Here is a 72,089-nt window from a genome sequence, read left to right on the forward strand (position 1 = left end):
TCAAGAAACAAAACCTCACTATCTGTAATACTTAATATTCAAAAGAGAAGATGTTTCTATTTTATTGATGTAAATTACATGAAATACAAGGAATCTCCAAACTTTACATTCTGCTACAGAATAACCTAATAGCCTCAAATCTAGGACAGGTATCAGCAAACTTTTAAAGCAAACACAGGTCCAGAGATGAAATATTTTAGGATTTGCAGACCAAGAGGCAAAAATGAAGATGCTGCATAACTCTCTTGTTGCAACTACTCAACTCTTCCATTAAAGTGTGAGGACAATCATAGAAAATACATTAAATAACTAGTATAATTGTGTTCTAATGAAACTTTGCTTATAAACATGAAATTTTGATTATTCCTTTCATTCTTTCAACTATTTAAATATCTAAAAGCATTCTGTGTCCATGTGCTATATATACAAAAGAGGTAGAAGGCCAGAATGACATGTGAGCTTTATTTGCCAATTCCTGATTGAGACTCTCAACAAAGGAGTGATCCTGCAATAGGGATAAAATTTAGAGCTATAGGATTAAGTATTGATTATTTCAAAATCTGTTGATGACACAGTTTGGCGTGAACTGTGAGACTATTGCTTTTTCACATGTATACCCAAGGTGAATAGCTCTACATTCCTGAAATATTGGTATTTAGTACTGAATTTCTGACAGCTATTTAGAATACATTGTGTCTAGCTACCATCAAAGAAGAGAATGCATGCCCTTATCCACCCAGTAAAAACTTCTACTTGAGAAAACAATCTCTTAGAATTTTCAGAAAGAGCAGTCATGTTTCAAAAGCCATTCAATCTGTCATCTCTGTCTTCCTAAAGGATATACTATAGTGGAAAACAAGACCACTCTTCTTTTCTTTATCTCTCTGCTAAGGTGAATAGTGACTCCCTCATCCTAGTTTCTGGAACCTATGAATGTTAAATTATTTGGAAAACGAATGCTCGCTGATGAATTAAGTTAAAAATCTTGAAATAAAAAGATCATCCTGGAGTGCGAAGGTGGGCTCTTAGTCCAATAACAAGTGCCCTTACATGTGTTCTGACAGAAGAGGGGTAGAGCAGACTGGAGTGATGCAGCCACGAGACAAGAAACCAGCAGCGACCAGAGAAGCTGGAAGAGGCAAGGGATTTTCCCTAGAATATATGGGTGGGGGTGGCCCTCTCAACATCTGGGCTTTGGACTTCTGGCAGCCAGAACTGAGAGGAAACATTTCTGTTGTTTAAGCCACCAAGTTTGTGATAACTTGTTACAGCAGCCTCAGGAATCTAATAACAACGTCTTCATTTACTTCTTAGACAGGTAGTAATAAAGAATTAGACTCCATGACTCTTAAATACCATCTCTTTTGTATCAATGAAATTAAAAGGAAATTTGTGCAACTCTTTTAAACCACTCAATGAAAGACAGTTAAGGCATTGGAAAGGGGTGCAGATGAATTATGTATAAAAAGAACAGCTTTTCACATCGGCAATTCTTCTGAATATTACAGAAACCAACAAGATTCTAAAGTATCAAACAATTGACAGAGGAAGGAACATTTTCCATATTTAAATATAAGCACTTTGAGGGAAGATTCTGTGATTTATTCATTTTTTAATATCCACAAAGCCAAAGATAGTGCCTCCATGTACTAGAAGGTCAATTTGTGCTTGGAATCAATGCGTGAATCTTGAAAGCTACCATAGTTATGACATTTTTATTACTCTTGTGTTTTTGCTTAAGATCAGTATTATAGTGAATAAATTGTCAGAGCTTATCAAACCTTGTTCTTTTGACTAGAGCTGACATTCTGAGTTTCTGGAGTATATAAAACTGACCTTGAAGCCTAAAAGCGACTCAGAAATACAAAGATGCTGCTAATTATCTCAAAGGCCATAAGAGCCATCCATGAAACTTTCTATTACTAACAACAAAACACTCTCCAAATTCCCTCAGTATTTGCTTTATTTTAAAACGGTTAATGAATTTGAGCTAAGATATTAAGAGCTTTCAATGAATCAAGAAGTTCACCTACTAAGATATAGTTTTTATTTTACCTGTCTTTTCTGTTATACACTATGAGACATGACTACTGCCTCGTTTTATTGCTGTAGCTGTTGTTTATGGATTAATTGTGAAATACATAGTTAAAAATCAGTGGACAGCCCTAGCCAGTTTGGGTCAGTGGACAGAGCGTTGGCCCATAGACTGAAGGATCCCAAGTTCCATTCAGGTTAAGGGCACTTACCTTGGTTGCAGGCTTAATCCCCGCCCTGCTCTTGCAGGAGGCAACCAATCAATGTGTGTCTCTCACATTAATAATTCTCTCTCTCCCCCCTCCCTTCCACTATCTCTGTAAAACAAACAAACAAACAAAATTCAGTGGAAAGATATACTCCGGTGAAGATTAACAAAACAAAAACAAAAACAAAAAAAAAAAAAGAAAAACCAGTGGACAGCAATGTCTGAGTCATTATTTTCCAAAGGAAAAGAAATCTTGCACTGATAATTACCAACTCCAGTTTGACCTACACAAGTGTTGTAAAAATAAATGAAAATTTTCTTTAATGCCAAATATAATCCTATTCAAACTAATTTGACAGTTAGATGGGATAGATTTATATTATTTTATATGTTCTTAATATTACTATGGCCATTATTTTCCAGTTTTGCTTTTAATAAAAACCATCTTTGGCAGTTATATCTATTTGCCCAGGGAAAAGTAAGAAATTTGCTTGAGGAAACATTTTTGCCTTGAAAGTTGAAATATGTTTAATTCATTCACAGTTGATTTCTAGGCAAGAAAATAATTTTAAATTATGGAACAAAAATGTAACCATGATTAAAATTGATTATGTTCTCTCTCTTCCTCTTTTTCGCCCATTGAGGAAAAAAAAGGTAGGTCTTTTTTTATGGACAACTGACTAGTATATGGACAAAAATCTAAATATGTAATAAAGTGAATTATTCCTAACCACATATTATTTAAATAGATTATATTTATATAGAAGAAAACAATTTTAAATGTTCTGAAATGTTAGCAAGATACCTTCATTCTGAAAGAGGAAATACTAATTTGCATAATAGGATTAGATAATTTCCTAGAAATCTGAGAATTTTAGACTGTCTCCCCTGTACCCCTTTCCTGAAATGCAATTCTAAGGATAAATAATAGCTATGGTCATTAAGTATTTGTTGATTGTTGGTGAATATTTATCTTATTTGAGAGTTCATTTGCTACATGTTCTGATTGAATGGAAATGCATTTTGAATTCTGAATTCAAACACTGTATGTTCTTTCTACTATGAAACTGGTATATAGCATTATATAATCCTGCTTGGAACATGTAGGCCTGGATATCTAACTATATGGTCACATGGACATTTTAACCCCATATTCTTTTGAATTTCTTTAGTTTATGTAAATTACCATAATGGCTTATCTTGATAAAGAAACTAAAGACATTCTACCCAACTTTTAGTTTCCATTATTTCTTATATAACCTTAGGGCTACTGTCATCATATGCCTCATCATTTGCCTTAACACTGACAAACCCATCATAGAAAAAAATCACTTTATGCAAGAAATGTATAGGATTTATGCACACACACTTAATTCCTTCGTGCTTGGTGTTGAAACCCACAAATTTCTTATCGAGGGCGTGGAGGGTGGGAAACAATGTTTGGAAGCAGAATGGCACATTTCTCTTCATATGAACTTGTTACCCCCACATCACAATGTAGCAACATGTTCTTGTTTAATTTTTTACACCACTCCCTATTTGGGGTCTCTACCATATGCACCATCTTTTCTAATGAAAGAGTTGCTACCATAATAGGTCCTATAATTTTTCTTAGTACATTATTTTTTTTTCCTGAAACTTCCTTCAATATTGATTTCCCAAAAGCAGTATTACTAATATTAACATTTTAATAATTAAAAAGACCATACCTGTTAAAAATCATAACATATGGGCCTACAGATATAGTTATTGATTAAGAAAAATCTCAGGTCTTACTATTCTGCTTTCTTTTTTGTGTCAATTGAGGATGAAACATCTACTCTCCAGTGAAGTATGGTCCTTTGGAATATTTGGGTGCACTTTATAATTTCTACAGAACCAAAAAACTGCTAGTCAAATCATCTGCCATTTATTTATAGATCAATACAGTTGTGTAGCACAATTGTTCTAAAGTTACTAGCGAACAAGTGGTGATGAGCCTAGTATTGATTGACTCGTGTCATAAGCTGTCATGGAAGAGAAGAGTGCTAAAATTATATGTATGATGTAAAAATAGAAAGGGCTAAAAGGGAGAAATCCATAATATTTATCTTTTATTTTTCAGTTATTTCCCAATAAGGTTCTATAAAAACAGGATAGAGATGTGTTTGGATGGCTAAATATTTTATTAACACTTTGTAAACTATAAGTGTTACAAGTTTTTACTTCCAACCCATAGTAAAAAAAAATTAAATAAATAAGTGAGAAATACAGAAAATACTATATAATAGTCTTTTTAAAATCCACATAAATAATGATTTTAAATGGCAGACCAGTATAAAAAGTAAGTTTCATATTTACTTCCATCAAGCCATGAGAATTATGAGAAAATTGATTTCTTTAAGCTGAGGAAATATTGACATTAAGTTCATAGCTGGCCATTGTGTTTCCAGTTTGAAAACATTCTTGATATAGTCAGACCTAAAGGAGCTAATGCAGGATTTGGCAGATTTCTCCTCCATCTTGGTTATCTTGCAGAGCTTCAAAAAACCTCACATTTCACTTAGTTGGAAATGCTGCGCCCTCCTCTTCCCCCTCCTACCTTCTAAATAAGTCACAAGGCGGTATGTCTAGTTCCCCAGGGTGACCTCATTCCTCATCCTTCTCATCCCAAGTTGACAACTGTGCGCAGGTAAAACACTGTGGATTTGTATAAAGATTATGCCACATTCTGTGATTAAAAACAGAAAACGAAACAAAACAAAACATTGGTTCCAACTAATGTTTTGTGCTCATTAGTAAGTCTTGCTTTTCCTGGAGGAGATCGTTAATTTTGTTTTTTTTCCTCATAATGATTCATTTTTACCGACACAACTTGTGAAGGTAAAATTTCCCTGTGGCTCAGTCAAGACAGTGGATCTGCAAGTCCCTGGAAGACCAGCTCTCTGGATTGGATCACTGCGGTAGTAATGTGCAGAGTGAAACTATCATATTTCTAGCTCACCAATGGTGATTTCACTAATTATTTAAATCCAGCCCCCAGTTGGCATACGCCAGTATGCTCCGGAGGTGCTCTTCCAACTTATTATTTGCAAATTATGCTCTCTTGTGCCAGATAAAATTTGAAATGTCTCCATCAATTTGAATTGAAATAAAGGATATCACTTTCTTTCCCTTATAAATATATTTTTATCACATTAGTATTTAAATATGGACTTGGACTCTTAGTAAGATGGGATGTGTGATAAAAAAAGAGGGAGAAAAAGCAAAGTATTGGGAAGGAATTTTAGTTCCCTGATGGAAACAATCTTGAGCTCAGAGTTGGAAGCAGAGAAAAAAGTCCAGATATACTATTCATACTCCGGAACTATGAAATATCTACATAGAAATATTAAGGACAATGTAAAATATGCATGCATAATATTTCTAGTCATACACTAGAAAACAATTTTGAATCTTTAAGTGTTCTAATAAATATTTAATGGCCACATTTACCCATATGTTTACATCATCAGGGTTTTATTTAATTCCCACTGGACAAAATAAAAAAAAAGGTTTTATCTTACTATGCACTAATTTTAACAATTTTATACAAACATAGTTAATTTTGCATTTACTGCATGCAAGGGTTAATGTTATTCTCTCTTGATTTAAAGATGTAACTCTTGACACAGAGCTTCCAAATAAATACCCTAGGGAACTCACAGCAATACAGAGAACACAGGTTGTGTGTTTTTTTGTTTTTTTTTAATATAAAGTTATCCTTAATGAGTATGTGTATGTGAGTGTTTGATATGAAAGCAGAGATAAGCTCAGTGTGAGGGACTCAGTGTTAACATATGCCACTAGATACAACTTACTACTAGGCACTGTTAGAATTGCTTCATCATTATGGATTCACTGTTTTAAATGAACTTAATCCATGCATTAGCACATATATACCAGTGGCATAACATTTATGTTACTACATGTGTGCTTAACTCTATGTTATTTTGAGAACCAATATCTTATCAATTTCATAGGCTGACATTAGGGGAAATCACAATGCATGCATATATGTCTATTGTTGTAATGAATGCCATTGTTCTGTGACAGCACCACCTGCCCGATTTCTCCCTCTTTTCCCCCATATCCTGACAACCGCTCTCTTCTGAGCTCTCACCATGTGAGTCCTGGACAACCCTCTTGTTCTGACTTGAACCTGACACTGGGTATGATTGATGAATATTTCATTGATTTTTGGCCCGATAAGAGAAAAAAGGTTTAAAATATCAACATCAGAACCTCTTGGAAATTCTATCACTCCATGAGGAGCAAGCTTCTCTGCTGCTCAAGAGAATGACAGCTGAATGCTGAAGTCATGACAGAACTCAGCTCTTCATTTCTAGTTAATACTGAGTCCCTGTGGCAACACCCCTGTCCCAAGGTTAGCTTTTTCAACCCCTCCATTAATTATGTAATGTAGTATTATTTTTTGTCGTCCAAATTGGTCTTAGTAGGATTTAAATAACTTACAAATAATGTGCATTTTTACAAATAAGGTGCCAAATACTGAGTAAAATGAGTGTTGACCCTGTGGGAACCAATTATTATTCTTTTTGTAACTAGGAGTGAGAAGTTTTTGTTGTTGTTGTTTGGGGACTTATGAGAACAACAACAAAATAAAATTAGTTAGAAAAATTGAGGCACTACAGGGAATTACTTAAAAACTTTTCATTTTGTTAGTTAATTAATTATTTTGAAAATGCAATATAAAAATAGATTTATTTGCAGAAGTAAACTTGTTCTTGGGACTAAAATCCAGGGTGTGGCAGGTCTATGCCTATTCAAATTCACTTAACCTCTATGCCTATTCAAATTCAGTTATTTCCAGTTAATATAAAATTATACAAATAATGAAAAATGTTAAAGCACAGATAATCTCAGATATAGAAGATCTAATACGTTTTAGATGATTTACTCATTTGTGGAATAGGAATTGAGGTCAACTAAATGGGGTGATGTCCAAAGCACTGGGGATACATGGTGATGAAGGAGAGAGGCCTGGGCTTCATGGATAGGGACTTGTGGTGGTGCTGGTATTGGTTCAAGGTTGTCAGACAATGTAAAAATACATGCAGCAGTTACAGAGATGAATATGTCCTATGCAAGAACTAGAATAAGACTGTATGATATAATGGTGAGAGATGGATAGACACACAAGGTAGGAAATAGTGATAATTTATATACAGAATCATGACAAAGACTGCCCACTACTGACCTGACATCCACATAACTTTTTTTTTTTCACTGAAGACCTCTCACTTAGCTTGCCAAGCTTAAATATTATTTTTACCAATTTACTTTGCCCTGAGACCAAGCTCAGGCCAATGAGAAATACTTGGAAGTGTTGTGTGGGGCCTCTGGAGAAGCTGCATTAAGAAGTTAGCTCAGTTTTAGATGTGCCTTCTTTGCAAGGATATAATCTTTAAAATATACCCCCTCCTCCTTCCCCTAAATAATCAAGTAAACTAGACACCATCTCAGTCCTATTCTGCCAACTTACATTATGTGAGAAGTTCATTTTTACTTATGCAAATCTTCATTTATTTGGCTTTGTTTTACATTGGTTATGTATAGCCAAAATCAATCCTAACAGGTGTTCAGGAAAACTGTCTCTGAGGATAAACTAATTTAAGCTAAGACCTAAATGTCAAAAAGGAGCTACAGTTAGGAAGAACTACAGAATTTATATTGCATGATAGTAATATTTGCCATATTAGAATAGGGAACATTGAAGATGGAGTTAGAGATGTAAGCCATGTAGGCCTTGGTTAGAATATAGATTTTATTCTTGGACACAATTAATAGGGATACTGATGGACTTGAAGCAGGAGAATGACATGAATTAACACATGCTTAATAAAATTCATCCTAGTTTGAATGTGGAGATATGATTTTTGGAGATGAATAAGGAAGATTGAAAGCTAGAAAATACAATAGAAATATATTACTGCAGTCCAAGTTCAATGAAAGCAGAGGTGGAGTGAAGTAAAAAAAACATTGGTGACACATTTAGGATGTAGAACTTACACATGTGCTGATGGATTAGACATGCATGAAGTCATCAAGAGGTGATGCATTTATTGTTGCAAGAGATTTTTTGTCCTCTTTTGCTCTGCTGCTACTTCCCAAGTTCCTTTTTGCCTTCCTCCTCAATATGTCAATTTCATGCATTAAGTTTTTTTTTGTTTTATTCATTTCTGTAATTGTAACTGCACCAATCTATACAAAGTTACTTATTTATTTAAAATTGAAAATTTAGCCCTCCTATGTAGTAGTTACTACAGGGGCACTTAAGCTGCAAAATGAAATAAGGTAGTCCTTAAAATAGTGATAAATGGGGAGGTAGTTATTTAAGCAACACAATTGAGTGAATTCATATAAGGGTTTTAAGAATGGAGTGTTCAGAGTGCTTTGGAGAGAGAAGATAAAGAAATAGAGAGTTCTAACTATAGTAGAGGCCCTTCAGAAAGACTTCAAACTTAATGAGAACCAAGTTGAATTCAATGTGAATGGTGTAAGTTTTGCAAAAGTGTAAGGAAGAAAATTCCAGGTAAAAGCAGCCACGTGATTAAGATGTATGGAAACAAAATGGTCTGCTTATGCCCAGGGAAACTTGTGCAGTTCAGTGGAAATGGAGTAGGTCAAGATGGTTGTCAAGAAATCAGGATTAAAAAGCAAACTAAGCCTTATGGCATGTCATGTGAATATTGAAGGCAGGTAGAGGTTTGAAAGTTGGACTTCTCACATAACATAAGCAGGCAATATAAGATTGAGAGGCTGGCTACTTCTTTCCTTCACTTGATTATTTTAATGAAGGTGTAGGGTTGTATTTTAAAGGTTATCATAGCACCCTAGCCTGTTTGGCTCAGTGGAAACAGCGTCGGCCTGCAGAATGAAGGGTCCTGGGTGCGATTCTGGTCAAGGGCATGCACCTAAGTTACAGGCTTGATCCTGGTCCTAGTTGGGGTGTGTGTGAAGGCAAAGGCAAACTATCGATGTGCCTGTCTCACATTGATGCTTCTCGCTCTCTCTCTCTCTCTCTCTCTCTCTCTCTCTCTCTCTCTCTCCCCCCCGATTCCACTCTCTAAAAATCAATGGGAAAAATATCCCCAGGTGAGGATTAACAAAAAAAAAAGGTTATCATAGTGAAGAGGGAACATCTCCAACTTCATCTTCATCATCTTCATTGAGTTTTCTGTTATTCTGTCTGCCTTTGAGTTCTTACTAGAGTCAGCAATTCTGTCAAATATTTTACTTATTTTCTCTCCTTTATTCTTCAAGAGGGATATTTGCCTTCCCATTCTATATATGAAACCATGGCTATGTAACTAACTGAGGGTCACACACCTTTAAGGTATGTTTTATGCTCCATCTAGCTGTTTTTGATATTTTGTTTGTAGTATAGATAAGATTGTGATAAAGGTATATCAAACTTTCTTTGTAGGCAGGACAATAAAGAAAATTAAAAAATGTAAAGAAAGGAAGTTTTGTAAGAGTAGAATATCATGGACATTCTTATGAGACATTTTTCCTTAAATAGTAATGAGAAAATGACCCAGGATAATTTCTTTTTTGTTGTTAATTCACACTTTTTAAGAAGCCAAAATTAATTAGATTGTTAGAGTTTACTCAGTTGTCCAAACTAAATCCCATTGCAGTTTCTTCATTCTGTGTGGAAATGTGTGTACATGTGTCTGTGTATAAACTAAATATAGTTTAATATTCTTTAGTATATAACAGGGAAGATGAAATATAATTTATATAAGTAAAATATAGAAAAGAAAGTATAGAAATTCTAGTATGTAAATCTTACCAAGTTTTCATTTTCACAGCACTGAAATACTATATCAAGATGACTAACATTTTTTTAGAGAAGATAATTAGAATAAGACAATTTTCATATCTAGTAATTAATTTTCTTCAGCTAGACAATAAGTTTTGACCACAGAAAGTATCATTAACCACAAATAATAGAATGTTCTTGTACTTTCTACTGCTGAATGACTTTATTAATTTAGTATTTATGGATTTCATTATTGAAATCAAGTATAGAGAACAGTCTCTGAGATATTGATAACACTTGGGAGAAATGAAAGTTACTTTTAAAAAATCTCAAATAAGTTGTAGAATTTAGTCTTCATTTTAGCTGCTGTATTTCTCTGGTTCTTGCTGGCCTGTCACAGAACTGAGGTTAAATAAATCCCAAATGACTAGGCCCTGCAGGCCCACCCTGTAGAAATGATTGTGCGATGTGTCTATTAATCATCTGAGTCCGGTTCTGCTTCTGGCATTGTGTAGCAGGTGTGTGTCAGCAGAGCAAACGCTTCCAGCTGAAAACATGCCTTTTAAAATTAACATGTATTTTGTAAGAATTTTTCTTTGGGACTAAAGACAGTGTTGCAATTTATTGAATGTAAACTTGAATTCTTAACAAGTAGTCAACATTTCTTACCTTAAATCAAATTAATGTTTGCTTTTGTTTTTTTAAATATATATATATATATATATATATATATATATATATATATATAATAGAGGTGACAATAATCAGTGCAAACTGCAGAACCCTGAGGCCCTCCATTTTTTAAATTATGTGGGTTTCCAAGATCAGCAATAGTGATAAAGCTCCATTTTTTAAATAATTCATCCACATAATATATACCAAGGGTAGAGCTTACCTTATTTCTCATAATAATAGTTAAGAACTACATATGAAGACATTTTTAAGTTTAAAAGAACTTTTTCATCATTTTTTTTTCATCTGGACCTCAAAAAGTACTATCAGATTAAGATGTATAGATATTATTTTTTATCATTTATAAAGAAGGAAGTTGGGACTTAGTTAAGGAATATACAAGGTAATATGGTTACCCATTGGTAGAGCCTGAACTCAAATCTGTATCCTATTTTCAAGTTCCACCAAGAGGCAGAGCATTTCAAAATAGAAAGCACTTAGACTCTGAAATCACAGATTTCTATATTTCAATTACAGGCCTGTGTGTGTGCTCTAGAGCACATATAATAGCTTCCCATAATATCTACTTCCTTTTCTATAATATAGAACTCACAATACTAAACATTTTAAGTTTGAGGTGAGGATTACATGATATAAAGAAACAGTATCTTGTTAATAGTTATTTATATGTCATTTGTTTGTTTTAATTTACATATACTTTCCATACTATAGTTACCTTTTTTATAGTTTTATTAAATTTTGATCAAAATGTAAAAAAAATATGCTAGAAGCATTTCTGTGAAATGACAGAAAAACTCAAATTTGCATACCAACTACTCTGATTTGGATTTATAGAGCATGACATAGGGAAAAGAGCAAAAGAATAATAACTGGTGGACATAGACTCTAGTCTCCTTTCTGGTTTTACCACGTGATAATTAAATTTGTGTGTCAAGTTGGCTAGACCACCCTACCCAGTTTTTGGTCAAACACTAGTCTAGATGTTACTATGAATGTGTTTTTTAGATTTTATTAATGTTTTAATCAGAGGCTTGGAATAAAGCAGATTACTCTACAGAGTATGCGTGGGCCTCAGTTGAAAGTCTTAAGAAAAAAGACTGAGGGCCCCTAAGGATGAAATTCTGCCTCCCAACTGCCCTCTTACTTCAGACTGCAACATCAACTTTTTCCTGGGTGTCTGAAGAATCCTGAAAAATTTTTTCTCCATTTTTTCCTGGTGTTCAAATCAAAGCAAACAGGGAGTTTGGAAGCACTTTAAAACATAGGGGCAAAGGGCATTACAGAAATAGTAAGCATTATTATAAAATAATAAGCACTTAGCTATAATAACATAAAGTAAGTATTGAGCACATCATGTATGAAAGGAACTATTCTAAAAATAAAATGAGGGGTAACTCATTAAATCCTCAGAGCACACTGTGATACAGGTACTATTTTTCTCCCCACTTTATAAATTAAGAAACTAAATCCTATGTACTTTTAAAATATATTTTTTATTTATTTCAGAGAGGGAGATGGAGAGAGAGATAGAAGCATCAATGATGAGAGAGAATCATTGGTCATTGATCAGTTGCTTCCTGCACACCCCCCACTGAGGATTGAGCCCTTAACCAGACATGTGCCCTGACCTGAAATGTAACTGTGACCTCCTGGTTCACAGGTCTGCACTTAATTACTGACCCATGCCAGCCGGGCGTGAAGAGTATGGATTTTAAGTAGTTATCCCAGGAGCAGACACTAAGTGGTAGAGCCAAGATGCAATGAGGAATATTGATTTCAGAGCCTCTGCTGTATACCTATGACCATATATATATTGTGTTTCTCTACTAAACTTTCTCTCTACCTTTTCTAGACAATAATTTTTACATTATTTCCTCTTACCTCAGTTCTTCAAAATCTCCTCCATGCATTTTAACCTCAACAGATGAATTTATGTCCAATTCTATAGGAGAAAACATAGACATACACAGAAGCATTCAGAAAAGATGTTTTACAAGTTCCCTACACTATATCAGGCAAGCACCTACATCTGTTTTCCAGCCTTAACTAAGCACATACTCCCCAGACCTGTATTTCTAGTCAAACTCTCCCTCTCCTTTTGACAACCATTGGACTCTGAATTACAGTATTAGTCCCACTTTCCATATTCCTCCTCATCAGTATTTCCAGGTCTATGATCATTTCCCTAAATGTACACCTTTGCTGACATATTTTCCATCTGAAAATAATAATAAAAACACTCCCTTCATACCACATGCTGTTCTAGCTACTGTTTCATTTCTTCCTTTCCTTTTATAGCAAGACTAGAGGACTGGTGCATGAAATTTGTGCACTGGGGGAGGGAGGGTCCCTCAGCCCAACCTGCACCCTCTCACAATCCAGGACTGCTGGTTCCCAACCGCTCACCTGCCTGCCAGCCTGATCACTCCCTAACGACTCCCCTGCTGGCCTGATTGCCCCCAACTGCCCTCCCCTTCCAGCACAGTAACCCCCAACAGCCCTGCCCTGCCAGCCTGGTCGCCCCTAACTAGCCTCCCCTGCAGCCCTGCCCTGCCAGCCTGGTCGCCCCTAACTAGCCTCCCCTGCAGGCCCAGTCACCTCCAACTGCCTCCCCTGCCAGCCAGGTCACCCACAACTGTCTGCCCCTGCTGGCCTGGTCACCCCTAACTGCCCCCCCCTGCAGGCCCGGTCGCCCCCAACTGCCCTCCCCTGCAGGCCTGGTCACCCCCAACTTCCCTCCCCTGTTGGCCTGGTTGCCCCTAACTGCCCTCCCCTGCTGGCCTGATCGCCCACAACTACCCACCCTTGCCAACCATCTTGTGGTGGCCATCTTTGAACACATTGGGGTGGCCATCTTGTGTGAGGATGTGAGAGTCAATTTGCATATTACCTCTTTATTATATAGGATGATTTTAAACTATGTTTAAACCAGCTGTCTCCACTTCCATTTCCCATTGAACCCACTCCAATATGGGTTTCTTTCTCTCACTTCCTCTTCACCTCACTTCCCCAACCAAATCTATTTTCCTCATAGCAACCAAAAAGCGCCTTTAAAAATGTAATTTGGATTTTATCACTTCTCTACTAGCAATCTTGCAGTTAGAGCAAAAACCAGAGGCTCAGAACAGCCCATTAGATTGGCTCTCTGTAATCTGCTGTGTACTGCCCCTATCTCAGGTTCACTCTCTCCAGCAACACTCAACTCCTTTCTGCTTCTCAAATACAACAGCCGTGTTCTGACCATAAGACATTTACACTTGCTGTTTCCTCTGCCTTGAATATTTTTCAGCCAGTTATCTTCATAGCTAACTCCTCTCCTTTCTGATCTTTTCTCAAAGTTGATCTCATAAAAAAGGACTTCTCTTACCACTTATCCTAAAATAGCAATCTTCACCCTTCCTTCACACTCTCCATCTCTTCACCTACTTCCCTTTATCCATAACATTAATAACCATTGGACGATTTATGTATTTATTATTTCTTTATTTATCATGTCCCTGCATAAATTTGAGAGCTCCATGAGGGAAAGTGCTTTGAACTATTTGTTACTACTCTAACCCCAGCACCTAGAGAAAGTAGTAGCAGCCAATGAATATTTCTTAAATAAAAAAGTGAATGCATGTTTCTCATAGCTTATACCATGATCCCTGTCACTCAATAAGTGCTAACCCTGGTATTCTTGTTCAAACTATACTCTCCCTGCTTCAGGAACATCATATGTGCTGCATCCTCCATCCTACCCTAGTCCAATTGACCCCATTTCTCTTCCATGAACTCTCTCTGTGGTGAGATTCTGTAACTGTCACCTTAAATCAATCAATGAGAGTTCTTCCTCACTCCCCAACTGAAAAGAATAATTCCACAACCACCTATATTCATGGACACAAAATTATGAGTAAAAGTACAATACACTTCTAAGCACTTAGTCATATACTCTTGGATGCACATTTAAGAAACAACATTAAGGTTCATAGAAATTGTGGTACAATATAGCACACAAAAGCCATGACATCTGGGTCAGGGGCAGCTTAGAAGGTGTCAATGGGGGGAAAAATGTGGGGATTATGTAATACTTTCAACAATAAATATTTAACCCCAAAACCACAGAATATACATTCTTCTCAAGTGCACATGAGTCATTTTCAAAGATAGACTATATATTGGGTCATAGGCAAAGTCTCTTCAAATTCAAGAAGATATAAATCATATCAAACATATTCTCAGATCACAGTGGCATAAAACTGGAAATCAACTACAATAAAAAAAATCCAAAAAAATCAAACACATGGAGTCTAAACAGCATGCTATTAAACAATAACTGGGTTGCCAGAGAGATCAAAGAAGAAATAAAAAAAACATAATGGCAACAAATGACAATGAAAATACAACAATCCAAAATCTATGGGACACAGCGAAAGCAGTCTTGAGAGGGAAATTCATAGCTCTACAAGCCTACTGCAAAAAACAAGAAACAATGGTAATAAGTTACCTAACCCTACAACTCAAAGAGTTAGAAAGAGAGCAACAAGAGAAGCCCAGTGTAAGCAGAGGAGGGAAATAATAAAGATCAGAGCAGAGATAAATGACATAGAGTCAAAAAAAAAAAATACAAAAGATAACCAAAACCAAGAGCTGGTTCTTTGAAATGATAAACAAGATTGATGAACCTCTAGCCAGGTTCACCAAGAAGCAAAGAGAGAGGACCCAAATAAACAAAATCAGAAATGAAAGAGGAGAAATAAAAACAGACCCCACCAAAATACAAAGGATTGTAAAAAAAATTCTATGAACAACTCTATTCCAACAAACTGGACAACCTGGAGGAAAAGGACATAGAAAAATATAACCTTCCAAAACTCAATCAGGAAGAATCTAAACATCTCAATAAGCCAATAACTATGGAAGAAATTGAAGCAGGCATCAAAAAGCTTCCAGCAAACAAAAGCCTGGGCCAGACAGCTTCACAGGGGGAGTTTTACCAAACATTCAAGGAAGAACTAAAACCTATCCTCCTCAGACTATTCCAAAAAATTCAAGAGGAAGGAACACTTCCAAGCTCCTTCTATGAAGCCAGCATCACCCTAATACCAAAACCAGATAAAGACAACACAATGAAAGAGAATTACAGGCCAATATCCCTCATGAACATAGATGCCAAAATCCTCAACAAAATTCTAGCAAATCAGATCCAGCAGTACATCAGAAAGATCATACACCATGACCAAGTAGGATTTATCCCAGGAATGCAAGGATGGTACAATATCCTCAAATCAATAAATGTGATATATCACATAAACAAATTGAGAGATAAAAATCACATAGTCATATCAATTGATGCAGAAACAACATTTGACAAAATCCAACACCCTTTCTTGATAAAAACTCTCAACAAGGTGGGAATAGAAGGATAATATCTCAACATAATAAAAGCCATATATGATAAACCAACAGCCAACATCATACTCAATGGGCAAAAACTAAAACCATTTCCCCTAAGAACGGGAACAATACAAGGATGCCCACTCTCACCACTCCTGTTCAACATAGTGCTGGAAGTATTAGCCATTGCAATTAGAAAAGAAGAAGAAATAAAAGGCATCCAAATTGGAAAAGAAGAAGTAAAGCTGTCCTTATTCACAGACAACATGATACTGTACATAGAAAACCCTAAAGACTCCATCAAAAAATTATTACACTTAATAAATGAATTCAGCGAGGTAGCAGGATACAAAATCAATGCCAAGAAATCTATGGCATTTCTATACACCAATAGTGAACTTAAAGAAAGAGAGACTAAAAAAGCAATCCCACTTACCATCGTACAAAAAAATTAAGATACCTAGGAATAAACTTAACCAAGGAGGTAAAAGACCTAGACGCGGAAAACTACAGGACACTGTAAAAAGAGATAGAGGAAGACGTAAACAGATGGAAGAACATACCATGTTCATGGATTGGTAGAATCAACATCAATCAAATGTCCATACTACCCAAAGCAATCTATAGATTCAATGCACTCCCCATTAAAATATCAATGGCATATTTCACAGACCTAGAAAGAACTCTCCAAAAATTCATCTGGAATAAAAAAAGACCCTAAATAGCTGCAGCAATCCTGAGAAAGAAGAACAAAGTAGGTAGGATCTCAACACCAGATTTCAAGCTGTATTACAAAGCCACTGTTCTCAAAACGGCCTGGTACTGGCACAAGAACAGACATATAGACCAATGGAATAGAATAGAGAATCCAGATATCAACCCAAACCACTATGCTCAATTAATATTTGACAAAGGAGGCATGAACATACAATGGAGTCAAGACAGTCTCTTCAATAAATGGTGTTGAGAAAATTGGACAGATACATGGAAAAAAATGAAACTAGACCACCAACTTACACCATACACAAAAATAAACTCAAAATGGATACAGGACTTAAACATAAGATGAGAAACCATAAAAATACTAGAGGAATCCACAGGCAGAGAAATCTCAGACATATGCCAAAGCAATTTCTTCACTGATACCACTCCTAGGGCAATGGAAACTAAAGAGAAAATAAACAAATGGGACTACATCAAAATAAAAAGCTTTTGCACAGCAAAAGAAACCATCAACAAAACAATAAGAAAGCCCACTGTATGGGGGAACATATTTGCAAATGTTATCACTGATAAAGATTTAATCTCCAACATCTGCATGGAACTTATACAACTTAATAAAAGGAAGATAAATGATCCAATTAAAAAATGGACAACAGACCTAAGAATCTTTTCAAAAGAAGATGGAAGGAAGGCCAAGAAACATATGGAAACATGCTCAAAGTCACTTATCATCAGAGAGATGCAAATCAAAATGACAATGCGGTACCATCTCACACCTGTCAGAATGGCTAGCATCAACAAATCAACAAACGACAAGTGCTGGCGAGGATGCGGAGAAAAAGGAACCCTCGTGCACTGCTGGTGGGAATGCAGACTGGTGCAGCCACTGTGCAGAACAGTATGGAATTTCCTCAATAAACTAAAAATGGAACTCCTTTTTGACCCAGTAATCCCACTTCTAGGAATATATCCCAAGAAACTAGAAACACCAATCAGAAAGGATATATGCACCCCTATGTTCATAGCAGCACAATTTACCAAGCTAAGATTTGGAAACAGCCCAAATACTCATCAGCCTATGAGTGGATTAGAAAACTATGGTACATCTACACAATAGAATACTACGCTGCTATAAAAAAGAAGGAATTCTTACCATTTGCAGCAGCATGGATGGACCTGGAGAGCATTATGTTAAGTGAAATAAGCCAGGCAATGAAAGAAAAATACCACATGATCTCACTCATTTATGGAAAATAAAGAACATTATAACCTGATGAATAAAAAGATAGATGCAGAGGCAGTAAAGCACCGAACAGACTGTCAAATTACAGCGGAAAAGCAGGGGAGTGTTGGGGAGGGAGGGAAAGAGATCAACCAAAGGACATGTATGCATGCATATAAGCACAACCAATGGACACAAGACACTGGGGCAGGTGGGATGAGGGCATATGACAGGGGTAGAGGAGGCTGGGGGAAGGTCAATGGGGAAAAAAAAGGAGATATATGTACTACTACATGTAATACTTTAAACAATAAAAATGTATATAAAAAAACAATAAAGGTTTAAAAATAGTAATAAAATGAATTATTTACTCTCAGAAGGTATCTAAAGCCTCACACTGGATTTTGAAATCTTTCCATTATATATTGTCTTCCCACTAAGAACTGAAGTTTTATATACACATATACATAAGCACATATATCTAATATGTATATATAATATTTATGAGTTATATATAAAAGTATATCTTGTTTTAAATTACTTTTATATCTTTATAAAAATGTAGCATCCTGTAAGTTAGCATCAGTAGCATTATTAAAATTAATCTTTTTCAATTACATTGAAAAATACAACCAAAATGTTCAATAAAATATTTATCTCATATTAAAAATACATTATAGAATTTTTTTTATCTGAGTTAAACATAAACTTAAGGGTTAAGTTCATTTTCTTAGAAATGCAAATTTTAGAAAGAGTTAACCTCATACATGATTTAGTTTACAGTTTAAACCCTATTTTTATTAATATTTTTGCCCTCATTGGGGCTGACCATCTTCATCATCATATAGTTTATTTTGAATGTGTACTGTTTTTGAGATTCTTTGCTAAACATCCATTTCTCATTTAAATATGAAATAGTTTCCCATTTCACAAATAAGGCAACTGGAGCTTGGAGGAGATGTACACTTCTCCCCAATTCCTACAGCTCATTTGTGACATTCCTGGAACAGAACTCAGCTACCTCAGACAGGAAGGATGCTTTTAAACTCCTCAACAATAAACTGTAATTGTTCCAGCTAGGAGTCCACTCTCTGACTTTCCTGGACTGTTAATGTGAAACATTGGTATACACGTGGAGCTGCTTCATAAACAGGGCGTATGTTCTGAGTAAATGTGGAATCATCAGTCTAAATAAAATGACACCTAGGATTATAAAGCACTTGAACTTATTAGTTTGTCTTAGTTATTTTCATATCTATCAGTAGATATGCCTGCCTACTCATCATTACTGGCAAGACCTCCAGAGCACCCGTGTCTTCCAGTACACACATTTAATAGGGGTTTACAGGAAATACCAAGTACCTGTAGAATGAGCAATTGCTTTTTACCTTTAACAAGCAAATTGGAACTCTTCCTATCATATTATTTTTTAAAAACATCCCTTATGCAATGACAAGAAAGTAAAATAAATCTGAATATTTAACTGTTAAATAAAGGTGTCCAGTATATATGTTGTCAGCCAATAAACATCAAACTGATGACTTCATTTGCATAAAATATGCAAAGATGTATCTCTCTAGGCTTTTACACTTCATTAAAGGGTGAAAAGAGTTAGAATGACGTTATTGTCTATGTACTGGTATGGAAATATATTTAAGGTATTTTTATTAAGTGCAAAAAGTTATATACAAAGGTCTATAGTTTCTAGTTTTGTGTAAGAAAGGTCAATATATAAAATATGTAGCATATATTTTGCTTATACCTGCCAAAGAACACTGCAAGACTCCATAAGAAATGCTAGAAATAGTTGCCTATAGGGTATAAAAGAGTTCAAGGTTTGGTCTGTCTTCTCACTGTGTCTACCTAATGAAGCAGTTTCACTAAATACATACTTCTAGTTCTACATCTTGTTATAACTTACAAACCTCCAATTATTTTACTTGGAGTTACTAGTACTTACCTAATGAATCATTAAGATCAGTTGCTCTAAGTAATTTTGTTGAATTTATATTAATCATCTTAAATATAATATTCAAGGTTACAATTCCCAAAATGAGAGGATGGAGTCAATAGAAAAGTAAAAGTAACAGAAAAAGTAAAACTATTAGGTAATGATTGCGTACTTTTCCAAAAGTTACAGTTATGACATAAAATTTATAAACAGCTCATATGCAATCATTAAATTCAATAAATGATGCCAGAGAACACATGTATATGTTTAAGGCCATAATGTATGAAGTATTCAATATTCATAGACTATATGAGAAGCCAAGACTCTGTTTCCCAAATTCCTAACTGTCTTAGGAAAAGTGCCAATCCATGACAAAGTTGACATCAAAGCTAGAGAAATCAGAAAGATGATTTGAGAGTGTTTCTTAAAAATTAGGTCTTATGATTTGAAAAATTGTCATAGTACTACAATTGTTATTTCTAATTTTTTGATATCTTTTTTATGACATATTGGTGATAAATTAATCATTTTTTTATTTTTAATACACTGATCTGGAAAAAAATGCAACTTCATGTGCCTTTGTGGCTCCTCACTTTTCTAAATGGTTCAAAATCCCAAAAATCTAGGAAACAGTATTCTACAGAAATTATAAGACATCAAGTTGTGGCAAGCAACCAGGAATTCTATTCATAATGTTACACAGGTAGTAACCATGTATATGCTCATGAATAGATTTGGCTCATGAATAGATTTGGTTTCAGCTAAGGCCCTACGTGGAATTTATTCCCCTGAAACAAAGGGAATTTAAAATCTGACTCTCGTTTTTATATCAAGGTAAAAAGCATAGCAGCCAAGAATGGCTCAGTCACAAAGTTGTAAGGTTATGTGATAAAGCAGAAGTCATTTTCTTTTCTGAGAGAATTAGAGGAAACTTCATTCTTTAGCAATAGAGGAAATTCTGCATTTAAAACAAGGATTCTGATTAACTGTACAAAGAACTGAATGTTTTTGTTTAAAGAAATAATCATTTCTTTGGTCACAGAATCACAGAAAAATTAAGCAATTGCTACAGAATTAAAAAAGAAAATCAATCCCAACAGACCAGATTACACTCTCTTTCTAAAGATCCAAACGAATCCTACTTGGTAGGAATTCTGATTTACTAACAGAAGGAAATTATTTCATTTATTGTTTATGATTATCATCTTTTCCTGTCATGAAATGCACTATAGTTGATCTTCACATGATAGTTAGTTCAAAGGCAATGGATGAAATTAGAAGAAAGGAGAGATCTTTGTGAGTTTGATGTCAAAGGCACAGTGACCCCGCCAGCTGTCTGGCCTTCCTCTCGAGAAAGGCCACTTCATTCAGTCACCAGCTCGTGTCCCAAGCTGTCCAGCTGGGACGAGAGCACTCTGACCAAGTGCACTCTGGAATTCCCCCAGAGGCTGAGGAGGGCAGGCAGACAGTTTAAGCTATTGTCATAGGACCCAAAAGTTTCTGGGCTTTCGGTTGACTTTATTGCCTCATCTGGCATAAGCTGTATGAATTTTGTTAATATGGCTTCATTGAATTCAGATGCTCGGGTTTACAGTCTCACTCTGGGACAAACATAGCATTAAAAAATGGGGGTGGGGGGAGTTGTTAAAACATAAGTACATTACTGCTATGACTTTTTCACTTATGTAAACCTCTTTTTATTACACAACCTTTGGAAATCATATTACTGTCAGTCTCCGAAGCTCTAGAACAAATTGTATGTGGATTCCTAACTCTGTGTATTATTAGGTTAATTTTAGTGTAATAAATTGTTATGTTTAACTAGTTCTTTGTCCTAATAGAGTAAAATAAAAAAAACTGTCAGCTTTATTTGGTATAGCTGGTTAATTCAGGGGTCATAATAGAAACAATTTTTTTGTGTCTGGAGTGGGAATTTCATTTAAGTGAAAACAAAACAAAACACTTTTATAAGTGCTTCCTTAGCCAGAAGTCTTCCTTTCTGGTTATGCCTAATATCAAATTGATATAATTTTTTTGAGATCATGCATGTAAATTAATTTATTCTACAAATTTTGAAATTTTTGTGACACTAATTTTATAGAAAGGCTCTCTATTATTTCCCATGTAGTATGAAAATCATTTATGTTCAAAAACATGATCCATTCCATAAATTATGCTAGTAAGCAACAAAATTGATGTAAAGACACATTGGAAGAGACATTCATTAAATATTCAGTGTGTATTATTATTTATTTATTCATTATCTTTTCTTAGCAATTAAGTATTTTCTCTTTATAAATTTTGGCTTTGTTTTTTGTTTTGTTTTATTTGTATTTATGTATTTTTTAAAACTCTGGTCATGTTTGATGTATGCTGAAGACCCCAAGTCTATTTTCTTGGAAATTTTAATGATGTCATTCAAATAACTCAGATGTCATTATTCACAAACCACAGGCAAATAGTCCAATATTTGAAGTTAGTTATTCATGCTCTTTCAGTAAGAACTCATCACTCTTTGGGAGCAAATACCTCCCCCCTTTTGTTAATAGCTTACAACCTAGAGTGGATGGTTTTACTGTAATTTTTTGTCTGTTGGTATGAATTAATGCTTTCCTCAAGAAGAGACTGAGCCTTGTTCAGTCGTGAAGTGAGCAGTGCTTTTCTCTGTATTTGGTTCCATTAGTCTCCATGGAATTATTAACACCAGCTGAAAGTCTCCTTTTTCTGCAGCAAAGCAAAGGTTTCACAGAATTGATTTGATAAAAAGGTTCACAGGTTCATGAAGTCTCTATGTGCACAGCTCAACTATTTTATATCTTATCATTGTATAAATACTACTTCTGAACAACTTTGAACTCTTTGTGAAATTCTTAAATAGATTAAAAAGACCCGTATTTCAAAAATTTTAAGGGGACCATTAAAATAAGGTTTTATTATACTATCTGAAGCCTGTTTTATTAATGAAATCTTAGAGCAAAAAATTTTTCAAACTAACATGTGGGTGATAGATTGATATGGAACTATTAGAATCGAAGTAATTTTTTCACATAATGTAATTTTGTGAAATATTTGTCATTATCCAATATAATAAAGAGGTAATATGCAAATTGACCATCACACCCTCGCACAAGATGGCTGCCCCCATGTGCTCACAAGATGGCCACCACAAGATGGCCGGCAGGGGAGGGCAGTTGTGGGCAACTGGACCTGCAGAGGAAGGCAGTTCAGGGTGACTGGGCATGCAGGGGAGGGAGGGCAGTTTGAGGGGACCAGACTGGCAGGGGAGGGCAGTTAGGGGCAACCAGGCTGACAGGGGAGGGCAGTTAGAAGTGACCGGGCCAACAGGGGAGGGCAGTTGGGGCAATTAGGCCGGCACAGGAGCAGTTAGGCATCGATCAGTCTGACAAGGGAGTGGTTAGGGGGCGATCAGGCTGGCAGGCAAAAGCAGTTAGGGGCAATCAGTCAGGCAGGCAGGCTAGCAGTTGGGAGCCAGCAGTCCCAGATTGTGAGAGGGATGTCCAACTGCCAGACATCCCTGGAGGGGTTCCAGATTGGAGAGGGTGCAGGCTGGGCTAAAGGACACCCCCCCTCCAGTGCACAAATTCCGGGCACCAGGCCTCTGGTTTATAGATAATAGGTATCATATTGATTTAATTACTCAGTTGTTTGTTGCCTCAACAAATACTTGAGGGTTTATTGCATATCAAGTCCTATGTGCCTGCCCTGAAGAAAAAGCTCTTATGCAATGCAATATATTCTTCATGTAGTTTATACTCTTGGAGTTTAAATAAATAGGTACACATCCATATATAGCATTTTTCTTAGACATATTGCTCATTAATTTATTGAAGATTTATTAAACTTATGGCTGTGTCAATACCTACATTAGTACTGTAAACAAATGAATGGCCAAATTTAAATCTAAATAAAAAAATAATGACAGTTTTATTTCCTCCTTTTCTATTTGGATGCCTTTCATTCCTTCTTGGCTGATTGCTGTGGCTGGGACTTCCAGTACTATGTTGAATAAGGGTGGTAAAAGCAGACCTCCAAGTCTTGTTCCTGATCTTAAGGGGAATGATTTTAGTTTTTGCACATTGAGTATGATCTTGATTATGGATTTGTCATATATGGTGTTTATTATGTTGAGGTATGTTTCCTCCATTCTCACTTTGCAGAGAGTTTTTAGCACAGATAGATGCTAGATTTTTATCAAATGCTTTTTCTGGATCTATTGATATGATCATGTGGGTTTTTTTTTATTTTTTGTGTTTTTTTTTTTAATATATTTTATTGATTTTTTACAGAGAGGAAGGAAGAGGGATAGAGAGTTAGAAACATCGATGAGAGAGAAACATCGATCAGCTGCCTCCTGCACACCTCCCACTGGGGATGTGCCCGCAACCAAGTTACATGCCGTTGACCGGAATCGAACCTGGGACCCTTCAGTCCGCAGGCTGACGCTCTATCCACTGAGCCAAACCGGTTTTGGCGATCATGTGGTTTTTTACCCTTCATTTTGTTTACATGGTCTAAAAATTTTTTTAAAGTTATTATATGCTACAAAAAGTAATGTTACCCAGACAAGAATGCAATTAATTCTGCTTTCTTGTTCTTTTAAATAAATTAAAAATGTGGAAGACTAAAATAAGGACTATAGTGTCAAATGTAGAATCTACAAAGTAAACTGACCTGAAAACAAGAAACTGAAGTAATATTTATGTATTTTATATCAGCTTTGCAAACCTACTTTCTGATGGTTTCACTACCTTCCTCTATTAAATGCATAATCTCAGTGCTATCTATGTAACAGGTACATCCAATAGTTAGGTTTGTGTTTGACCAAGCTCATTAAAAGTCCACCACATGAATATTACTATTTTTGTTTGCAATATAAAATGTAATTAAGATAAAATGTTCTGAGCCTGTATGGAAGATTGTACTGGATCCCATTCTTCGTGTGTAGAAACTCAGCCACCAGTAATGCTAATGGATCAAAAAACAGCAGAATTAAGTTGAAAGGGTCTTTGGTTACTTTGTTCATATGTTCACTTAGTATATATTAATTTTAAAATTTATAACATAAAATTTTATTGAGAATGTACATAAAATAGCATATCAAAAACAGTTTTTTAAAAAGTCAGTCACTTAAATGGGATTTAATTAAAATCAGTGAAGGCATTTTTAACCATTATGCTAAATAATTTTTAACATAATTTATGAATTTTTATGGAATTCTGGTGGCAAAACTGGAAATGAAGACCATGAGGCAATGCTCCTTTACTATTTTTAGGCCTTTTCCATAGAATTGAATGTAAAAACAATTTTTTTCAGATACATTTTATTAAGAAAAGTATAATATACTTTATTGTTATTTGTGCCTCTATGCAAACAGAATTGCATGATTATTTTTACCAAATTTTTGTTATGCCTTTGTTCATGGGTTTTGCTTTTAATATATGTGGATAAGTAATGGTAGTATCTTTATTTTTGGATCTAAACCAAAAGAGGTTTAAATACTTGATCAATAAATTGGCCGACAGGGATCCTAAACAACAACCTCTATTAACAATTGAACTTCATTCTGATGTCAGCTCGGATCTGGTCAGCCAGGTTTCATTGAGTTTTCTATGTAAATCAATTGATCAGAGCTTATTAAGACTGTCAATAGCAGTTCTCCCACTTACTGTCTTCATCCTGCTCTGGCATTTATGTCCTGTTAAGCTTTTGCTCAAGCACAGCTGACTGACAGTTTCTTATTATTCAGGAGAGATTCACTCATCCAATCTACAAAAATAAGATTGTTCTGTCTGCAATAAAATAAAAAAAGTTTATTTCTTTTTTTTCCCAAAAATAAAATTCCTGGCATAGTTGTTAGTTATTGCACAAAATATTCAGTGTGTCTGAGTGTATTTGAATAGGCATGAGTTTTGGAGCTCTTGATTGAACCCTGCTAACTAACCCTGACTAACCAGCTGGTTTTCTTGGTTTCTAACTGTATTTTAGGCTTATCATCTGTAAAATAAAAGTCCTATATGCCTACCTTTCTGGGTTTATTATGCGATTTAAAAATATAAAATGCTCACCCTATCTGGTTTGGCTCAGTGGATAGAGCATTGGCCCATGGAAGGAAAGGTCCCAGGTTTGATTCTGGTCAAGGGCATATAAGTAGGTTTCAGGACCAGGCCCTGGTTGGGGCATGTGCAGGAGGCAAACAATTGATGTGTTCTCTCACATAGATATTTCTCTCTGTCTTTCTCTCTCTCTTTCAATCTCTCTAAATTTCAATGGAAAAAAATATCCTCTGGTGAGGATAAGCAAACAAACAAATAAATAAATAAAATAAAAATATAAAATTCTCAGTACTTTAACTTATACAGTCATTTCCAAAATATTAATCATTTGCATCCCTCTTTAAAATCTGAGTTCTCTCTGAACAAATGTATATTCTCTCACTTTTTAATTGGGAAAGTTACATGATATTATTAGCACTTAGAGCAAAGAGGTATGTTACGTACTTAATAGTGATTTAGCCAAAAACTTTCTTTTTGAATATGTTTTTATTGATTTTCTTTTTGAGAGAGAAGTAAAGAGAGGGACAGAGAGATAAAAACATAGATGAGAGAGAAACATCAATTGGCTGCCTCCTGCATGCCCCCTATTGGGGACCTAGCCCACAACCCAGGCATGTGCCTGACTGAACCATGACCTCTTGGTTTTATTCCCAGTATCTTGTATCTTTGGTAAGTGGACATCCTCTCTTACCTCACAACAAGATCATCAAGTTTCTCACAGTTTAATTGAGTGGCAATAGAGGAGGATTTCACCACATCATACAGTAACAGACAGGGAGAACAAGTTAGTGTTTACCGACAAGAATGTTTTCTCCATTAAAAAATTACCAATATAAACTATTTGTTTTACTTCTGAGTCATTTTCTATCTGTTTTGTAATCCCTCAAAAGACTGCTGGGACTTACTATATTGTTGACATTTGCAGACAAATATTTGGCATGCCGTCATTCTATGTACTGCTTTTCAGATAAGGAAATAACATTTTACTATTTACCATAACCCAACAATCATTCATTTGAATTTTATTAGACTGCTGCTTATTTTGAAACACTCATTATTGTTTGCAAGTATGTAAATGGCATGCTAAGTAGTTCCATATCCCATCTTTTAATTTTGTAATTAGAATGCATTCAAGCTGTGCTTCTGAGTTTTCCTAATGCCCTAAACACTAAATTGGAGTGTATTCCAAACTCATACATTACACAGAAAATCTTTGAATTAGTAACTTATAAAGTTTAGCTTTATACACCAAGGAGTTTTACTCATTAGCAGGTAATTTAAATTCTCTCTTTTACCCACCCTTTTGCCCCAGGGAATGCTAAGCTTCTTTCTCACACCCTCCTTCTGAAATATGAGGGGCAAAAATAGTGCAAAAAGGATTTGAGGAGACACCGAGAGCCTTTAGCATCCTTGAGCTCTCTATGTGAACTCTTTGTTTCAATCTGCTGTGTTAGGATAACTGGGCTGTCTTTGGCAAGGCAGAAAGAGTCTTGAAAACTGGATCTGCAAAGAGAATACTGGCTTTTTAGGAATTGCTTTCATTTTAGCTCCTGTACAGGTTTGCAAAGGCTACCATAAAAAAAAAGTATTTCTTAAATATATTTTTATATTGATTTCAGAGAGGAAGGGAGAGGGAGAGAGAGATAGAAACATCAATGATGAGTGAGAATCATGGATTGGCTGCCTCCTGCACCCCACACTGGGAATCAAGCCCACAACCCAAGCATGTGCCAGGACCAGGAATCGAACCATGACCTTCTAGTACATAGGTTGATGCTCAACTACTGAGCCATGCCAGCTGGGTGCAAAAATAAGTATCTTAAACAACAGAAACTTGCTCAAAATTCTGAGATTGAGGTATGGCAGGATCGATTTCTTTCTTCTAAAAAGGACATGAGTCATATTGGATTAAGACCCACCTGAGTGACCTCATCTTAACGTAATTATCTCTTTTAAGACCCCATCTACAAATATGGCCACATTCTGAGGTACTGTGGGTTAGGATTTCAACATATGAGTTTGGGTGTGAGGGGAGACTCAGTTCAACCGATAACACACTCAATAAACTTTCTCATTTCCACAGAAATGATCCTAACACAACCTAACCTCCTGGCTGACTGTGATGAAGCAGCAGAGCTAAAGGTCACCAGATGCCGTGGCTCACACAGGTAACAGCTGAAATAGAAAACTGTTGATAATTGTGACAACTCTACACATAAAAAAGTTTGCCCAGTTGTGTGGATGAGCTTCTGACCTTTAATGCCTCTTACTGCCTTGACATCCCATAATCTTTCCTCTCAAAATAAGCGTATGATTGAAATGGTAATGTTTTCTACAAATTCAACATGGATGGGGCTGACATAGATGATATAAAAAAAATGAAGATTAAATTTGCCTTGTGAAGTATTCATAGGCTTTACTATCCAGTACAAAAATACATGAGGAAGTGCTTTTTCAAGTTTTTGCTAAGCCAGATATCTGAAGAATGTTCAAAGATGTTTTACTGATCTATAAATGCTATGGGTTTTGCTGATGGAGTAGCATATTTTGCCCAACTTATGTTCTTATGCACAAATATATGATTTACAATCACTCTATTCTGGGATTTTTCCATCTAGTAGATTTTCTCACCCAATAAATAGCTGCATGGGCTTTTGTGTTCTAATTTATGTATGTTGGCTGTAGATATTAAGTTGCTGAGATGAGCATTATCCCAAAATTTAAATTTAGATACTGAAAAATAAACCATGATAAAATTCTAAAAATGTTTTAAATAGAGTAGCTAAGAGTTCTATATTTGTACCTACATTGAAAACCATTCCTCAGAAAAGTATTTGAGGTGGAGAAAGTTTCCTTTGAGATCAGCTCAAGTAATGCTCTTGTGATTCCTAGAGCTACCATCTTTGATGAGTCCCCCTGGGGTCTGTCCTTCCCCACTGATATTTTAGATTTTGTAGTTTGTCACCCAGCCTTTAACTTAACACAGCCCCCAAATACAAACAATAATGAATATTTCTCCCTGAAATATCAAGGTGTGGGGTGAAGCACTGAGGATCAAAGTGCCAAATCCAAAAATATTATTCGTCCACTTTTATGCAAAAATATTTTTTCCTCTGCTGTATCTTCCTCTACTAGACAACTGGGTTTTACCAGGCATTTGGGAGCTTGATTTTTAACTCAAGTCATGTTCTATTCCTAGAGGATTGTGGCACCATTCCAGATGACCATTTTATTATAAAGCCTCAAAGTCCATTACATACTTGACTTTTTAAACTTTCACTGCTATTCCAGATTTGCAACTCACTTCCAAGACACATACTGAAAATGCTCCTGACCTAAATCTACTCTGTAGTAATGTGATCCCTCCCATTCATTTGCTTTCCTTATTCAGTAAAATACCCATCATTTAGGATTATTTTGCATGTAAGCTTCTCCTTCATCAAAAACTCCTGCATTGCCTTCCCCAGTTTTGCTCAGTGGATAGTGCATCAGCCTGGGGACTGAAGGGTCCTGAGTTCAATTCCAGTCAAGGGCACATGCCTGGGTTGCAGGTTTGATCCCCAGTGCGGGGCATGCAGGAGGCAGCCAACCAATGACTCTCTTTCATCATTGATATTTTAGGCTTCATCCCCAATGTAGTGTGTGCAGGAAGCAGCTAATCAATGATTCCCTTTCATCACTGATGTTTTTTTCTCTCTCTCTTTTCCTTCCTCTCTGAAATCAATGAAATATATATTTTTTAAAAAGTCCCACCTGCAGGTCTCACCTTTGGCCAGTCCTAAATCTTTGGTCAATCATAGTATCTCCACTTCAGTTCCTGTAGTCAGCCTCCATGACTGGATGAGGTAGCATCTGCCAATGCTTTTTTGTCCCTGACTGACAGCTTCCTTTCTTCTTCCCCTGAGATGTTATTCCAAATTTTTATAAGTTTTCACAGGTAGCTGTCCAATTCCTGTGTATCTCTCTGCTCTCTCAGTAGAGAAACTGGCTTTATCTTCCACAGATAAATGGAGATTATTGGGTAAAAATACTTCCTATTTCTTATCCTCAACCTACAAACCTATTTACACCTACCCTAGGCCTCACTGCAAGTCTCCCTTGTGTCTTGTTCTTCCTAACAATGGCTGCTCCTGTGTGTGTGCCGAATCCATATCTTACTTTTTCATCAGGAATTTTCTCCATCAACCCTCTTTCCTCTCTGTATTTTCGGTCTTATCTTCTCAACTAGAGGACATATCTATCTCTCTTTTTAAAAACATTGCCATTCTTTTACTCCACTTTCCTCTAGACCAGTGATCTGCAAACCGCAGCTCGCAAGCCACATGCGTCTCTCTGGCCCCCTGAGTGTGGCTCTTCCACAAAATGCCACGGTCTGGGCGAGTCTCTTTTGAAGAAGTGGCATTAGAAGAAGTTTAAGTTTAAAAAATTTGGCTCTCAAAAGAAATTTCAATCGTTGTACTGTTGAAATTTGGCTCTGTTGACTAATGAGTTTACCGACCACTGCTCTAAACTTATATAATCACTCATTCCCCTTCCCATTCACAGACAAGTTTGTTGTTATTTTTAAAAAAATACACTAGCTGCTACTTTCTCTCCTTCTAAAACCTCATTCACAGAGAGTTATCTGCCTACCTAACTCTTTCCACACTGTTCTTTCTGAATATGTCAGCGTCCATGTAAGTGCCAAACCCAAAGGTCAGTGTTAAGTACTCATTTCCCTTGGTTCTTATGTGGCATTTTCAATGCTAAAAACGCGTCATTTTTAATGATTTTTACATACTTGCTAACACCATTCTAGTTTTTCTTCTATTTATTCCCCTTGATTTCCCCTCAGTCTCAGTTCTTCACTCCTTTCCTACCTGTCACTGAAATGTCAATCTTCCCCTGTTGGTCTATAAACCTCTTATGCATTTACACTCTACATTCCTGAATTGCCTTTTGCACACCATGGTTCCTCTGCCACCTGTGTACTGGTAATTCTCAAATCTTACCAATCAACACCAATTCCTCTACTATTGCATGTCAGAATATAGCTATTCCTCTAATGTTGCCTATTATAAGTCTGCATATGAAAGCTGTACAGAAATCCAAAACTCAGTATGACCAAACAGAAGTCATTTTATCTCCCCCAATTCCTCAACCTTTTCCCGTATGCTTCAGTGTATAAACACTAGGATTAAGAGCACAGCAGTGAGAATTTGAAAGTCCAGGTTCTGGAGTAAGGCAGCCTAAGTTCACATTTCTGTACTGCAGCAGGTAAACTAGTTAACCACTTTAAATTTTAGTTTTCTCTTGTGTACAATGGGCATCATAATATTACCAACTTTGCTTGCCAATTTAGAGGATTAGATGAAATCACTGAGGAAATCCATTGCTAACTTATCAGCGTAAGGGAAAAGGCCAGATCACAGTACCTGTCACCCCTCAGTTTCATGCTGGGGTTCACTGGCCTCAACATAAAAAACCTCAAGCATCAAAAAAGACACTGTAATTTCTCACTCTAACTACTCACATCAAGATTTCATCCTTTTCTCCCAATAAAGAAGTGGTTTTAGGAAGGACTAGACTTTGAATTTTAATTCAATGGTCATAATAGTTTGGAGGATAGTAGTAAGAACATTTGCCTAGAGTTAACTGAGCCCCACCCATTTTTCTCTGCTACCTAAATCATAGAAGGTCAGATATGTCCTGATTTTACTCATAAGGACACATGGACCAGAGCATCAATGCATTGCCTGATGCATTGCCAAAACCAATGGTGGAGTGGGGCTGAGATGGTGGAGACCAAACAGGTGGGTAGTGGCTGAATGTTTATGGTCCAAAGTGGAGGTGGTAAATGAGAGAGCATGCCTCCATTCTTGATTGTGCTATATTATTCTGCCATAGTGATGCCTGGTTGTCTCCTGCTTTAATCTCAAGCCACCTCTCTAGCCATACCCTCTGTCACTTAACTGTTTTCTCATAATTATCTTTTTGTTTCCTTCTCTAATTCCTGCAGGCATTGATCTTTGAGGAGGAAACTAAGAGTAATGCTAAATTTAGTATTGTCATAGAAAATAGAACCAGGTCAGAATCTAATCAGGACCTATTTCAGTTTCTCCCATGTCCTAAAATATACCCACTAAGTAAAGTTTGGTCTCTAGGAGCAAAGATGTTCCATCAGTGGGCACTTGCTTGTGGGTATGTGTGCTAAAGTGGTGCACAATTTCCCACATGACACTCATCATATAATCTTTTTATGAATTGTTCTAAGTTTCATCAAGACTTAAATAATGGCAGAATTCTCCCAAATAAGAGAGTGTTGGGCTTGTTTTCCGTTGTCAAATGACACATTAGCTGCTTGTCTCACAGTTCTGTAAGTGAGAATTCTAGGCGCTCTCTGACTAGGCCCTCTGCTCAGGGTATCACAGACTGTAATGGAAGATTCAGCCAGGTCTTGAATATCACCTGAGACTAAGGGATCTCTTTTAATTTCAGGAGTTGTTGACAGAATTTCTTTCCTTGTGGTTGTAGGACTGAGGTCACCACTATCTTGCTGGCTGTCAACAGGGGCTATTTTTAGTTCCTAGAGGCTGACTGTCATTTCCTATCCTTTGATCCTCTCAAAACATAGAACTCTGCTTCTTAAGGCTGGCAGGAGAATCTCTCTTACTCCTTTTAAGGATATTACTCATATGGCATAACATCCCTTTCAATTTATTCAGAGTCAACTGAGACTATAATTCTTTATGCCATAAAATGTAACATAATTATCACAGTGATATCCCATCACATTTGTAAATCCCACTCACACTTAAGGCTAGGAGATTCAATAGGGCAGGCACACTAGGAGGTCATATAAGAATGTTATAATGCCACATAGCATAAAATAAATTAAGATATATATTGCATTAATTATAGATGTTCAATAACTTGGTCAATAAAGAGTAAATGGCAATTTTGATACCATCTAATAATAATTATGCAGACTGTTAAAGCTTAAGTCCTTCCAAAATGTAAATTAAAGTAGACAAGAATTAAATACCAGTGAGTCATTTAAGAAAGTCTTTTGATAGGAAGTTGGTCTTAAGGTAAATATTAGCACCTTAAAATAATTAATAAAGGAATAATAATTTAATTTCTTGCTTAATTCTTATGAATTATGAATAGGTGTCTTTATGAGACCACTATAATTTAATTACAAAGGATCAAGAGGCTATAAATAATAAAGTCTCTAATAATAACTTAATGATGCCTTCATATGATAGATTGCTCTCCTTTTTGTCATTCTTTTCAGAAATCTCAGGTCTACCTTTCCAAACCTCTCTCTCAACAATTGCTTAAAATATATGAATTTCTGCTAACTTTTAAAGTAATGCAATAAAGTTTATATTGACCTTTCATATCTAAACGTAAAGGAGTAAAGCTAAATAAAACTGGTTATATCAGGGCAATCCTATAAAAAATCTATTACTAACATGAGCACAAAACAAGGATACTTTAGTTAAAGAGAAGGCTACTAGATCATTAGACTTTTTCTTTCATCTTCACTAGCCTATGGCAATCTGATGTAACAATCTTTAATTTTGTGGGTCCTGTTTTATAACACCTTATGAAAGTTGATAATATTTAGAAATAGTTAGTTTGAACTACCAGCTAAGTAAGGTAAAGACAAAAAAAAAGCATGCATTTATTTTAACAACAACAACAACAGCAAACAGAAAACAAAGTTTTGAAATAGCCATTTTTACTGAAATACAATAGCTCTGACAATATGGGAAAGTTAAAAAATTTTGTGAAAGTTACAAAGCAAATGTACATTGCATTCTTTCTCAAAAGTATATGCTACAATAGAAATTATATCTATTTTGAAGTTCTGTTAAATGTATTATACTGGCATTAAAATGGAACATGGAACCTTGAGAAAGTTAAGCTTTTTAAAATCTTTCAGTTGCAAAAGTCATAAAATTTAAATAATAAATTCATGAGTTTAAGACATAATTAAAATATTTGGCACAAATGAACGGCTATGAAGGTTGAAGTATACTTACATATAATGCTGTTACTACTTTAGTTTTTCAGTGAGACATGATGCTGTGTAAAATACAGCATGCCCAAAATGTCATATGCAGTGGTGATAAACTATTTTAAACTTAAAAAAATCAAGATACTATGAGTTACAAAGATATGAAAAAGATAATGGAAATGTCCATTTTATACGACTTGTGCTAATAGAATCAGTGCAAAGCTGTCAGCAGCCTGGTGTAATGGGTGTGCAAACACCTTGAAAATATTAAATAACAATTTAGGCTAACAATTTACTTAAATAATTTTTTAAATCAAGGTATAATTCTAGTATGTAAATAAAACTCAAAATATATTTGCTCCTTTGGTCATTGACTTACAAATTCTTAACATTTTTAAATACAAGAAATAAAATATTCTCCTTGAATTCCTTTTCTTCCCTCCCTTGATTCCTCCTTCCTTTCTTCCACCCTATCAACTCCCTTTCCCTCTCCCCCTCTTTCCCTGCCTCGTTTCCTTCTTGCCTGCTTCCCTTCTTTCCATTTTCTTTTGACCTAATAGATCTATGAATAAAGGCATCTTCATTGTATTATAAGCACTGGATTATCTTCAATGGTTATATTCTTGTTGAAATGGATGTTGGATGAAAAGTCCAAAGGTAAGAATTAATAGTAGTCTTATACTACATGGAAAACTGTGTGCATTTGAATACAATCGATGTGTTCACTTTACAGAGTCCTTATATAGAAAACAAGTTTACCCACCTGAAAATAGAGGCGTTGCTAATAACTAAATTGCAATAGGCTACACTTACTGAGTTTTTACCACCCTTAACTCCTTCATGAGAGTGTTCTTGATACTTCAAAATGATCATAAGTATCAGTGAACATTTCTTTCAGCGACTGATATACTATTGAGCTGGTATTCAGGTTATACTGTTGAAGGTAATAGAGCACAGCAGGCAAGAGAGGAGCTATGAAAATATGGGAGATGGGGTCCGTTTTTTAATATTGTGCTTATCTTGAGCAAATTGACTAATCACTTAGGACTTGATTCCACTTCCGTAAACTGAAATAATAAAAAAAGACATTGCTCATAAAGTGATACAGTGGTTAGAGAATCGGATATGTAAAGTATTTAACAATGCCTAGCATATAAAAATATTTTATAAATGGCAGTACTTTTAGTTTCTTGAAAAGTAGTTCCAAAATTCAGTAAGTTTGGACAATATCCCATAGTTTATCTCTCTTTTGAGAACTCACAATGCACTATTGTTAATGAAATGCTCCAGGGAAACATATGGTATCCTTTGCATTTATTTAAGCCTAATATGTCATTTATTTGATAGGGAGGCTGTGTATTCATGCTGAAATATACTGCACTCTTGCGTTATTTCTATTTTACCTTTTCATCATTTTAAATAAGGATCTTTCTGTTATATTTCTGTTGATAAAAGCAGTTCTTGAAATTCCACAGACAGATATATTTATTTTACTTTTTTCTCACAGTTGAGGTGTTTCTACATTCAGGTTGATGAGGCATGTTTGTTTGGCAGAAAAATTAGAGTCCTAAAGATTTCTTTCCAACTTCATCTGGAAACACTACCAGTTTTGTTAGTGTAAACTAGCATTCCTTTAGATCTCCCTATTTGATCATTTAAATCCCCATAGACATTTTTCATGCATTTACCAAAATTTGAAGTGAAATTTTCAGTGCTTTCTTCAGTTATTAAATATACCCCATCCTTTCATATAAGGTCTGTTAACTAATGTTAAAAGAAAGCACTATGAAGATGTACCAAAACTGTTTCAGTTTTAATATCAAACACTCTTTAATGCTTGGGAATCTCAAGTCAAACAAACTTGAAGATAATTCCAAACGTAGAAGCAATGCAGGTATATTTAAAGCATGATTTTATTTTCATTTTTTTGAGTTATGAACTGGGGATTGCAAAAGGGAGAGGAACAGCTATAAGAAAAAGATTGTGCTTGCAGGTGAATGGCAATGATTTAATCACCAGGGAAACTCTCTTTCCAGATGTTGCCCTTGTAGCATATTTGTAGCAGCTGTGCACATTTTCTGATACTAAAGGAGTAGCAAACTATCCTTCTTTTAACTTGCCTCTTTTCCCAGAGACAACATAGGCAGGTAGAAATGGCTCTCTGAGCACAATTGCATTCACAGCTTTTGAAAAGAAGAATATAGAGGTGGGGGAAGCAGAGGGTAACATTATGGCTTAGTAGCAGTTCTCAGGAAATCAAAGTTGGGGAGTTAAATATATTCTTGTAAGTGTTATTGCTCTTATTTCTCAGAGTTCAAAAATATAACAATGTGTGTGGGTTTTTTTCTTTTCTTTTTTTTTTTTTCTTTTCTTTCTGTTGTTACCATATTCCTAAAGATCCTAATGTCATGCCAGAAAGAAAATTCAGGACAGACTTTCACACAAGAATAGTGGTGAAACAGGGCATTTATTGTCCCTGTCTTCCACTGTCCCCTTCTTTTCCCATTGCTCTTATTTGCCTCTCCTGTACATGCCTTGTGGTGCGTAATCGTTATTCCCTCAACAAATCTGCTCACAAAAAGATATTTTTTTCATGAATTTCCTCCCAAATGTTATCTCTCTAAAGTTTATTTGCATTTTATTTTAAACCTTATCACAGACTGTGGAAGCAAAGAATTTAACACCCTGTTAAGGGGATTTTAAGCATCACTTGGCAGGCAGGGGTATGTTTTCTGTGAGCAAATCCTTTTTCTGCTTCTCAGAAATTATATTCTCTGTAGTTGCTTCTCCAGGTGGGAAGTCAAAATAGCTCAGAAATAAAATCACTGGGTTTAGGGATGGGCAGACATAAATTTGGATCCTTGCTTCTGCCAGTTGCATCTTGAATGATATGGGAACAGTCACTTACCTTCTCATTTTCCATTTCAGTTAGATGAATTTGTAATCAACTCTACCTCACATGGCTGCTATGAGAATTGAACAGGTTATTGAAAAAGCATATAATTAATAAATGGAAACTATTATTATTACATTAGCTTGGTTTTGGTTGAAGAGTTAGAGTATTTTATTTTCCTTTAATTATTAAATTACCTGTAATAGGCCATATGGGTCTATCCCCTCTTATAGGAAATGTTAAAAACTTAAAATATCCATCACCTTGGATGGTCGCCTGTATTCAATCCAACATCCTTTGAAAATATCGTTGCAGTTTCCACTTCAGTACCTGCCTGTCACATCATATTCAGCATTTTCTCTCTTCTCTTTGCACAAGAATCAATACTTACCTATAGCAACCTAGCTTCCTTCTGACAACAAATAATGCCTGAGAAGAGGAATGCCTCAGACTCAGCAAGAATGCAGCAGATTAGAGAGCAAGCCAAGTCGACGATACACTCACAGAAGAACCTGGCGTGGCCAGCACAGAAATTCAAATTGCATACTCTCTCACCTCCCAGGGTTGAGCTATAGCTCCGTAAACTAAGGCCTGGCTCAGCTGGCTTTCTGGACCTGGCACACTAGTGGTGATATCCAGGGACATTTTCAAAGCTTTCGTTGCTCAAGGTAATATCTAGCTATCTGATAACACCTCATTAGTAATCATATCCTATGACTTGCTGCTTTTATTTATTAAACAATTCACATTCATTCAGCATTTCCTGGATGCCAACATTAGGCCTTAATTTGTTCACCCAAGATCTGAGTCTTTTTAAAATAGCCTGTTCCAATATGGTCAGAGATAATTGTTTTATTATCACCCTAGCCAAATTATCTTCTTCATTTCATATTTTATTCTATCATCACCCCATTTTGTAATCATGCAATAACAAAATTGACTAGCTATAAAGTCTGGCTAATTCTTTCTTAGTAATAGGTCCAGTATCTCCTACACTATTTTTAAAATTATGATTACCATTCATCTAATTCAGATTCCTACCATTTTATGCTAATACACATCTGTATTTACATCATCTGCTGCTATTGGATCCCAAACTTGTGTTTATGTCCTCGATAGAATAAGCACTTGCAAAGTACCAGTCTCTCCATCTGCATAGGCAATGCTGCCTTCTCTAACTTCCTACAAATTCAAAAGAATGCTTGCAGGCTTTGGTCATTATAATTCTAGCCAACAACAAGCTGATGATAAGTATTTTTTATCACTTCACCTAAATAATTAAACTAATGAATTTAAATGAAAAGTAGTGTTTATTGATGTATCTAGGAAAGGCTGCATATTGTTTTCATAGTTTGTTCTTAAGTTAGAAACTCTGGAAATGAAAACCATTTAATAGTTATATACTAGTAAATGCTTATTTATGTACATGGAAGTGAAATTAAAAAAAAAAAAGAAACTTATTTTCTCACCTAGCATTATCTGTCTATCCTAATGAGTCTATGCTTCCAACAGTTTTCTTTTCTTTTTTTTTTTTTTTTAATTTGGGTGGATGGAAGGAGTACAGGATGATAAGTTATAGTCAAATTGATTAATAAGGTGATTTGATTCTCCAACAAGTGTTTGCACTCTTGTATTAACAAAACTGAAAGATAAATTATTTTGTTATTAGTTTCTTGCTGCCAGCTATGGATTCATTTCTCAAAAGCATAGGTTAATAAATTTAAATTAACACGTCATTCTTCAGTGACTTGGGAAAATATATATTTAAAAGGGTACCACATTAGAATAGAATCCTTAAAATGTCTGAGATTTTACTTCCTATGTTTTCTTCTAGGATTTTTATGGTTTTGAGTTTAACATTTAAGTCTTTAATCCATTTTGAGTTTATTGTTATATATGGTGTAAGAAGGTGGTCTAGTTTCATTTTTCTGCAAGCATTTGTCCAATTTTCCCAGCACCATTTATTGATTAGACTATGGACAGGGTGACCCCAAAAATGCATACACACTTTGAATAATTATTAATTCCAATGGGTTAAATTGGAAAAGAAAAACATCAATACATCAATTAAGCTATCAGCTCTTCAGTGTATATATGTTTTTTGGGACACTCTGTATATCTCTTCCTTCTGTATAATGCCTCCCTGAAATCCAAAGGAGCATCACCTTTCCACAAGCAAAAGGGACGATCATCATTATTTGATCCCCTTAAATAAATGCATTAGTCAAAATGACAATCCCATTGCCAATCAAAAATCCCTTTGTCTCTATAACAAAAACATAGAAACAATAGCTAAAGCAGGTGGTCAGTTCAGTAAATCAGTTTAGTTAAACAATTGCTTGTCTAAGTGAGCAAGATAATAGTAATTCATTTCAAGTAAACACTACAGAGCATATTGGTCTAACCATTCATCCATTCCTATCTTCTTTTCACCTTTCTCCTTTTCCTAAATCCACTTTTACTGATGACTTACAGATTTAGTGAAACAGCTCATTATAAAGTCTTACCTTATTAATACAAACTAAAGGTTCTAAATGGTTTAATATCACTGATTTATCCATAATGAAGATTTTCTACTTTATAAGAATATTCCTAATACTTCTTGTGTGGTACATATTATAATTCTATAAATTATCCATGTGTACTTGATTAAAATTTCTAGAAGAAAATGAATAACATTCTTCCTCACCATCTCTTCATACCCAAATCCAATTCACTTTTATGATACTATTAGAGGCCCAGTGCATGAAATTCATGCATGAAGGGGAGGGGGTCCCTCAGCCCAGCCTGCACCCTCTTGCAATCTGGGACACCTCGGGGGATGTCCAACTGATGGTATAGGCCCAATCCCGCAGGCAGTTGGACCTCCCTCTTATAATCCAGGACCACTGGCTCCTAACTGCTCGCCTGCCTGCCTGCCTGATCACCCCTAACCACTCTGCCTGCCTGCCTGATTGCCCCTAACCACTTGCCTGCCTGCCTGATCACCCCTAACCCATCTGTCTGCCTATCTGATTGCCCCTAACTCCTTGCCTGCCTGCCTCATTGCCCCTAACCACTCGCCTGCCTGCCTGATCACCCCTAACAGCTTCTGCCTTGGCTCCCACCACTGCAGCTTCGTCCAGAAGGCCTTCTGGAATGACGTCTGGAAGATAGTTCGGCTGTCTGGTCTAATTAGCATATTACACTTTTATTATTATAGATAAGTGGGTTTTTCTAATAATACTTTCTGATCCTCTTCATCCTCTGTCTCTTTCACTTTTCTTGTCTTTGCACTTTCATTGATTTCTTAAGTTTTTTTTTATGGTACATTTTTCATTTATTCAAAAAAATTTTTTAAAAGAATTAAACATGTTCCAGATATTAAGTATTACATTGATGCTGGGAAAAGGCAATTATTTGATGACGTCCATCCTCAGAGATTTAAATTTTAATGAAGTCCCAAATTTGTGGCAATTATTAACATATCTAGTATTATGTGCTAGATAGATGTAAGCAAAATCTTCTTGGATAGAAATAAATGTTACAGAGGTACTAAAAATGGCCCAAACTGGTAGGAACAGAAGAACCTTATCTTGAAGGGTTCTAGGGCCAGTGACTTTTAAACTTTTTGAGTAAGCGTTCTGGATATACTCAATAAATCAATAGTAGAGGAGGTGGTCCAGGACAGAGAAAGATACACAAAAGCTAAAACACAGAAATCAAGCAAAAAAAATAAATGCTACAAAATGAACTGGTTATATTACAAATCTCTAAAAACTGCATTTGGTACTAAGAGTATAAATGTCTTATTGTAAGATTTCTATAAGAATAAGCCATGGTTTTCAGTAATAGGAACCAGTTGTATTTCATTAAAACAGGAAGATACAGATGTATATCTCCTCCTAGACTCACCAGGAAATCTAGAGAACAGGTCCTGAGGATAAGACATGGAAGAAAGTACAAAATCTGACCACTGTCACTGCCTCTTGTGCTATGAATGGTACAGCTGGACCCACCACAGTGGACCTAGGAAAAGTTGACAAAAAAGATTTGATATTGCTTAAAGCAACTTTCAGAGATAGTTTCTCTCAACACAGTGACTCTGAATTCAATGTCTATGTTGGGTATATCTCATAATTCATCCTAGCATTTTCTGTTGCCATAATGAGTATAATGGTTAATTTTATTTGTTAACTTGGCTGGACATGATACCCTGATATTTGGTCAAACATTACTCTAGGTGTTTCTCTGAAGGCATTTTAAATGAGATTAACATTTAAGGTGGTAGACTTTGAAAATGCAGGTTACCCTTCAGAATGGGTAAGCCTAATCCAATCTATTTATGTACATCCTGTTGGTATGTATCTCTGGAGAATACTAATACAATGAGTCATAACTTCTTTTTCAAGACTTATAAGGTAGGGGATCCCTTAAACCTAATAAATGCTTCAAAGGCTTAAAGGCCAAATGTTGCCTAGTCAATGTAAAAGAGGTTGTGTTGTGATAATAAAAACCCCTAATATCTTAGTGCCTGTAAATAATATAGGGGCATTTCTTGCTCTTTATAGGAGGCCAGAGCATTACTAGGCTCTGACACTGTCTCCTTACTCAAGAACCAGGTTAGCAGATCAACAATACAAACATTTTGAGGGACAATACTAATCACTGTGGCAGATGTAAGAGAGAGTATAATAAACATTATACTGGTCCTTAAACTTACCTCTCTCTACAAATATTTTTCACTTACCTCATTAGTTAAAGTAAGTCATAGGATAAAATCTGAATTTACAGACCTGAAAATTTATAATCCTTCAGGGAGAAGAAATATGAGAAAAGAGTATTTCTGTCTAACCCAAATATACACTTTTTAAATATATATATTTTTTTATTGATTTCAGAGAGGAAAGGAGAGGGAGAGAGAAATAGAAACATCAATGATGAGAGATAATCATTGATCCGCTGCCTCCTGCAGGCTCCCTACTGGGGCTAGAGTACACAAGCCGGGCATGTGCCCTGACTAGGAATTGAACATTAACCTCCTGGTTCATAGGTCAATGTTCAACCACTGAGCCACACCAGCAAGGCCCAAATATACACATTTTAATGCAATGATATGATTTGTAGAAATGCCACTTTATCTGGAGGAATTGAATTGTATAGACTCAGGGTAAGTGATAGGGCATTCAATTTAGGAAACTATTGTAGTAATTCAGACAGAAGATGGTTAATGATAAATTAAATAGTGGTGGTAAAAATAGAAAAGAGTGAAGAAATTGGGAGTTATTAAAAAAAAACAATAAACAAAGACTTTTGACTATGGGATATAATGAGAAAAAGAAATCAATGATGTCAGCCAGGCTTTTGGTTTAGGTACCTGAATAAATAAGTTGGTTTTCTTTTTATGTAGCTAATATAAATATGACTGGACCCATTCTCTCAGATAAACTGTATAGGAAAAGTAAAATATTTCAGTTGACAGGTATTGAAGTCAATCACTGCCATTTTGAGTTTGGGATACCTGTAAAGTGTCCAAGAAGTGTTATGCAAACAAATTTTGGCTGTAGCTATAGATTTAGGAATATCAGAAAATCCTTGATGATCTTTTTCATGCAAATGTTATAGAGAAGGGAGAAGACAGAAGCTGATAGTTAAGGGTCTTTAATCAGAATATAATTAATACACAATAAAATACATGCACATACACACCAAGTGAGAATGAATACATGTAGCGATAGAAAGCAAACCAAGATAGAGTGGAGGGAGTGAACTTAAAGCCAAGGGAAAAGAAAATATATTTCAAGAAATTAGGGCAAAAAAGCTTTTGTTATTAAGATAAAAAGGAGCTGAAAAGTTAACATTAATTGCAAATTATTGTGGTAGGGTAGTGATTATCCTATACCTGTCGTATATTCTGGCTGTTGACCAGGGCAAGCCAGAAGGTTGTTAGGGGAATCATCCTGCTTAGCCATAAATCTGATTCTTATAATAGAAACGTTACTGTTATTATAAAAATATTGTGTGCTTTTGACATACATGACTAGACCCTCTGGGTATGTGTTGACATGCCATAGAGAAGAAATCATCTGCCCTTGAGTAAGACAAGAGTGACAAGTTGTTGGAGATTTGTACATGTTTGTATACATTTAATACCTATGGACATATTTTGCAACATTTCCAAAACAGAATTATTTTATAGAGTTATATATCTAGTTATAGATACTATAGCAAGAAGGTACATTTTGACATATTCTAGGGTAAACAACCATGTGAGAAGGGAGAACATATTTATGTATGTGGCTATCTAGAGATGGAATGATGAAATCAGCTTCTATTTATTTTTTAATTCTCATCTGAGTATATGTTTTCATTGATTTTTAGAGAGAGAAAGGGGGAAAGGAGAGAGAGAGAGAGAGAGAGAGAGAGAGAGAGAGAGAGAGAGAGAGAGAAGAAGAAGAAGAAGAAGAAGAAGAAGAAGAAGAAGAAGAAGAGAGAGAAGAAAGAAAGTTTTGATTTGATTGGTTGCCTCCAATATGGGGGTTGCCTTCCAAGGATTGAATCTGCAACCTAGATCTGTGCCCTGGCCGGAAATGGAACATGAATCTTTTTGGTGTATGAGTGATGCTCCAACCAACTGAGCCACCCAGTTAAGGCTCAGGTTCTATTTAAAAGGTGTAGTTTCATCCTCATCCATGATGTGAATTCATAGGTGATAGAATAGACTGCTTCTCACACCTATAAACACAACATTATGTGAAACTATTATTTAAATTAAGTTAAAACACACAACCAACCAGTTTTAGATTCTATAAAAAATTAAGTGACATCTGAGAATTATTTACCCATGTATGCCACACTAAATAAATATTTTATTAGATTTCATCTAATATGTAAATCAGAATACTAACCACTTAGAAATATATTTGTTGTAGGAGTTTATGTAATATAATGTCAAAATTATTTTTATTGTAATTTACTGGCTTTTCTGTAATTCATATGAACAAAGTGATTTCTATATAAATTAGTATTCAGAAGAGAAAGAGGATTTTGTTTAGAGTGGGGTTTCCATTGACACACTTTAACTTTCTAATGCACTAATGTGAAAAATTCCCCTGTATTCTAGTTGATTTCTGTTGTCTTCCTGACATTAACAAATCAAACCAATTGCTGCAGTGACAAGGACAAAGGAATTAAAGAGTAAAATATATTTACGTGGGAGGTGGGGTGGGGTGAGAAAAACAAAACAAAAATTCAAACTTGCTTTTATTATTTTTGTGTTCTTTCTAAATGGAAGAATGAACCTTCTGTGTATGTGTAGGATATTTATCTTTTAAAGCTTTTTGCTGTATTAGATAGAATACTAGAGAAGAAATAAAAAGAGAGTTAGGAGAACTCCATCATAATGCTAATGTCTTTTTCTGACCTTGGGCAAATCATTTAACCTCCTGGTGACTCAGCTTTTCCATCTGTAAAACTGAATGGTAATTACCTCATTTATTCTGCACTCAATAGGTTGCCATTTGTATAAGTAAAACTTGTTCAGCATCAAGGACTTTTCTTCAAGGATTCCTTCTTTTCAGAGCCTGGTGTCTATTTTTCACAATTTTAATGATGATTAATATGATTGCTATAAGTTACCTACTTCTGCTGATAGTTAAGCCATAATAGCATGCACATATATATTTTCCAGTGAGTTTTAAAGTGTAGATGAAAGGCAAGAGCCAAACAGAACAAACTACACTTACTTAGATATCATCGACTAATTATTTCTTAGTGGTTTCTGTATTTTATTTCAGCTATCTATCTATCTATCTATCTACCTATCTATCATCTATCTATCTATCTATCTATCATCTATCTATCTATCTATCTATCTATCTATCTATCTATCTATCTATCTATTATCATCTATCTATCTATCTATCTAAAAGGCTAAGCAACCATCTGACCGTCTGACTGGCTGGTAGGTATGACACACACTGACCACCAGGGGGCAGATGCTAAATGCAGGAGTTGCTGAACTGCGGTGACTTGGCAGTATGGTTCTTGGGTGATGCACCCCAGAACCAGAGAGGAAGGAGCCGGATTCTGGGGTGAGTTATGCGAGAACTGCCCTCTCGCAATCCGGGACCCCTCGGGAGGTTGGAGAGCCGGTTTCGGCCGGATCCCCACAGGCCAGGCCAGGGGACCCCACCTGCAGGAGGGACCCTGCTCAGTCTGCAGACACCCTTTGAGCCGTGGCACTGCCCCAGGTGCAGCCAGCTGGGGAGAGATCCCGGGAGGTTGGCTCCAGGGTGTGTCCGGCCCATCTTCCCCAGTCCTGCCCTGCTGGCCACCTTCTAATTAATTTCCTTTCAATGTGCATGAATCCGTGCACTGGGGCACTAGTAATATTTATAAACTCAAATCAGAATCAAGGCTATCAAAAAAGGCTTTGTACCATCTTTTGTACATACACGTTTTACCAATATTTTTCTCAGTATTTACTCATAAGGTCAACTACTTACTTCACTCTTATTCCTTAAAAATGCAAACATATGTTTCTCCTTTCTTTCTCATATCACCAAATCTGACTAATGATGGTAAAGTTCAAGTTGCTGAATTTTTCCATATTATATCTTCCAAATAACTTTGAGTCTCACTAGTTTCTTGAAAACACTTTTATCATTCCGTAAACACATTGATTACTTTACAAAAAATATTTCAGCTAAATTGAACATTTTTAAGGTCAATTTAGACACTGTCTCACTATTAGAAGAGCTAATACAATTTTAAGCACATTTATATTTCTCATATCTGGAATACTGGCCTACAAATGCACTTCAATTTTTTTTTCAGTGAATCTTACAATCCAGAATCCATAATTATATGATAACTAGTGGCCCAGTGCACGAAATTGTGCACGGGTGGGGTCCCTCGGTGTGGCCTACGGGGATTGGGCTGAGTCCGGCAGTCCAGTGCCGCCTGCTGCTCCTGCCTGCCACCCCCACTTGTCCCGGCCCCACTGCGCCTGCTGCAGGCTCACGCCCAATAAGTCCTGATCAGGAGAGGTTTGCACCGCCACAGCAGCACTCACCAGCCATGAGCCCTGCATCTGATGCCCATCCCAAGAGGGGTGGGAGGGCCGGGATGGAATCAGCCCTTCGGGGGAGTCAGTGGAATGCCCTTGCTGTCCCAGGATGCCATCCATCTCGCTGATGTTCATGCAGGTTGTTGGGAGCCACCTGGTGGCCACTTATATATCGTTTCTTCCTTGTGGAGCATCTAGGGATGGGAAGCAGCCGCGGTGCGGGAGGCTGACTTCCAGGAGGCCAGCTGCGCTGTCAGGATCATGCTGGTGGCGCTGGTCCTTCGGTGCCTGGCCTGTCCTCTGGAGATTGGACCTGCAGGACTACTGAGGGACTGAGTGGCTGCCACCAGGCTGGTGGCTGCCAGGACAGGCCAGTCAGCTGAGTGGCACTTCTGCTGTGAGAGTGCACTGACCACCACAGGGCAGCTCCTGTGTTGAGTGTCTGCCCTCTGGTGGTCATTGCGCATCATAGTGACCAATCATTCGGTCTTTCAGTCCCTTAGGCTTTTATATATATAAATTAACATCCATGGTTAGTAACTCTAGAAATGTGTACAAGCAATAGAAGAATGTATAGTTTAGATTTAATTCATAATTAAAATCTTTGATAACTGTGATTACTGATTTGTGTATCCAAGTGACATAATGAAGTGTTTAGCTAGAAAGTAATTTAAAAGAAGTTGAAGATCAACACAAAGGAAAGGAGGTATATGAAGTCACAGGAGGTTAGCGTTACCCAAATCAATTAAAAGCCATGAGACATTCTTGTCGGACTTACAAAATACCATTATAACACACATTCTCACTTTTAGGTGTTTTTTTTTTAAAGCCACACGTGTGTATTGCTATCGTGAAAATACTTACTCTAATAAAACCCCACAAATAAAAGAATGCTGTCACTTTTAGTGTGCCTTGTATTACATCAAAACTTACACTTTTAAAAGCCTTCTAACCCAAAATTTAAACACATTGTACAATTAAAATCTAAGTATTGTTCTAGTTATCTACAGATGGTTATGTCACCAAAATTTCCCTCACATAACAAAGGTCCTGTCCTCTTTTCTCCAGGCTCCAATCATATTTTCCTTATTGATTAGAAACTTGAAGGAAAAGCCCTTATCAAGGCTTCTTGAAGCTTTTCGAGCTTTCACTATCATTCCCCTTGAGGTCCTTATAGCTTTTGCCCTCACTTCATCCCTAAAATAATGCTATAGGTTGAGGAACTTAGGAAGGATCCCTCTTTCAAGTACTAGATTCTGTTGTTTTCTATTTCTGCATAGCAAACTACCCCAAACTAAGGGCTTTAAATAGCAACTTTAAAAATTATATTTCATGATTTTATAGGTCTGGCATTTGGGTAGAGCTGGGCTGAATAATTCTTCTGCAACATCACATTAGATGTGATGACATCACATGTGGTATTCACCTGACATATGGGCTTAATTATAAATTACATAATGTCTTCACTCACATGTCTAGTGGCTTGGAGAGAATGACTGCTATGCTGGCTCAGCTCCAACTGACAGAAGTCCCTATATGATTCAAGTGCATATAGGGTAGTTGGGTTTTTTATGTGGCAAGTCAGGGACCTGATTCCGGAATTTCTGTGGCATTCGAAGGACTTCAAAGACATGAGAGTGCTAATCCAAGACTAGCAATAAATATCAAGAAATGATTTCTTATATAATGTATTATGGTGTCATAAATATACATTATAAAAGCAGTTGCGTTTCAATGTCAAGAGGAACTAAATTGATTCAAAATGGATGAGGCAGTGTTCCAGTGGGAAATATGACATACCTTTATTATGATGATTCAAGAAAGGTTTAATAAAGGGACTGTTTACAAAAATATATGAGGAGTCAGAGAATCCTGAGGGGCAATAAGATAATCCAGGAACAGTAAGAGTGGAGAGGCTGTAAGGAGAGGGATTGACTATAAGAATCTGAGAACTGTGGAGACAGCTGCTACAGATACAGTCAACCCAAGTTCCTCACATGGAGAGAACAGTGGAACAAAACAAACCTCATCCACCTGTGATTTCTGATTTGGGTTTTCCATTAGCCAAATCCAACCAAAGCCAGGGAACAATGATATAACCTATTCAGTCCAATCATGAGAAAATTCAGGAGCCAAATCCCAATTGAGGGAAATTTCACAAAATACCGAAATAATACTCTCCCCAGATGTCAAGGTTATAAAAAAAAATTGAGAAGCTATCACAGCCAAGAAGAACCTAAGATGTGAAGGATAAATATAATGTAGTATTCTGAATGGAATCCTGGAACAGAGAAAAGTATACTATATAATAAAAGGGTAATAAGCACATTGACCGAATGGCAGAATGACCTGTTGCTATGACATGCACTGACCACCATGGGGCAGATGCTCAATGCAGGAGTTGCCCCCTGGTGGTCGGTGCGCTCCCACAGGGGGAGAGCCGCTCAGCCAGAAGCCAGGCTGATGGCTGGCGAGTGCAGCGGTGATGGCAGGAGCCTCTCCCGCCTCCGCGACAGCGCTAAGGATGTCTGACTAATGGCTTAGGCCCGGAGTGGGCCTAAGCCATCAGTTGGACATCCCCCAAGGGCTCCTGGACTGCAAGAGGGTACAGGCTGGGCTGAGGGACCACCCCCTTCCCCCGAGTGCACGAATGTCAAGCACCAGGCCTCTAGTAGTGGATAAAAACTGAGGAAATCTGCAGAGAGTATGGCTTTAGTTAAAACTAGTGTTAGTTTATTAATTGTAAAATATATTCCTACCAATGCAAGATGTTAAATACAGGGGAAACTAGGTGTGGGCATATAGGAACTTTCTGTATCACTTTGTAAATTTTTTTGGTAAAATTAGAATTGTTCTATAATAAAGTTGTTGTTTTTTTAAATTGTAAACTTTTTTTTGTTTTTAATGTTTTTTATGTTATTTTTTTCAACATGATTTAAGTGCATATACCTCCCATTCCATTTGTAAGCACCAAACCACTTTCTAGAATAGAATGTACCTCAAAATTCTCAACAACTCTCAGTAATACCTATTGTTTCACGTGTGTTTTGTTCTCTTCACATTACCTAATAGAATGCTTGGTATATTGTTTGAACTCAAATTTTAACTAACCTTTTAAGTTCAGAAATGAACCCACAGTTTGAAACAAGTTATTGTACAGAAAGATAAACATTTTAATATTTAAGAATAAAAACATTGGAATGAAATAATTTTCTTATTAATTAAATAGTACTGATATGAAGTATTGAATTCCTAAAAATTGAAATGTGTATACATAAGGTATAAGTTGGAAAAGTATATAGAACAACAAACAACAACAATGTAAGTCACCAGTTTTTACCACCATGCACAAATATTAATACTTGGGTTGCCCTTTACTCGGCTCTTGACAATAATTTGCATTGGCAGTGTGTGTCACTGTGCTTTACTGTACGTTTGTAAATGCAACAACTAATTCTACTTTGCAAGTTCTTGTGAAAGGTGACAGACATCAGATGAATTACTGCAGATGAAGATGAGGTAAATACTGCACTGTGTCAAAAAATAATAACTGTAATGATTATCCGAATAATACTGAGTAAAGTTAGCTGTTGTCATCTCTCTGAATCTTAAACTCACTGTAAGCTCAATGGAAAAAATTCATTTCAGAGAGAGAGAGACAGAAATGGCAGTGTGTTTTAACCCATTAGCTCTCAACACAATCTGTCACCTATGTGTTTTATTAGCAGTGATTGTTAGAGTTTTCTTGCTGGTGTTCTGACATTAGGATTGCTTAACAAGTATCCTGGGAATTAGAGGGCATCATCCCGCGGGACTCACACAGAGCCTCCTCCGCTGCATTCACAGTAGTTCTGTGTCTCCCAGACTGACCTGGTATTAGCTAACTGGATGTCTGGTATATCAACATGCCCTGATTGCCATTGGCATTGATATGTGGCCTCCTAAGATGAGAGACAAAACACCCTGAAAGGAACAGAATGCATGATTCAAAGAAGCCCGTGGAATGCAGTGTCTGTCTTTTATTTTTGGATGCCCTGTATTCGGATACTTTAGTACTTTAGTGACACAACTGCCATAACTTTCTAGCAAAAGTGGATGTAGAGGCGTTGCTTCATTCATAGACTTGCATAAACCCAGAGAGCAGTACAATTAAAACTATGGCTGAGAATGTGCAGTCCTCAGTTTCTCTTAGATCCTAGCTCATGACAGTTTCCTTCCTCCGACTGGCACCTAACCTAAGTCTGAGAGGTATTGTTATAGAAATGATGTTCCTTTATTTGCAGTATCTTAAATAGTGGTAACTCTTGAAACCCTGGTCACATACCTAACCAGTATACGTTATTTTTTTAAATTATAAAAACATATTTGGTTTTACTAATAGAATAAAATTTAGTGTAGCTATGTTATAACCATAAAATAAATAAAAGATTCAACAAGCCTACTGATTTCCTCTAATGGGAATGCTATGTCTTTGTTAAACTGCCTACTGGTGTCTTCTAGATTAGATTTCGCTCTATTATTCCTGAACTGTTGTTTAAGAATTTCGAAGCTAAGAAGAAATTCCTTAGCTTTAATCCCTCCTTTAAAACGCATCTGAATCTATACACACTTTAGTATGCTTCTCTGGATTTCTTTAGATTATAATGGTGTTACATTTATAATTTTTTAACATTTCTGGACTATGTCATAAAATCAGCATTGTAGCAAATTTATATATTTTATCCATGAGATTGTGTGCTCTTTTAAAGATATATATGAAGAAAAATATTCAATTGACACAAAGCATTAATATCCATTGCCCCACTTCCATTAGTTGAAGAAGTCCACATGTTAACCAGCAGACAGTTGTCCAGAATAAATACTACATTTCTCAGCATCTTTTACAGGCCAGTGTTAGTGTGTATTAATGTTGACTGTGAAATATGAAAAACATTGATGTGAAGGGCTTTCGGGAAACCTTTGTAAAATGCCATTACTTTTCCACTCCTCTGCCAAGAAGTCTGTGGCAATGGCTGTAGTGTGGCTAATGTTCTGAAGGAAGAGGTGCACTGGAGGGCATGAGATGAGGAAGGCAGGAGCTACAGTCCCTGGCGATAGCAGCACGTTTCTATAATGTCCAAGGTTCCTGGTTTCAAATGTGTTTTTTGAGGTATCTCATATTCTGTTTTAGCCTCACCAAGACTGTGTGGTTTCTCGTACAATCAAACCTAATCCCAAAAGGGACACAGAGGGATGAGAGGACTAACTTAACATTTGATTCTAACAAATTGTACAATCATTCATTTTTCTTCTGTATCATTTTAATTCTTATATTTGTCAAAATTTATATTTTTAAGCGTACTTAGTTAAGAGTACCCTTTCACATAAAGTTCCCAGCCTTCATGATGGGGCATACAGGTGTATTCTAATCAGTTGTGCCAAGAATCACATGTAATTTGTTTCTAATTATATTATTTTTATTTTTAAATCTTTATTATTGAGAGTATTACAGATGCCCCCCTTTTTCCCCCATTACCCCTTCCACCTGGTTCCCACCCTATCTCAAGCCTTCACCACCCTATTGTTTGTGTTTATAGGTAATGCATATGTTATTGATTAATTTTTCCCATCTTCCCTCCCCCCTTCCCTCTGAGATTTCTCAATCTGCTTCATGTTTCCATGCCTCTGGTTATTTTTTATTAATTAGTTTATTTTGTTCATTAGATTCCTTCTTTTATTTTGATTTCCTAGATTCAATTGTTCATATATATATGTTTTTATTGCCATTTAATTGTTCATATTTTTTTCATGTTCTTCTTCTTGTTCTTCTTCTTGTTCTCCTTTTTCTTCTTTCTCCTTCTTAAAGAATACCTTTCAACATTTTATGTAATACTGGTTTGGTGGTGACTAATCCCTGTAGCTTTTTCTTGTCTGTGAAGCATTTTATCTGACCTTTGATTCTAAATTATAGTTTTGCTACAGTAATCTTGGCTGAAGGTCCAACTATTCATCACTTTGAGTATTTCTTGCCACTCCCTCCTGGACTACAAAGTTTCTGTTGAGAAATTAGCTGACAGTTGTATGTGCACTCTCTTGTAGGTAACTAACTGCTTTTATCTTGCTGCTTTTAAGATTCTCTCTTTGTCTTTTAACCTTTGGCATTTTCATTATGATGTGTCTTGGTGTGTGCCTCCTTGGGTTCTTCTTGTTTGGGAGTCTCTGTGCTTCCTGGAATTATGAGTGGACTGGTCCTGCCTATGGACATCATTACATGTATTTTACTCATGAATTAGATGCATTTAAACTTGTTCTTTCAAATATAGTTATATTGACAAAATGAAAATCTTTCACCATGGTATAATCACTTTAACTCTGAAATATCAAGAGAAGAAATATTTCTGCCGTATATATATCTGTATCTGTATCTGTGTCTATATTTGTGTCTATATTTATATCTATAGCTATATCTAGATGTATACATAGATAGATAGAAATAGACATGTCTGTTTGAAGAAGTAACTTGGAATAATCATGTGCTATAAAGAACTAAAAAATGGGGCTAAATTCCTGAAATAAAAGTTTTTAGACCTTGTACAACAGATAGCACAGAACTGTGACCACTGAGAGGAGGGGAACACTACACAAGCTTTATAATCACTCACAGACTTCTACACATAGTCACTATGACAGCACTGAAGAATCATCAGACAAGGGCTTTAATACAGCTTTTATAAATATGCTCAAGAATTTAAAGTAAATGATAAGCATAAAGAGAAGATAAGTGTAATACAGTATAAAAGACCATAGGGAAATTCTAGGCTTGAAATATAAATTAAATGAAAAAAATCATAAATGATATTCAATGCAAATTAGACTGTGATGGGGTTAAATCAATAAAATTAAAGCATACAATAGACACTATTGAAGCTGAAGCACACAGACAAATAATAAACTGAAAAAAAAACATAGCAGGGCTGTAGTGGGTTTAATGGTAGATCTCTGAAATATATGTTTCTGTCATCACCCCTTCAGCACTTAAGGATCTTGAGCTAAGATCATCCTGGATTGCCTGTGACAGCTCTAACTTCAATGACTGGCATCCACACAAATGACACACAGGGGAGACACACATAGGAGAAAAGAGGAGGAGCCATGTGAAGGTATAGGCAGAGATGGACAACAAGTCAAGAAATAATGCTAAACTCACCAAAAGCAGGGAAGGCCTGGAAGGATTCTCCCACAGAGACTTCAGAGGGAGATTTGCAATAAAAGAACACTTAAATCAAGTTCTTGGTATTAACATAAAATAATATGACATTAATATTGAATTTATGCTGGAAATAATAAGTAATGATTAAATATAAAGGGGTTTCTTTTTTATTTTAAATATATTCCATACAACAACTAATTACTTAACACAAAAATAATAGCAATATATTGTGTGGGGGGGTTCTATAGCAAGTGATTGCTTTTATATATACATATACATATACATTATATTAGGAAAGGTAATTCAGTAGGGAAAAGTGAGAGTTTTGCATTTTTTTTAAATAAATGATGCTAATTTGATATGAATATGGAAAAAATGTGAACCTCTACCTCTACCTCAAAGCACACAGAAATTTACTTAGAAATAAAACAGACCTAAAATTAAAACCTAAATACTTAATATTTCTAGAAAAAATGGATAAGCAATAATGTTTGTGACCTTGGGATTGGCAAACATTTCTTAAGTGGGACTAAGACGCTCTGTTGTAAAGTAAGACAGTTGATAAAAATGGAACACATAAAAATCTACACTAATAAAAGAGAAAGATGCAAATTGGCCATACCTTCACAACACCCACCAGCCAATCAGGAGTGAGTATGCAAATTAACCCAACAAAGATGGCGAGTTAATTTGCATATGCAGGCGCTGAGCGTCATTGCCATGGTGACGATGCAGGCGTTCCACACCATCCCAGCAGCTCCGGGCCTCTGGGCAGTGTGGGAAGGTGGAAAGGCGGCTCTGGGCAAGAGCAAAGACAGAAAGGCGGCTCTGGGAAGAGTGAAGGTAGTGTTGGCAGCCAGGGGAAGGAAGGCCCATTCTTGCATGAATCTTCATGCATCGGGCCTCTAGTAAGAAAATAAAAAGGTAAGTCAAAGACAAAGAGGAATGTATATATACTAGTAGCCCTGAGCACGAATCTGTGCACCAGTAGCTTTCTGTTGCTCTCCTGTAGCTCTCTGCCCACTGCCCTGCCTTCCTGTAGCCCCCTGCCCCCCTCACAGCTTGCTGCCCTGCCCCTCCTGTAGCTCTCTGCCTCCCAAAGCTTTCCGCTGCCTGCTTGTAGTTTGCTGCCGCACCCTCCTGCAGATCCGTGATCTGGTCATTACGCGGTTAGTCGTTACGCCTCATGGCATAATGGATCATTAGCATATTCCTCTCTTATTATATAGGATATGGATGGTTAATAAGCACATGAAGCTCTCAACATCACTAGTCACTGGGGAAATGTTAATTAAAGCCACAAGAAGATAACCCTACAGACCTCCTACCATGGCTAAAATAAGTTGATAAGTGGTGAAGTACTTTTGGAAGAACAGATACACTCATACTTGCATTGTAGAAATGCTAATTTATACACCACTTTAGAAAACATTTTGGCATTTTACTATAATATGCACTTATCATATGGCCCAGCAATTCAATTCAGTCCATAATTATTAATCTAAAGGAAATGAAAACATAAGTAGATGGATGTTTATAGTAGTTTATTTATCATAGTAGGCTTGAATTCAAACCAAGTATACCTCAACTGTGAATTAAAAACCAAATCATGACCCATAAACACAATGGCATATTACTTAACAAAAAACAAATAATAAGCTAATGATACACACAAAATATGGACATATCTCGGAACATTATTTAACAAAAAGAAGTTAGAGAGAAAACAAAGAAAGTGTGATTTAATTTATATAAAATTATATGAAAAAAAACACACAAAAGTAATCTATAGAGACAAGAAAATCAGATCCCAAATTGCCAAAAGTCAGAGGTGTTAAGAGGATTGACTATAAAGAGGCAAGAACAATATTCTGGTGTAGTCAAATACTCTGCATCTTAATTATGGTGAAGGTTATACAGCTGTATACTTTGCCAAAAAAGCATTGAACTGTTTTTATAAATGGATATATTTATTTTACATAAATTATGCTAGCATAAAATTGATTGAAAATTGCTAATACTCTGATTCATATATGCTATGCATATTTGCATATTGTGTTTGTGGGATCTCTGACTTCAGTGATATTCACAAATGTTTACCTTAGTATGTCTTATAAGCATATTCTTCAAAAACATTTACATAATCACTTTTTGCAGTTGAATTTACACTCTTTAAGCTCATGTGTGTGTTTTCTTCAAGTTCATGCAGCTATTTAAATAAATTATCAAACAATTGAACACCTCACAAGTTTATAATCACAACAGATATCATTGGAGGGTGGGAGAGAAGTAAAATAATAAAGGACAACCCTGCATACTTATGAATGATTATATTGCTTTCTTGCTGCCTATACAAACGGGGTTGTAGTTGCATGCCCTAGGTGGGAGGTGCAGCAATCAATAAACACACATTTTCAAACCTTTTTGCTCACCTATCATCGAAAAACAAACACTTAGAATAACCGTCACAGGCTGGAAGCTTGTGTTTCTTTAATTATGTAACTTCATTAGGAAAACTTTCTCCTACCTACTTCCCACCATTTTTTATTTCAAACTCAGTTCATTACTGATGAGACTGGTTAACCTATTATGCTATTTTTATTTGGTTAAATTTTTAAATAATTGATTTCCTTGTGAATAAAATGCAATTAGAAACATAAACTACTGGAGTAATATTTTGTGGATTCGTTTTCATAAATAGGTACATGGTTAAGAAATCGTTTCACATCAAAATAAATTTTCTTTGGGAGTATATGTTTCTGTGTGTGTGTGTGTGTGTGTGTGGTTCCTTCATTGTTTGCTTCTAGAGAGAAAAGCTCCCAGTGAGTTCTTAGTTCTATTAATTATGCCCTAATTTGTAGAACTAAGTAATATTTCAATAATCATTTGTACATGATTATTATAAAAGAAGAGCCAAATAAATCATGTGTACATGGTATGTGCCCATACATAAACACTTTATGGATCTACACTTTAATATTGAAAGAAAGTGATAGCCAGAGAAGAGGTGAAATTGCAAATATAACAAAGAGGGAAAGCCACAAATTGCAAAACTAAATTGAAGAAAGTAAATGATTGATAGTGCAATCATTGTGCAAATAGCTAAGGAGAATATTGGGAAGCATAAGGACATCAGGACAATGGAATGTATTAAACAAGAGTGGGAGTTGCAGGTTAATAAGTGTCAGTGTGGTAGACACTCATATAGGGGAAACAAGGGATTAGAATAAACAATTTAAATGAGGACCATAACACAATCCCTGTGCATATATTTGTAATGTGCATCCAGAATTGGAAATGAATATCATAAATAAAATTTTACTTTAATATATTGTTGTTAGATATTTACAGTACAATGAAATCCTTAAAGTTAGATATTTGACTATTGAAAATAGCTCAGGGATTGCAAATATTTACCAGGTAGTTATGCCTATTGATATTTATAATCTTCTTTTACTTTGCAGTATATTAGCATATAAAATCCACCAAACCTCCAAAGGATACACTCACAAGTTGACTTTGAATTATAACCTTAGGTAGAAACAGGTGTTTTTGTTGTTGTTGTTGTTGTTTTAAGTTGGCCACAATGTAACCAACCAAGCAGTAGTTTTCTATTGGGCATAAATCTATTTAAAATCAAACTTAAAGTAACTAGAAAATCCTCCAAAGAGAATGAATCCAAAGAGAAAGACAAACATATTGAAAGGCTTCTTTAGTGTCTTTGTATATCATTTGCCTAATAATGGCATCTAAAATAAGTCAACACATGTTTAGTAATAATGGAGTGAACTACGCATCAAGTACCCATATGTGTAACAGCAAAAATTAATAGGGTATCAAATTAATAGGTTTGATATAGATGTGTTTACTTTTCTCTATATGTATGAGCCATTTCCATCATGGTTTGTTAACGGGAGGTATGAATACCAATGTTAGGAGCCTAAGAAATGTTCCCGTGATTTATGTTTGCTAGTCTGCCATCTAGTTTAATGTAATGCTTCTGTTGCTAATTACAGCTTCATGGCATTATTTGGTGAAAAGAGTTCTTGTTTTGTTACAGTGCAAACAGATTCCTCTTTAGATAGTCCAACCAGCTAGTCCACTCAGTGTGTATCTCAGAGATCAGAGGTAGCTCAGGTGGCTATGCAGCTGGGATGACTATTAATATTCAGCTATTAAAGAGATTTATAGTGCCCTGAAAAGACCACCACTTTATATCTGCTGTGTTCTATATAAGCTACAAGATTGCTTGCTCCCTGGTCTCACTAGCTAATGACTGAGTCAGGTGCCTCCTGCTCAGTACTTGATCCTCCTCTCCCCACCAGGCCCTGGATGAGACCACAAGCTTAGGTGTTGCCACACTGTGCGCTTTGGGAAGAACTGCATAGAAACCATAGCTGGGCCATTAACCAGCAGAGTGGCTTCAGACAAAATCACATAGATGTTGAACTTCTCATCAACCATGAACGGGGTATAAAATAGAATGCACATGGTTGTGAAGAAAATTCAATGAGACAGGAATAAAATGTCTGGCCAGGCAACAATAATATGGTGGCTGGTTATTTAGTGTTACCTCTCTTCCATTCCCCTTCTGTAAGCAAGTTAAACAAAATACTTTTGTATTTTAACTAGAGGCCCGGTGCATAAAATTCATGCAAGAGTAGGCCTTCCTTCCCCCGCCTGCTGGCACAGGCTTCCCTCTGGCACCCAGGATCTGGGCTTCCCTTGCAGCTCTGGCTTCGTCCGGAAGGATGTCAGATCTAATCAGCATATTACACTTTTATTATTATAGATTTTTAGTTTTCTTTTGGTAAGCTTTATATAACATATATTTGCATTATCTCTCATAAATGCATAACCACCAAACATTGCTATAGCAAACATCAGTATTCCAGGATATGGGTTCTTTTCCCTCCATGGAAACGAAGGCATGACAACCATGATCCATATGTAGAGTGCAAGACATATAACGTTTTTTGGGAAATTCAAATAGCAGTGTCATTAATTCAAGATAATAAATATAAAAAGAAGAATATTTTTATCATCATGAAACAGTTAAATGCTCAATATTTAACTTGTTAATTAATTGACATCTGCAGTACAGATTTTTTAACATGTATGATGGATAACCCAATATTAAATTAGTCTTGTCTCTATTGATCACTGAATCATTTCCATCACTTCCTATACCATTATTATGTTTTCACTTTGTATTACAACACTTGATGGCAAGAGAGAGCAGGATATTAAATCATTTGTTTCCATTACAGTTAATAAGTTCAGTTTTAAAACTTCCATGTTCAAAAGTTCACATTATTTTCTCTGGGTGCTTAAAAATAGAAATGTTTTATAACTAATTGTTTATTCATCTCTCTAAGTACTTTTGAAAGAACAAACTGACATTTGTTATTATAAATTATCCTCTGTTAAAAGCTGTTGTTGTTTGATAATATAGTTTCTTCTCCCTGTGAAACTAGCTATTTAACAGCCATTAGGTTTGTTTTTGTTTTCAGTGCAATTCCAAATGGCTAACTTCAGGCATTGTAACTCCTCCGCTGCACTAAACCTCCTGAATATAATTTCAATTAACTTTTCCAAAAATGTTAGGGTTGACACTGATTCACATATCAACTTGGGAATTAAATGGGTCCACTTACTTTTATCAGAAGGACATTTGTGGATACATCAGATGTTTCTAAGTAAAACACTTAGTATGTCTCCAAAGATCCATACTCACTTTGGAAGGTTTAATTATCTTTATATTTTACTTCATGACTGTTGGAAATCCATTTAACAAATAATTTACAAAAGTCTACACTGTTCATCTTGAAACAAGTCTGTCTTTTCTAAAAACATATTTAACCTCAAAATATATAACACTTTATTTGAGTTTATGTGGATACAATTGGCAGTGTGTCGTCAAAGTGAAGGCAGATGGTGATTAGTTGGCAAGAAATAGTAGCCTTGTTTTCTTGAGTGGGTTTTGTGTTTTTTTTTTTTTTAGTTTTGCTATGATTTCCTAAGAGATTTCATGTTATAAAGTATGTGAAATATGTTTTAAGTTTTAAAGAAAAATAAGTTGATTAACCCACAACTTTTATAATTTGTTAACAAATTAGAAGATACTTCTTTGCCATAGTTTAATTTTGGACAAAAGAAATCCCTCAACGATGCTTAATTTAGCCATATTTCTTCACGTGTGATCTTAATGTAATTATGTAATATTTACCTGACATTTACGTAAAATAATGGATTCATCAAATATGTATTGATTGGCATCTATCAGATGTCAAGCTATGTCCTTACCACTTGGGGAGAAATTTTGAACAATAAATAAGTGCCACCTCTCTCCACTTGGAACTTATTCCATAGGAGCAGGAAATTATTAAACTGGAGAGATAATATCAGAAAGTGGCAAATGGCATAAATAATCGAAACGGGTAATATCATAGAGATACTGCAGGTGGGTAGTTCTTTAGAATGATCAGAAAAGTTTCTTCAGAGGAAATACCTGAGATCAGAATGGTGAAAGAGTGATGCTATTAGAAAGTCTTAAGCAGAGGTAACAGCAAGTGCAATACTCCTATGTTAGAACAAGTTTGGCATGTTAGAATAAGTTTGGCATGTTTTAGGGAAAAACATACCTGTGTATGGGGATTATGAGAAAGGGAGACAGTGATGGAGAAAGCAGATTCCAATCACAAAGAATTATGAAATCCTTTGAAAGCTTAGTGGTAAGGTATTGAGTGGATCAATTGCAGGGGAACAATAGGGTAATTAAAAATGTTAGATCACTCTGACTGGTTAGTTGAAAATAAATTTGGTGTAGTGAGGAGAAAAAAAGGAGCATGTTGCAGTTGTCCAAGTAAGAAATTATGAAGGATGTTGAAAAACAAATGCAAGTAGAAATGGGAAGACAACTTCTGCAAACAAACCTTCAAAGAACATTCAAATAAATGGTACAGTCAATGGCAACAGAGACCACAAGGAAATTTAGACAGAAATATCTATCTCTGTTTAAAATAATAAGATACACTGAAACAAGTTATAGTAGTATGTCCATTTTTATTTTCCATTTGGAAGAGATAATGATGGGGGAGAGAGAAGTGAAGACCTGGAAAACACACAGTTGAAGGTTTACTCAACCCAACTATTCATCCCTGTCTTCAGAGGTGCAGGAACATTCCTTTCATTTAAACAAGAGAGAAAGGAGGCTGTGAGTGTGAGTGCATGAACACAGGATTCAAGGTGATTGTCATTAATGGCATGTGGAATGGTGGGCATTTGGAGACAGCTTCCTGGTCCAATGATGTGCATATCTACTAAGAGGAAAAGCTTTCTCAACAAGTCACCAGCAAGGCGATTGCTCTCTGCCAGGGAAATGCTAGCTCTAGCTATTTGTAAAAAAAATGGGCTTTGAAGTTACCATGGGCAATTGTTGGAAGACAGATTGCAGCAGATACACCAGGTGATTTTGTCTTCAAAAACTATTTTACAAACTCATTGCTGGCAGTATCTGCGTGGCCTGGAATATCTTATTCCATTTTCTCAGATAGTTGATGGTGGTGGTTAGTATTCACTGAACTACCTTAAAGTCCTAGTCTGATAATTCACCCATCCCAAGCATGGCAAGTTAACAGTGTAAACTTTAAGTATCTTTTTTGAAATAAGTAATAGAGAGGTAATAGGAAAAACAAATGCATATTCTATCTATATAAAACCCTAGTATGCAAATTGACTGAACAGCAGAACGATCTGCAGAATGACCAGTCACGATGATGTGCACTGACCACCAAGGGCAGATACTCAATGTAGGAGCTTCTGCCGGCCTGCAGGACCCCACTGGCAGCTGTGGCAGGGGGCGGGGCCAGTGAGCAGGCAGTGCCAGACCAACCAAGGTGGGTGGGAGTGGGGATCCCCCAATTGCTTCACTGATTGCCTCACAGATCGACCCTGATTGCCAGCTAGGCCTAGGGACCCTACCCATGCATGAATTTGTGCACCAGGCCTCTAGTTTCTTTATAAATGTCTTCCATCAGGTCCACAGTGATGGTCAGAACCACTTCAACATTAGCAGGCATTACATCTGAGTAGTCAGAAGGAATAGACTTTCTAATTACGCTGTTCTCTGTTATCCCTGCTCCAGGTTCCTAAATAGTACATGAATTATAGGGTATCAGAAATTTCAGATACTTCAGATTCTTCATGATATTTCAGTTATGGTCCTCATTGTGTCTGTAGGTAGAGAAGGTTTTGAGCTCTGTATGACTGAAAGCCAGCGTTGAGCTTTCAGACTGACCAGCTGGCACCAAAGATTTTCTTTTTCAGGATGGTACTATGGACCCCATAAATAAATAATTCATGCTGCATCCTCAGTTTTTCCAAACTCTATAATATATACATGGACAGCACATAATCTGAAGTAGATACAGCCTCTAGAAGTAGCCTTTGTTTCCAAAATTTGTTTTGGTTATGTAGACAAACCAACAGATGTTGACTGTACCAAATGAAGAAAGGGAAGATGAGAAGTTATAAGTGAGGTGATCATTAATTCCCAGTTGTTCTGGAATAGTCTTGATCTCTGCCTATTGTTCTGGCATAGTTAATAATAATGTCTGGCATATACTCCAAATAACCCATATTTTTAGGTTTGATATATAGCCTAAGTAACTTGTCCTATGTCATATAGCTACATGATAGCAGAGCAGGTTTCAGACTCACATCTAGCTTAAAACTCTATTCCTTTTTCAACAAACCAATAAATATGCAATCTCAATTCACTAAATTAACCTGTCTACTCAGTAATTCTATAACTACAAGATAAAAGAGTTAAAATATATCAATTTCAATGTCAATTTCTTTTTTTTTAGACCTTCGCCATTTCTACATACCATATTAGCCATAACAGAAAAACCTTAATCAAACTAACTTCAGTCATTTTTGCTTATTGAGAAATTTTTCCTATGAGAATATATCTCTAATTAATTTTAGATGAAAAACTCTCAGCGGATACTCGCTTTAGAATTAATTTTGAATTCAGTCTCAATTCTATAAAACTAAATATGTGGCAACATGTTTCAGTTAAGATATAATAGGGAAATAATATGGTATATTCAACATAATATTATTTAATACCTATTGAAGTTAAAACTGATCTTTTATTTTTGGATATTAATTATTTATATTTTTTCCTTAATAACTATAAACATTTTTTTCATTTGTCTCCTCTCTAAGGTAAATATTAGGATGAGGTTTTATTTCTGAGGGTTTTTAGGTCTACTTGTTTTGTTAGTTTATGTAATTTATGTAGTTTTATGCATCAAAATATAATTTTTTCCTTATTTTCTTTATTAAGGTATTATATATGTGTCCTTATCCCCCCCAATGCCCAGCCCCGCTCATGCCCTCACCCCCCTGGTGTCTTTGTCCTTTGGTTATGCTTATATGAATGCATACAAATCCTTTGGTAGATCTCTCCCCCTTCCTCCCACCCTCCCCTGCCTTCCCTCTGTGGTTTGATGGTGTGATCCATGCTTCTCTATCTCTGGATCTGTTTTTGTTCATCAGTTTATATTGTTCATTATATTCCACAAATGAGTGAGATTATGTGATATTTATCTTTCTCTGACTGACTTAGTTTGCTTAGCATAATGCTCTCTTTTATGCCCCTTTTTAAATCATGAAAATAATAAACAAATTCAAATTCCACACATGGAAATAGCTAGAACTTTACAATAATAAATGATTGGGGTAAAGTTAGTGTCACATCTCTTAAATTCATAATTAAGTTGTGATATATTATCTGACACAACTTCTTGCATGTCAGTTTATCCTAATTAACTTGGTTGAGTTTGACAGGTATCAGCATCTCTTGTCTTTGTGTCCTTGTTATATTCTGGCATATTAAATTTAGTCTTAGAACATAAAAAAATATTTCACCAAACTCAAGCCTCTCTGGAGCACTAAAATGAGTCATAATCTCCTTCATTAAGAGATACTTAGATGATAAAAATATGGAAATTTAACAAACTTTCTATTGAATATTTTTGCATGAGCAATCTAGTCAGTAACTTTCAAGAAAACACATTTTTTATTGTTTCAGTAAAATACTTATATAGTTTTCTCCTTATGGTCATGCAGTATATAAAGAAGAAAAGGTACAGTGATAAAATTCATTTCTGAGCATACCTTTGTATGAACTGAGTATAACTATAATTTAAAACTGAAAAATAATCTTTAGTAATAAATATATTTTAATATTTCTATAAAATTATGTTTAAAAACAACCAAATGAATTAAATTAATTATTTAAACAATTTAAATTATATATTTTATAGTCAGTAAACATGTTTTTAGTTATGTGGAAATTAACAAAGAAACCATTAACTATGATTACCCTTAAAAGTTGATCAAGCTCTATTATTATTTTGTCATTGTTATTATTTGTCTCAAAAATTTCTACACAATTTTAGTGAAAAACTCATTTATAAATGAATTCTCAAGAAGAGTCCAGTTGAAACTCTTTTCAAGTGTTTCCCCTATAAGGTGCTCAATTTATATTTTTTGCTTTTTCTTTGTTCAAGTAACTAATTTTTGTACATGTGATCAAAATCGAAACACTAGGAAAATAGAATTACCAGATTTTGGGGAGCTTTTGAAAACTGTCGGATTCCTGAAATTTTAGAATGACCTTGAGGTAGTAGCTTTCCAAGTCTTAATTGCTGCTGCTAGCTTTTTGAGTGCTACATTCATGGGATATCTGCTAAATGGATAAAATCATGATGTAGAAGTAACACCATTACTGATGAAATTAAGATGATAAAAACTTTGCCAAAAATTAGAATTAGACAATGGTCTTCAAAAATGTTGCATTCTGTTTCTTAATTGATATTAGAAACACAACTGTTGACCAGGGTAATTTTTACTTACTTAGTTTCTAGACAGATTTTGTTTTGTTGACTCAACATTGAAGTTTGAAATTTGTAATAATTTTGTTTATAATTTAAAACTTACTCTAATCTATTCACTCATTGGTTCAAATGTTACAGTGCTTAAACCATCAGTTGGACATCCCCTGAGGGCTCCTGGACTGCGAGAGGGTGCAGGCCGGGCTGAGGGACACCTTCCCGCCCAGTGCACCAATTTTGTGCTCTGGGCCTCTAGTTATAAATAAAACAAAACAAAACTACAGAAAATAACATGTTGGAGAGCATGTGGAGAAATTGAAACCTTGTGCACTGCTGACAGAAATGTAAAGTAGTATAGCCACTGTGGAAAATGGTATGATGTTTCCTCAAAAAAAAAATAAAATGTAAAATTACCAGATTATAGTGTGATCCAACAATTCTACTTCTGGGTATATAAGCAAAAGAATTGAAATCAGAGACTTGAATAGATATTCATATACCCATGTTCAAAGCAGCATTATTCTCAAAAGCCAAAATCTAAAGAAGCAACCCAAGTATCCACTAATACCTGAATGGATAAAGAAAATGCACTATATAACAAGTGGAATATTATTCAGCCTTACAAAGGAAGGACATTCTGACACATGCTGCAATTTGGATTAACCTTTGCAGACATAGTGCTAAATAAAATAAGCTAGTCAAAGAATATTTATTGTATGATACCATTTATTTTATATTTTAATGTATTTTTTCTTTGTTTTTTAGATAGAGAGGAAGGGAGAGGGAGAGAGAGATAGAAACATCTATGAGAGAGACACATTGATCAGCTGCCTCCTGCATGCCCCCTACTGGGAACTGAGCCTGCAACCTGGGCATGTGCCCTGACAGGCAATGGAACCTGGGACCTCTTGGTCCAGGGGATGATGCTCAATCCACTGTCCAACACCAGCCGGGCTTGTATGATAACATGTATATGAGGTACTTAGGAAAACCAAATACATAGAGACATAAAAAATGGTGGTTGTCAGGGGCTGAGGTCAGGAGGCAAAGGGGAGTCAATGTTTACTGGAAACAGAATTTAATTTGGTGAAGATGAATTTCTAAAAGTGATGGTAATGATTATACAATAATATGAATGTACTAAATATCACAGAAATATACCCTTAAAATGGTCAAAAGGGTAAATTTTATGTTATGAATATTTTATCTCAATAAAATAATGATCTTTCTTATTTATAGTAACCATAATTTAGAAATGATTATGAATGAAGTATTAAAATTCACAATTAGCAACAAAACATGAATAACTGAGAACAAACCTAACAAGAAATGTGGAAGCCAGAAGAGAGACACATTATTCTTAGGAGAATAAGAATAAGAATAATTGGTTTCAGCCAATGCATATATAAAGGAAAATAAAATGTTTACTAAAGACAAAAAATAAGATGTAAATAAGAAGAGAGGTAAATCATTTATATACAGAATGACTCAAAATGGCAATTTCCCCCCAAAAAATAGAATTCACCAAAACCTTTCTTAAGGAAGATCACCCTTGTAGTGTCCCATCCATTTACAGTCTGTATTTTGCAGTCCTGGATCTCTATAAGGTCTGACTATGACTCCTCCAGAGACATAAAAACAATAACAGCAACAGCAAAATTATCTGACCATACCTATCCCTCCCTACTTCTGCAAATCCTATATCAGACAAGATCTCCCTGGACATCAATGAAGGAATTCATGAATAAGAACATTCCAATGCAACTCTAAATAGTATCTAAATATGATGGACATTACCTCCTGCCCTTTATCTAAAGGTAGGAAGCTTTATTATCTGAAGGTATAGGACTCTTCAGACTAAATATGGGTAGCTCACTGGGCATTTAACATTTATTGACAAACTCATGGAACAAACATTGAGTGACTTTTGCAAATGGCCAGGTATTGTGATAGACTTTATTATTTTCTCCAGGGGGAAAAAAAGGATCAATATTAAAATTAGAACTTCATTTTTGTCTCATTTGGCTAAAACAATAAAACTTACCTAGGAAGACATATGGATTAACCACAAGTAAAGAGACTTCCTTAATTTCAAGCTTTAGTTTTCTTACATTATGCTTGGAAACTATCCTCTAGTGTGCTGTGTAACCTTAATTTAAGAAAAATGGCAATAATATATTGTTCTATCTGTTACAGAGTGTAGGTGAAATTACTGTATGCTAGTACTAGATGTCTTAAGCAGCATTTAGGATTTATCACAATAATGTTATTAATGGGGTGAGTCCCACTTTGATTCATCAACAAAGAGTGGGATGAACTCAAAGTTTGCAATTAAAGCCTTTATAAACACTTCCCTATTTCTCTGCTTTGATTTGATCTTTGCTGGTGTAATTGTAAACTGAGTAACTCATTATGCAACTTTGATGTTTCCTATTCTAACTTTGGTATCCATAGCAGTGGTTCCTCAGCCTGGAATTCTGTTTTGTTAACTATTCCTACAGCCAGCTCTTTTTTATCATTCACTTATCAGCCTAATAAATACCTCCTCCCAAAGACTTTCCTTTGTCAATCAAATTCCTGATTTCTGTTTCTTATTAGAATTTAAGCTCTATGAAAGCAGGAACTTTTTTTTATCTCCATATGATACCTTTAGTGACTGCCTAGAATAATGTTTGGCACAAGATATGTGCTCAACGTTGATTTGGTGAATGGTTGAATCATCTGAGCTACATTTTTTAAGCGTGGAGTTAAAATCTAAATTTCACATATGGTTTATGAAATAATTAAATAACATTGATGCATTTGCATTTTCAATAAATATTGATTAGATAAATGAAATATTACAAATGATATTTACTGTGAAGATTGAGAAAGGACTCTTGACAATTATTTGTGATGATGTTCAGTAGTCAGGATTCTAAAAATAACCTAAAAAATATTGTTCACGATTTCATCCCAAGTCCTCAAATATCTCTATTTTTTAAATAGCATATTTTTATTTTAAGATTTAAAGTATACATACCGCTACCAGATAAAAGATGCAAGTCTAAATGTGTGCAGCATGAAATACAAGATCCAACTTTAACACATTAGTATATATAAAAAAGATTAGATTTTCTGTTGCTAGTGAAAGTATTATAGAATTAAAATGTAAGTAGGCATTTTTATTTTCAGTTGTTTCTACTTAAGATTTCCAATTTAAAATACAATCCCTTATACTATACAGAGTTGTATAAAGTAATATGCTTATACCTTCCTTTAATGAAATAGAAATAGTGATGATGGTTTGGCAATGAGATTTTCTTACACCCAACTCACTTTTATCACCTGCTTGGCAAATGCCCATAGGATTGAGTTCTGAGCCCAAAAGTTAAAACCCTTACTAAGAAGGGAATTATTTCCTGTTCTGCATTTTTCAAGATCTCTTTATTTTCCATGAAGTCACTAAATAAATGAATATTTAACCATGAGAAAAGTGCTTGCAGCTCCTCTCAGCACTTTAGCTTGACAGAGTTTAATAAAAACCAAACTAAAACACAACATACTCCTTGTTGCTACTCAGTCAGTTTTAAACTTAGTACATTTGAGATTATTATTATAGTAGGATTTGATTGTATTCTAAGGCTAGTACTTTAATGCTCATTTTTATATGTTTTTATTTATTTTAGAGAGAGAGGAATAGAGAGGGAGAGATAGAAACATGGATTGGCTGCCTCCTACAGGCCCCCATTAGAGATTGAGCCTGCAACACTGAGCATGTGCCCTGACCACGAATCAAAACCAGTGAACTCTTGGTGCATGGGAAGATGCTCAGCCAACTGAACACAGGCCACACTTAATACTCATTTTTAATAATTAATTCAACCATGCAGAAAATCAACAAAAACAGACTTGACCAATATTGTAGACGAAATGGATCTAACAGACATATACAGAACATTGTCCCCAACAGCATTAGGACACACATATTGGGGATAGATCAAATGACCGGTCAGAAAACAAAGCTTTAACAAACTTAATAAGATTGAAGTCAGAGCAACTATCTTTTCTTACTACAGTGGAATAAAACCAATAGCAGAAGGAAAACTGGAAAATTCACAAATATGTGGAAACTTAAACAGTATTGTTTTGAACAACCAATAAGTCAAAGAAGAAATGAAAAAGGAAATTAGAAAATATTTTGAGACAAAACTACATTATATCAAAATTTATGGCAGTATTTCATCTTTTCCTATGGCTGAGTAATATCCCTTTGTACGTATGTATCATATATTTTTTATATAATTATTCATCAAAGGACACTTCCGTTGTTTCTATGTCTTGGTCATCATCTGACACAATTTTTAAAATGAACTCATTATAAAAACTAGCTTGGGAGTCACTGAGATCCAATTTCCCATAGTGTGCTGAGTTTAAAATTATTGGTGAATGTAAGTTCTCATTAACCATTCAGATCTCACATAGAGCAAAGGAGAGATTACACTGAAAGGAAATCTGTATAAAACATTTGGACTTATACTATAATTAATGACTACATTTTTCTTTTTTAGTTGGGTAAAAGCAAACTTAAAAGCCTTTAAATGTCACAGATATTGTTAAGGAGACTAATTGTGAATGTAATGAATATGGTAGAGAAAAATTCATATTCCAATACAAGGGGAAACTGAAGACAATTGCCTTTTAGTTTTAGAGAAAACCCAGAACTAGGAAACATTGACAAAAGCATTAAGGATCTGAATATATAAATATTGTCCTATATATGAAAATGAGCTATTCTCCTAGTATTTTTTATGTGGCATCTATATTTCATTCCATTTTGATACATCCAGTACTTAAACCTAGCTCTTCCAAGCTGATTCACATGCACAGAGAATAAATTTATTTTCATGACTTAAAAGCTTCAGCTATCTGCTTCTGATGATAGATATGAATGTCCCTCATTCAAGCAATTAACCAAATGAAAACTTCAATCTATGTCATTAATGGATCTTCTACACTAAAATGAAAGGAAAATTAATTATTTGATTAAATAAGTGAATGCTTAGGTAGTCTTAAACAGTAACTAAAAAGACATGGTAATTTCTAGTACAACTTAATTGTACTTCTTCTTACAATTCACGTATTTTTTTGTGAAGCAGCAAGACACATCAATGGCTATAATCTCAAAAATGATAAAAAAAAAAAAACAACATCCAGGAATTTTATAATAGATGAATGAACAGAGATGGAAGAAATTCATCCTGAAAAGAGATCCATTGGTACTCCATAAGATGCTTCTAATCTAAAGGGAAGATGCTGCCTTTTCCAAGATACATCAACCTTGTAGATGAATAAAAATGTCTTACTGAAGCTGTGAGGTGTGTGTGTGTGTGTGTGTGTGTGTGTGTATGTGTGTGTGTGTGTGTGTATGTGTGTGTGTGTATGTGTGTGTGTGTGAGAGAGAGAGAGAGAGAGAGAGAGAGAGAGAGAGAGAGAGAGAGAGAGAGAGAGAGCTGCTTCCTAAGGTGACATGCTGCCCAATGCCTGATTCAGAGTTACCATTTCACAGGTTATTAATCATTTGTTTTCCAGGATCCGACAAAATACCTTAATGAGTCACTTCACTTTAAAATCAAACTTCATCATGCCTTTCAAAGATTGTGCATGTGTGTGCAGTGTGTGTACATGAGTTTGACATGTGTATGTGTATTGGTTAGCAGCTTTCCTGGTTCATTTGCTCAAACACCACCTATGAATCTTTCATTGATGACAATGGCATCAGTGACAGCGGCACAATAATGGCCAACATCACAACTCTGTGAGCCATGGTGGGCTAAAATATAGTGTGTTTTAGCTAATTTTCAACATTTTTTCTAATTCAAGAGGCTATTGTCTGAATTAATTTTTGTAGTAAGGAAAACGTATGCTCATTCATTCATTTATCAAGTGGTCATTGAATGCTCTGTATTAATCACTGGGGTACAAAAAGGAACAAAAGACTCAAATATGCCTACTTTTGTGTTGTGTACATTCTATTGTGAAGAGGCATATGATAAACAGAATTAAGATGACTAATTTATATCGTAAATTAGAAGGTGATTAGGGCTGTGAAAAATATGAAACGGATAAGAGGGAACAGCAGTGCAGATGGTGTTACAGTTTTATACAGTATAGTTGTTCTGGTTTCAAAGAAAATGTGATTTTTGAGAAAAAGTTTAATGAGGTGAGGAAAAACACCATCCTAGACAGAGGAATCCTGGACATAGAAAAGCTTTAAGTGGGAACTTGCCTGATATTTAAAGGCCATCGTAGAAGTCATTGTATTTGAAATGGAATGAACATGGAGAGAGTAATAGGTCAGAGATGAGAGGAGTCAGGAAACATGTAGCCCCATGTGACCTTCGAGTGGAGAGCTGACATGAAGTTGTCTGTGTGTTTTTTAAAGAATCATACTGGTTACTGTGTAGAGAACATGCTGTATGCAGGCAAAGGTGGTGGCTGAGTGATTTATGAAGCAGCTATAGCAATAATTCTGGGAAAAACGATGATGAGGTAGTTTAGAGAAATGAAAATTGTCCTGTCAACAGTCAGTGAATTTGAACCCCTGACAACCTTACTTCAAATTTGCACCTCTGTTCCCTGTGTTTGTTCAGCATGGTTATAACTCAAGCCTTGGGATACTGAGTGCCAGTGTATTCCTTGGCATTATGAAGGACATCAGAGTCTGTACCTTGCGATCAAGTGTTAGGGATAAAAGAATTGCCTTTGGTTTTGACAGACTTATGACACTTAATAGTGAAGGCCATAATTGTGTTATTAAATTTTTAATATTTCCTTTTTATTGGTCTGGATAACTCCATATAGAGTGAGGAGAATAAGCACTGCTATTATAGTGACATAAAGCAAGCAAGGGGCAAAATGATGCCTTGCTCCTGAGAAAAAGAAATCAACAAAGTTTCCAATGATTTTTAAAACATTGTTTAAGCATTGGAGAGCAATTCTTTCATAAAGGTTACATTATTCTGAATTCTTGTTGTTCTATGGAGCATGGAGACATGGCAGTTACTATACTTAATTCATTTTTTGAGAAAGTGGATACCATTTTGGCACTCCAGGCGAAATTTCAAATCAATAGACTTGAAGTGAGTATCTAGATAATTCTTGAGAGAATTTAGAAGATGGGATGGGTACCATAGAAACACTGAAAAATATATCCTGATAAAGTAGAGCAAAACTAGGTAAACAGAATAAAATATATATCCATATATCATTTTAGTTGTTTACAGAGTAGAAAAATAATTAATATATTACATGGATTAAAATCTTCCTATATAAGCTTGTTAATCTACCACCATGTTATTGTCCAAAAATAAAAGCTGAATATTTTTCAATTAATTGTATACTTCATAGAACTATTAGAATTGTCTTGCATAAAATCACTGTAATTATGCATTTACTATGAGAACATATATGTCACATGAAAAGCAAAATAATGCTTGCCTGATTCAGATGATGATTAAGCCACGCATGGCCTGTCGTAGACAGCAAAGGGGGTATTTCTATGCTTGTGCGCTGTGGCAGTCTAAGTACAATAGTACTCAGCACATTGAAGCTGGAGATGATGGGATGCAATTTCCTATGTTCAAAAGGCAGAGTGATTTATATCCATCAAGGGCATACACACACACATCATGCTAGAAAATACTATCGGAGAACATTAATACTATGTGATTTTGCCATTCTCAGAATTTAACAATTTTGATCCAATGGGGAGTCCTCTTCACTAGCATTATTAGGAATTTCAAATTAGTCATGAAAGAATTGTCTTTGATATTCAGACTCCTGTGATTTTAATCACAGAGAAATAGGAAATATATATTTAATATCCATTAAATTAATAGTAATAATTAATATCTTATTTCTCTTCATTTGTATAACTTCTTAATGGAAAATTTTATACCTAAATTATTATTTCA

The sequence above is a fragment of the Plecotus auritus genome (genome assembly GCF_963455305.1).
Source record: "Plecotus auritus genome assembly, chromosome: 7".
Taxonomy (NCBI): domain Eukaryota; kingdom Metazoa; phylum Chordata; class Mammalia; order Chiroptera; family Vespertilionidae; genus Plecotus; species Plecotus auritus.